Raw genomic sequence first — 52591 nt, forward strand, 5'->3', positions numbered from 1 at the left:
TAGATAAGTCCTCTTATGAGCTAGCTCCTGTCAGGGCCAACATTCCCTAACATCATGACTTTCAGATTAAAAACTCTTATTATTTTGTAAAGTGCTATTTCTGAAGTATGTATGGTAAGACTTTGCACAAGTACTTAAAAAAAATGACGAAAAGAATACATATATATACTTTGCTTTTTATTACTGACCAGTATATAAAAATTGGTTAACTAGTCATTCAGTAAAGCAAAATAAGTATGAATAAATATATCATGAACAGAAAAAAACAACATCTAAATGCATGTTTGCAGTCAAAATTGATGTTTGTTATACATGTGTGTGTATTGATTTTGAATAAGAGTGTCACTTTAAAAATATAAAAAAAAGTTTTGAGGTACAAAATTTAGCAAGCATAAACATTTATTCTTTGCAGCATGTGTAGCTGTCATAAGGAGTTGAGCAAATTTAACGAAAGAAAATTTTATTAGATTTCCAATCAAAAAGCATTTGCAGTTTTTTCCGAAAAAGTCTTTATACTTAATGAATACCGTATGTTTTTGGTGTCAAAAAAGTCCATACTACCCAACCAACAATGTATTGGTAGGTGAGGTGTGGTGAGTGCAGCTATTTTAAGAAAGAAATTACCATTTTTGTAACCTAACCAGGAAATGAATTTAATCCACTATTTTTCATTATTGCATTGAATATCTTTCTTATTTGAAAAGAACCTACAAGACATTGTTCATTCATGGGTCGTATGGGGCATTTTAACACAAAAAAACATAGTTATGTTGTCAAAAGACGTTCCCATAAAATTGCAAATGCATATGATCCAAAATCTGATAAAATATTGACAAAAAAATATAGATTTTATTTCACTTTTCACATGTTTTTCCGTTTGTTTATAAATACTATGCGGAAATAAGTTTAGACAACATAATAAAATTTATATCACTGGATTGGAAATTAAATTCTCTACAAACTTTACATTGATTTAATTGACTAATTGATTAAACCAAAAGAAATACTAGGAAAATGGGTTTGTAATGCATGAGAGTCAATTTTCCAGTAATTACCAATAATATTTTATTAAGAAGGGGTATTGATATGTACTGATAAGCCATACACTGGCAGACCTAATATGGCTTGGTTTGACATGAAGTAAAGGGTTAAAGGAAGTTTATAAAGTTATAAATGCATGCAAACTTGACATGTTTGGCAGTTAAACCTAAAATTACAGTAAAACTTCAATAAAGCACAATTCCTAACATATTCTGTAAAATTCATTATGTTCAAATCCTTTACAGCCAGACACAGCACCCTGTGTCTTTTCAAAACCTAGCTAAAACATTTAAATACAATAACACTTGCAGTTTACTACAAATTGAGTACAACAAACTAGTTAATATATTTTATGCTTCGATTTGCACAATTTTTTTTTCTACAATACAGTTCTAAAGACAAAAGAGTCATCTTTTCATCGCATGTACAATCCTACAATCGCTTTTTTCAAATCAACATTTCTGAGTATTTAAAATCTCAATTCAAAACCAAAGTTTTTTGGGGTCATTTTGACAAAGATTATTTTTTTTCACAAGTAACACCTTTCGCTTTGATTTGAGACACTCACTGTACATTTCACTGAAATTCTGATACATTTTGTGGTACACTTATTAAAACGATAGCCTCAAGCATATCTATACACTCTCATTTTCTGTTATCTCTCATTGGACTTTCAAAATCAATCACATAAGTATCATTAAATTGTCTATTAATCTTCACTTTCCCCACTCCTGGTAATGACTGTCTAGATCTAAGTTTTACATGTGTCCCATCTTTTACAAGTTTTGGATGTGTCCCATCTTTTACAAGTTTTGGATGTGTCCCATCTTTTACACATTTCGCACGTCCTCCATCTCTAACGAGTTTGGCATCTGCCCCATCTCTGACATTACACGTTTGACTATCTTCAATATTGCTTCTAGACTGTGAACGATTAACTTTATGTGACCTGACTGGTTGTTGAGTGTTCCAGGAACTTGCAGAATTTTCAAGAACCCCACTTTCTTCATAGTCAGAAACACTTTCAATATCACTTTCTAGCTCATAATCACTATTCTCAGTAGTTGGTACATTTCTCTGTTCAGCTGCATCTAAATCATCAACCAAGTTAATGTAAGTAATTCCAGACAACTCTGTCTTCTCTTTATTGGGAGACACGTCAAATGGAAGGCTTTTCCTTGCCCCTTTTCTGTTCTTAGACCTCTGCTGCTCAATTCTTTCTGCTATACCTCCATATTTACGCAAGCTCTTCAACTCTGTCAAAGGCGTTCCAGTAAATGAAAACTGGTCTCTAGGATTGTTCTTATTGCTTTCCAGTTTTTGCTTCATTTCTTTCCCATACATCTCAGTTTCTTCCACAATTTTTCTATCATCTTCTTTTGATCTTCTATTATATGACCCAACTGTCACTCCTCCATTTATATTCACTTTTACATTAAAAGATCTTGCCCTCTTATTTCTTGGGGCACTTTCCACCATACTTTTATCTTCATGACTTTCATCCTGCACACTGTATACAATCTCTGGGCTTTCCGACATGTTTGTGTTACCTTCTAAATAACTTCTATCCACTCTGATAGGTGTTGGTAACTCTTCTTCAGTGTTGTCCACAATATGACTGCCGGTTGCTCTACCATCAATATTATTTCTTTCATTAACATGCCTACACCTTCCCACTCTTTCCTCATAAACTCCAACACCACTAGTAACTCTATTTACCTTCCTTCCTCCATTTACATTCTTGTAGATGGTTGCTCTTCCTTCATGAGCATTACTATTGTCTGCTGTTCTTCCTGCATCATAGTTCACAATGCCAATTGCTATTCTTTCATTAACATTCCTTTTGCTGGTTTCTCTTCTTTCATAAACTTTCCAATTGGCAGTTGCTCTGTCTTTAGCGTTCCTATTTCCAGCTGCCTTTCCTTCATTAATATTCCTATTGCCAACTGCACTTACTTCCTTAACATTTGAACTGCCAGATGTCTTTCCTTCATGAACATTGCCAGTTGTTTTTTCTTCATTAGCATTCCAACTGACATTGACTCTATTGCCACTTGTTCTCACTTCATCAGCATTACTTATGCCAATTGCTCTTACTTCATTAACACCAAAATTTCCAGATACCTTTCTTTGATAAACATTCCTTTTGCCAGATTTATTTTCGTAATCTACATCCCTATTGCCAGTTGCTCTTACTTGATTAACAGTCCAATTTCCAGATGCCTTTTCTTCATTAGCATTCCAATTGCCAGTTGCTCTTCCTTGATTAACAGTCCAATTTCCAGATGCCTTTTCTTCATTAACATTCCTATTACCAGTTGCTCTTCCTTGATTAACAGTCCAATTTCCAGATGCCTTTTCTTCATTAACATTCCTATTGCCAGTTGCTCTTCCTTGATTAACACTCCGGTTTCCAGATGCATTTTCTTCGTTAACATTCCAACTGCCAGATACCTTTTCTTCATTCGCAATCATAAGGCCAGTTGCTCTTTCTTCATTAACACTCCAGTTTCCAGATGCCTTTTCTTCATTAACACTCCAACTGCCAGATACCTTATCTTCATTAGCAATCCTACTGCCAGTCACTCTTCCAACTATCCCACTTGTGTTATTCTTGACTGTCTCATTTTCACTAACATTCTTATCTTGCTCTGCTCTTTTATGCCTACGAATCCTTGAGTCGTTATCTTCTGACTCGCTCGCTGTTGATGGAAAATCATCCTGAAACCTGTTGTCATGACACTGACTCTGACTTGACATAGTTCCACTTCTCAGTTTCTTGTTTGGCCTTTCAATACTTAATGACTCGTTTTCCTCATATTTTGTCATAAAATCTTCACCATGATGTCCATGAACAGATTTCTCAGACACCTGGCTTTTATAACTATGGACTATAATACCCCGTTTTTTTCTAAGAAGTTGTCTACTCTCTGACTCTAAATTATTTCCACTATTATATCTTTTCGCCATCTTGCCTCCATGTTTTATAGATACTGGTGAAAGTAGATCCACGTATTCTTCATCTGAATTTTGATTGAGAAAAACCTCACTTGCCCTTCTTTTTCTTGCTGGGTGAATTTCTTTCACACAAGTTGAAGACTTTCTCCCAGCTGTGAGATTGTGAGTGGGGTGGTGTAAGATTCTCTCATCCTGACCGGAGACATGTACAAGATTCTTTGCATTGAAACCTGTATTATTTCGCCCAAGTTGTAAATTCCTCTCACAAGGGGAATCATTTCTCATCGGAGACACAAAAGCAGTTTTTTGATAATTTCTTATTGGAATGTTCTTGCCTGGATCATCATCATCATATCCCATTTGTCTGGCTCCTTTTGTCTCATAATGACTTTCCTTTTTAGAAATATTTTCATGCCGGAAATCTTTGAGCATATTAGTGTCATCTCTTGTCGATTTTTCCACTTCTATAAAACTAACTTCCCCATATTTTGGACATGGCCTAACAACCCCTTTGCCATGGGTTTCTATTCTTGCTCCTCTACCACTATCATCACGTCTATTAAAGTCATCTTCCACTAAATCTTGCTCCTGTTTGATTGCATCCAAAAGTTTTGACATCTGCTTCTTAACGCTGTCAGAAAACTTCCCGCTCTCGATGCCGTGGGCCATATTTCTTACAACGGACAAATCATTCCCCCCAATTTGTTTTTTTTCATTATCTTCATCAATTGAATTGGATATAGAGTTATTCCCATATCCATCGTCATGTTTAAAACCACCAATTCTCCTATTTGGCAATGGTTTAACAACTGTAGATTTGTGATCAAAGGGAGGTAATTCTACTGTTCCCAATCTAAGGAGCTCCAAAGGCGAGAGTTGTCTTTTCTTGGTGCTATAAGCTACTGCTGGGGAGTAAGGATAAATTGAGCTGTCCAGACCTTGTGCAGGAATTGTATTTTCACCTGGAAAAAAGAGAAATAGTAGCTAAAAGTATATATGCAATTTAATGTGGGTTTTTTAATGGTTGTTAAAGGGATTCAAAATTAGTTTTTCCAGGTAAAACACTAAATTTAACATTATTTTCTCTATGATAATAAAATTGCAAAAAGTATTACAATTAAAGTATAAAATAATATTTTGGCATTAGTGCGGTGCAAGTAAAGTCAAGAGATGATTAGAAATGCAAGGTCTTTACCACTCGACCACAAGGACTTCTATAACAGTGATGGATATTTTGACCTTTAACAAAACCTTGATAACATCCTGTGATAATTGTCAATCAACCAATCTCCCAACAACTACTTACCGAAACCTGTTAGTAACTTGAATTGTGGTCTTCAAAGCCAATATTTGAGCAAATATCAACATTTGTGAAGGGTTCCAACCGTCAGTATCTTAGTTTTAACACTACTAATGATTTGCCACACTTCATTTCATTATCAAAAAAGTGCATTTTACACACCATGAGCCAGTCCCTTTAATACTGTGAACCCAAGTAAAGTGTTTAACACAGCAATTAATTATACCAAGTGGAACAGTTTTAAGGTAAGCTGTCCATCATTAGAATGCAAAGATGTGTTAGTGCATTTTAGAAGATTACCTATTTATTGAAAAGAAAACAATTATAAAGACTTATATTTTTAACTGTACACGTAGATTTATCTTTTCTTTTCTTTTGATCATTAAAGGCAAATGAGTAAAACATAACTAGAACTCCATGAGTCGGACGTGTCGCCTGACGAATTATTTACTGTCGACATTATAGCTGTTAGATTGGCATTTTATTCATTTAAAGACAATGATGTTGCCATTTAACTTTCATGTGTAGGTGGCATTTTAATTGAAGGTTAAAACGTTAAGCTGGACAAAAATAACAACGAAAATAAACAAAAGGCAATATCTCTAAAAATATGGAAGCAAGCGTTACGGTTCTTGTGCACTGCATTTGCCCTCAATGTATAAATCTATCTACCTATTAAGTTTCAGGTTGATACCTAGCTACATGTATGAAGTTTTTAGTTGATACCTCTTATATTCTTCAAGATATGCCCCAGACAAAACTTTAAGGCATGAAAATTAACAAAAATCTATTACTCTAAAACTAAGAAAGCAAGAGTTACTGTTATTGTGCACTGCACTTGCCCTCCATGAGATCTATCTACATATATTTACACCTCAACTTTCATTTCTTAAATGAATTGCCTTTCGGCAATTGCATTCATCAATTGATGAACGCAACATCTTTGGATATGTTCGGATCGCAATTCATCGCATAACAATATACATGAAAACTTTTGATCTTGTTATTGTTTGTATTGTGTCAGCAGGTCACGTAAAATATAAATTAACATTTTAGAAAGTGCTAACTTATTATATATTAAAAGTTTTGTTGCCAAAAGTGTTTCAATTTAACGTTTAAAAGTGATTTCAAGTGGTTGATCTTTTCCCGTGTTATTGTGACGTCATTTGAAAAAAAATGTTTCCGGTAACAGTCGGGTCTTCCTATTTACAGAATGGGTAAGAAAGAATTACTGAAAGGTAATCCGAAATGAAATGGAAGTATTTTTTTAACGTTTCTTGAATAAAATAATGAACTATTGGTGTAAATATAAGGAAAGAATTGCAGGGTTGATGTCATTATCGGGGATATGAACGCAATTGGGCTGGTCAAAGTACGCGTGGAGTCCTTCAGACTCCACACACTTAGACCAGCCCAATTGCGTTCATACCCCGAGAATGACATCAATCCCGCAATTCATTCCTTAAATGAAGTTTTAAGTTGATAACTCTTATATTCTACAAAATATGCCCCGGACAAAACATTAAGCATAAAAATTAACAAAGAGCAATAACTCTAAAAATATGGAAGCAAGAGTAACATTTCTTGTGCTCTGCACTTGCCCTCAATGAAATCTATCTACATATGATCATCCTGAAACATGTTGTCAAGTTGATACCACTCATAGTTCACGAGATATGCCCCAGACAAGTGAAAACCGGACGAGGACGCCGCCACCGCCGATGACAAAAATAACCCTTCTATGCCATTTCAGGCGACACAAAAATGCATTGAAATAAAAAGAAATCAGAGTTTGTCCTCACCTGGTGCAACCAGGAAGGACAGAGGTAGATGGCTGGCGAAGAAAGGATGTTTGGCGGCCGCACTTGCCGTCAACCTCTCCTCCGGTTTATATGTGAGCAGGCCAGTAATAAGGTTGGCAAACATCACATCACCACAGTGCAGGTGGTCCATCATAGCCAGCGTGCCTGGAAACACAGGAAAGTCATCAGTGATATTCTGGACAACAAAAGACGTATTTAAATGGGGCTCAATATAGGTCAACACTGGATAGATGGAAAGAAAATGGTTAATATTAATACATTATGTTAAAGTCATTTGACTTTTATGATCAAAACATTTTAAAGCATATGATTTGTGTACAGTTAAACAAGTATAAGCCTTTATAAATGAGGTACTCCATCAATAGCTACATGGCCACAAATTCCCCAGTTAAAAATTGCCAAAACATCGCTAACATATTTTAATGATGCATGTTTTCATGATTCCTTCAAACTCGTCAAAAACAAAAAAGCAGACATAACCCAGGATGCCCTAAACAAATACATTGTGTTATATAACACAATCATCATGAATCATATGTCCACTAATTTGGTTTTATGTTTTTGTTCAATCATCAAAAGTACATGTATGGTAACTTAATAAGAATATGATTATCCATTTTACCAAAATAAACAGTTTTCAAATAGCAACTTATGCTGCTGACAAGTTCAAAGTGAAATGATAATCAATTTCAAGAAGTACTGTCTGTATGTTAAACAATAAAAGTGATGTATTTATAATAGAGTATATAAGTATCTTTCATGTGTTTCCCATCCTGATAGAAAAATCCAGCCCGAGGGCACAAGCGTATGAGGTAACCAGCCATGCAAGTGTGCCTGAGTGTCAATTTTCTTTGATACAGACCCAAAAAAACATAAAAATATTTTCTCATGCACTCAAATTTATAAATTTTATAAATTTGAGGAAAAACTGACTTTAAAATCCAATGTTTTTGTACATTTTACTAAAAAGTGGGGGCAACATTTTTTAACTGATGACATGAAGTGTACTGGTAGTAATTTTAAGATCACTATTGACATCAAATCGTAAAAATCCTGTTTTTAACAATTATTTTCAATTTGAACTAAAAGTCTAGCATACTCATTTATTAGATTTCGCTTTAATGAAATTGCATAATGTGATTTTTATATGAAAACTATACAGTAAAAGAAATAAAAAGTGGCGCATTTTTGCACATAACCATCTCACATGGGGTGTGTAAGACAGCTTTTTCCAGAACTGGTCATATGACCAGACACCCAAGTCTGGTATGCAAGAATGTCACGTTTTACTTACTGTTGGTGTGGTTTTCTTCTGAAGTAAATTCTTTGTATGTTTCAAAGTATTTTCCTGCTCTGAATGCACTGGCTGGAAATGGTCCCAATACCTTCACTATCTGCAATCATTATTCATATACAATTAATCATAAAAGGAAAAACATCAATTGAATATTAAGTCAGGAATTTCTCAGATTTTTTGGGAAAAGAATGCTTCTCAAAATTAAAAAAAAAAAAATTTGGTTTTTCATGTCAATTTGGGCATTTCCATGCAAAGTAACTTTTAAATAAAACCCTACAAAATGTGTGTTTGTGTAAGGACTGTTAGATACCAGTCAACTTTTCAGGATTATAAAATTGTGATTGGGAAAAAATAAGACTAGGTCGCCTTTGAAATGTGTCTGATATTCAGCCCCTTTGAAAGGGCCAAACAAACCCTTAAAAAAGTATAAAAACAGTTTATGAATAAATTTTAAACCTCACACAACAGCCTATCGTGTGAAACTGGATACCGAGGTAATTCTTTGGTTTGATCAAAGTTAGCCAAACTTTATCGATTGGTCAATGTGTGATCAATAATTACTATTTACTAACCAAATAATTTAAATGTCCAAACTAGGCTAAATATAACAAGTGGATAACTTATCATAGGTTTATATACAAATGGCTGCAGGATACCAAAATGATGAAAAATCATCTTTGAAACAGTCAAATGGTCGAGTATTTATTCTCTGGAAAATTCTCCGGATCATGAAAATATAGGACACACAAAATATTGTTGGTTATCCGACAATTTCTCAATTGAAGGTCATATGGTCAACAAAAGGATTACATTCAATTTATATACGAACAAATACAGATTTTATCGTAGAATCAATACTTGTGTAAGAATCTCCTGTTGTGATGAGCCCATAAAGATCGGGCGTCCCAGGTACAGCTCTCCGAGGATACACCCGAGGGACCAGACGTCAATCTCGGGGCCAAACGGGAGCCCAAACATCACCTCCGGGGCCCGATAAAGTGGTGTCTGGAGGCGGAAATCTTTGTAGTAGAGGGATACTTCACTGTGCACGTAGTTGAGGGCATTGCCGAAATCAACGATGTGTACACTGTCAAGGTCTCTAGCTATAAGAAGAAAGTTATTAGTTCATCAGTTAACAAAAATTAATGTTGCTTAAAACATGATAACATTAATTCTAAAAAAGATGTTCTTGAATGAGCCAAAAAATTTATTCCTAATATAACAAGAGCCGTCGTAAGACAGCGCACTCGACTACGCCGCTTTGACATAGAATACAATAACGATGTAATAATACCAAGTTTGGTCTCTTTATGTCAAACCTAACTGAAATTGTTTGATACATAAAGTGACTTTGATGCTGCCCTCCCACCAGCCCAAACAATGACGCAAGTCATTCAAATTGACTTGATTTCCCATTATGAAAATGTGGTTAAGAATATACAAATATGCCTTTCAAAGGAAATTAAAAAATAAAAAAAATAAAAATTCAAGGGCCTTTATTTGTTTTGAGGCTTAAAGCGGAGTTATGTTTCTTGTTGTAAGATGGTCGTAAATAATTTTGAATTTTATTAAGTGCATTTAATGAACGGTATAGAAGTTTTTTTATTAAAATCCCAACTTGCCCTTAACTTTTACTTTAACCTAAGTCAATCAGGCAGGGTTCCCACATTTTTCTTTAAGTAAAATTCCAGACTTTTTCCAGACTTTTTTAAGCTCTTTTTTGCAAATTCCAGACTTTCTCTCAACCTTTTTCACAGTTATTACACAAAACATTTCAGTGAAATAACTTATTTGCCATTTTTGACATTTATTAAACAACTTGTTAAATAACATCAAATGTCATTTTCAAAGGGTTTTATTCTCAAAAACAAAACCTTTCACTTTCTGAACTTCTTAGACATTTATTGAACAACATGATTAACCTTTAGCATGCTGGCCTCTGTGAACAGTGTAGACACGGATCAGCTGGCATGATCAGGGTCTAGGCTATTTGTGTTTGCTACTTGGAAACTTAAAGGCTTACCTACTATATGTGCATAGAACAGTGTGGACCCTGATCAGCCAGCATGGTTTGGTGCCGGTTGGTCTTCTAATAATACCAATTTTCGTAATTGGTGGATAAATGCATGCCTAAGGTAAATATAATCAAATATCACATTAAAAAAAGTTTTATTCTCTGAACAAAAACTTACTTTCTGAACATTTTTTAAAGCTGCACTCTCATAGATACTTTTTTAACAACTAATTTCATTTTTTGTTTGAGATAGATCAATTTTTGACGTAAATATTTGCAAACCAATGATAAAAGATTGCCAACAAAAGATCAGCTCGCTAATTTTCATATTTATGTTCGAAAATTTATGTTTTATGGTTTATTAACGGTTATATAAATATGCATAAAACACCAATTTTTTATCTTAAATATAAATATCTGTGATCTATCTTTTTGCCAGCAGTCTTAAATAATTGGTTTTCATGGATTTTTGCCAAAATTGGCTCGTTCCAAGACAAAAGTAAGAAAGTTGTCAAATTGTTCAATCCGTAAGAGGGAAGCTTTAAACAAATATTGAACAACTTGACTCATAACATCCAGTGTCATTTTAAAAGAGTTGAACTCTCTTTAAAAAAATCTACTTGCATCAATGAGCATGCAATTCAGCTATATCTGTCCATCAATCTTCATCAATCCATGGGTGAAAATGCAAAATAAGTGACTTTTTTGCACAAGTTTAAAACTATTATGATGTATACTGGCCAAAGAACTGTGGTCTTCTCAATGTCTATAAATACAAGCAAGGTCAGTCTAAAGGCATGATCATTCATAGATTCACACTTGAATAGCAAATATTTGCCAGGCTGTGTAGCACTTCGTAGACTAGTAAGATCATTGCAATTAACATTCATGTATGTTATTGGCAGCGTATCTCAAGTTTATTTTAATGAACTAGGGCCAATTTCACGTATTAAAATATATTTCGATGAATGCATGGATCGCTAATTATCCATGATCATTAATTAGCATACTGTAGATTAAAAATATTGTTGTATATAGCACCCACGATTCTTACTGACAGCGTATATAAAGCGAATCGCGACAAACTGCGGCCAATTTCTTGTTTAAAATAACTTTTAAATGCAGACGGCAGTGACAAATAAACGCTTGCATGTGGTAACGGAAACCTTCTTAGTCTCGATCATTCAGTCGCTCTGATCATAGTCAATTGAACAGAACAGTGTCAGATGCAAGCGTCTAGATGATCAAGAGTACTTACTTTTACTAGTTTCGTACCCAAAACAGTTCGAACTTTAAATATTACTTTTCCCAGCTTTTTCTCGATTTTAACCTCTAATTGCAAAATTCAAGGCATTTTCACGACCAGGAACAGACTTTTCGATATTCCCGACGTTTTCCCGTTTTCCCGGTAGCGTGGGAACCCTGATCAGGGGCCATAACTTGTATTAAGGATATGGAGTTATGTAACCTCATTGGGTGATGGTCCTGAACAATTGTGTGAAGTATTAAGTCAATTGAATGAAGGGTATAGAAGTTATTAAACAATATCCCAACCTGCCCTAAAACTTTAACCTAAGTAAATCCATAGTCAGTCAGGGGCCATAATTTGTATAAAAGATAATATGGAGTTATCTAACTTCATCATGTGATGGCTCTGAACATCTGCGTGAAGTATTAAGTCAATTGAATGAATGGTATTGGAGTTTTAAGTGAAAATCCCAACTTGCCCTAAAACTTTAACCTGCCCTTAAACTTTAACCTAAGTCAATCAGGGGCCATAACTTGTATATAGGATAATATGGAGTTATGTAACCTCATTGTGTCATGGTCCTGAACAACTGTGTGAAGTATGAAGTCAATTGAACAAAGGGAAGTTATTTATGAATATCCCAACCTGCCCTAAAACTTAAACGTAAGTTTCATAGTCAATCAGGGGCCATAATCTGTGTAAAGAATAATATGGAGTTATCTAACCTCATCATGTGATGGCCCTGAACAACTGTGTGAAGTATTAACTCAATTGAATGAAAGGTATTGGACTTTTAAGTGAAAATCCCAACTTGCCCTAAAACTTTAACCGGACGCCGACGCCAACGCTGGGGCGAGTAGTATAGCACACCTATTCTTCGAATAGTCGAGCTAAAAATAACAGATTTTATTTTGTTGACGCGGGGAAATAGCCGGGTGAAGATGCTAAAGTAATCAGGTTATTTTACCGGCTTTCAGCCCATTTCTACACCCCTGAGGTGATATCTTGCTTCCTATAAAAAAATAGTTTGCCTTGCCACAGACATTTACCAATATAATAAAGTAGCAATAACCTGTTGACTCTGTTAAGCATACCTCGTTTGAAGAGGATGTTATCTGGCTTCAGGTCAGTGTGTATGAGATTTTGCTGCCGAAGAAACCCCAGCGCAGCCAGAAGTCGCAGACCTACCACACGGATGTCTGCCAACACCTGAGAAAGAAATGTATCATTTATTATTCATTGTTATCTGACACCATACAATGTTTACAAAAAATATAAAGATTTTATTTTCGATTTAAAGAAAAAGTTTTCATGAAAAATAATAATTGAATTTTACATTTCTTATGCTGCAGAGCTTATGAATTCCAAATGATGTATAAAACAAATGAAAATGTATCCATGCTCATAAATTTGAAAGTGTGACATAGTTGAAAAGGAAATGATCAAGTTAAAGTAGTAAAAGTAAAAACTAAATTATAAAATGAGAAATATTTAGCCAAATATAAAATGCTAACTAATGGTACCTGGCTTCGAGGGATATCACTGAACACCTCTGTGAGTGGGCAGGGTACCAGTGGTTCAAACACCAGACAGTAGTGGTCGTCATGGGTCAGTGAAGTCTGTAAGAAAAACTACAGATTTTGATCTGCATACAAGAGGTATTTTCATGATCATAATATAAATGCTTCCATCGAAGAGGACATGCTCGGTGCTTTCATAACTAAGGTATTAAAACAAGCAAGTTAAAGGAACTTCCAATGTTTACCAAAAAGAAAACAAGTTTCCTTACATGTTTCCTTAATTTCAATGTTGAGAATATTTCAATGAGCCCATTTCATTAAAAGATCTTTTATTTGGAACTGCGATTATCAATCATCTTAAATCTGTTCAAGTGTAACAATTGGCAAAAAGCTGGGAGATGTTATTTCTTAACTTTTGTGTTCATTTTAATACTAGCTTACATTTAATTCACACAAATATGCAGCAAAATAATGAACGTCTGACGCTAAGATAGGGTTTAAGCTAAAGAGTTCTAGGAGGGTGATGCTACACCCTGTCTGTTTTTGGTAGCTCCCTTCTGCTCTAATGGAGACAGGTAAAGGCAACAATTCCGTCTTCAAAGAACTAAATGCTTAAATAAATCATATATTTCTTTTTTAATTTGATAATAAATACATACATATTTCAAATAGTTGGCAGTTGAAACCTAATATAACTTTAAATAAACACAGATTCAAACAATTTTTCTGTCAAATTTATAACGTTATTTACAGACACCATGTCCCCTTTAATCCTTAGCACCCTGTCCCTTTTCTTCAGCACCAGACCCTTTTACCTCGCTCAAACCCTAAGTACTAAGGGTAGCCTGATGCCCTATCAGGTATTTCAATAACAGAATGTAGACCTTTTATGCGTCCATAAAATCTAAAATTAAAATGGCCCAGAATTTAATCTCAGGAGTTTTAAAAAATTGGGGTCTTATTGAAAGTGAAATCAATATACATATATAGTAACTAAATATCTAATAATCTTACAATCATTCTCAGAGTATGAGAGTGGTTAAGAGGGTCAGCCCTCGCAAGCCTCTGCAGAATGGAGCTTTCTTGTGCCCCAAATGGATAGAAGTTGGCATGTAGGATTTTAATGACCACATCGCTGTCCCTGTTATACAAGTCCTGCAAAAGAAGTATTCATATGTTACTCTAACATATACAGGTATATCAATTTACACTTACGAAGACGTTACAAACAGGCTGAAACATAGTAACTACTTTATGTAAATACTAATTCATGTTTAAATACTAATTCATGTTTATCTGTATTAAACATATTTATTTAACCTAAAATCAGACATGTTAGCCAAAATTGACCCTGCTATTTAAACCTCATTTGACATGTAAAACTGAACCAATGTACATGGCATAAATCATTTAAGTTTACAAGAGATTGTTATCAGAATAAAAATATAAATACTATGTATTGATCTGCAGTACATATATTTTGATCCTGAAATCTGACCTGTAAGACAAAGTTGACAATGGTATTTATACTACACTTCTTGACATGTAAGACTGAACCAACATATGTGGCATTACTTACATAAAAAATATTTCAGTTAAAAAGAGATAATTATTGGAATAAAATCAGAAACTGAGAACTAAATGAATCCATCACCTCTGCCAATACCACGACTGCAGTCTGGCCAGCAGCATCAAGTATTTCCTTTACACGATAGCGCAGCCCTATTACACATTCTCCTTTTGGATCAAACTGACCTTCATCAGTTGTGTTTGCCCCATACTCTGTAAAAAGGAAGATGTAATTATGATTTCATGTCATCTTTTCATCATCATTTGCCAAAAAACATTTTGTCAACGAATTTACATGTTCTAAACCAATATAATTATGTTCCTGCAAAATAATAAATTATACAGCATTTGAAAATTGCATTCATGTTTATTCTTATCTTTTGCATTTAAAGAAAAAACAGACAATAGTCATAAAGAATAAAAAAGGAATGTTCCAATTACCCAACTGACCCTACACTTTTTTTTCCTTCAGAAGTGTGGACTTAAGTTTTTGAGTGAACATGATAAAATTTTACCATTTTATATTTAATTTTTTCTACAATAGTGATATACCCTGATTGAGGTTGGTTTGGTACAGAATCCCGGTACTCAAAAATAAATAGAAAAAAACAACATGTTATGCCGATACCTAGATGTTATTGGAAACAAAGAACTCTTCTTTGCATATTATTGATATACTACTGGCAATTGTTCGAATCCTTAATTATTTTTAGGTCGATGATGATGGCTTTATTCAATTAACAAAATTAGACTTCGCCCAAGAATAATTTGTCTTTTATTGTACATAGAAGATCATGGACTGATAGATGTTGCATTTGTCTTTTATTGTACCAGGCAGGTCAGGGACCAAGTCAGTCTTGATGAGGTGATAGAGTCTTCTCAGTCCCCCACTAGCATACGCCAGCAGATGGAGGACGGGGGCATCTTTTATAACCTTATCTGACCTGCAAATAAGGAATTATTACTGAAATCACAAGTTCAAATTTGCATCAAAACTTGAACTGAAATGGCACATTGTTATTTTTTTTAATTTATTCATAAAATGTCAACTGTTTCTATCAAAGACAGAATTATGTTAATCGGACACACCTTTGTTGTATTCTGCCACCAATGCAACCAGTTATTTGGAAAAAGTTGCTATATTAATACTTAAAATCATGAGTATTGTAAAAACACCACCCTCAGGTTAAGGCCTTCACATTTCAACCTTGAATATTAATAATAAATCAGGGTTCTCAAAATGAACCGGCCGCCGGTCTATTTGACCGCTTAAAACCAGAAATTGTTGTAGAAACCATAAGGTCACATTCTTTTCTGACCTATTTTAATACTGATTATCTATTCTTACTCCGGCATATGTAATAGTCTTCAGATTCGTATTGGTAAGAATTCTCGGTAATTAGCGCATGCGCTGTTACGGTTACCTGTTAGAAGAAAACATTGTTGATGTCAAAAAAAGAACATAGACACCCAATAAAAGTGGCAAAATTACAACCAGGCCTAAAAAAAAATACATTTGGTTCGGGTTAACCGACCCTACCTACGGAATAGGCGCCGACCCTAACTTTTTATAGTCAGTTTGAAAAAAAAAATGAAAAAAAATAAAATAAATAAAATAAAAAAATAAATAAAAAAATCTTTTTTTTTTTTTGCTTTTCAATATGTAGTTTAAAACCTTAATTGCTTATATAGAAGATAACTTTAACACCATTCTCCAATGATGAAAATGACATTCTTATATAAAGCCTAATAAAAAAAAAAAAAAAAAAAAAAAAAAAGCCTACCTACCCTACCTATTTTTGAAAAGGATGTAACCCTAACCAAACAATTTTTTTTTTAGGCCTCATCAGATTTACGCGACCATCTGCTAAAAATAGATGTTTCGCTACGATGAACACTCGATATCTTCTAATTGGCCGTGATTGCAGATGGGTGTAATCGGTCCAAACACTTGGTAGATCACAGGAGACACATTTTGCTGACTGTATAATGCAAATATTTTGGACATTGTTCGCCGAGTTAATTTTTTTCCTTGTTCCGAAATAAAACTTACTGTTTACTAATGTAGTAATGATAAGGCTTTGCATATACACAGGCTAAATGGCAGGTTTTAAGACACATTTCATTAACCGTTACTACCTTTTGTCGTCTAGGGAACTTCTTTAGCCCTAAAAGGCTAGTAAATCCCTTTAAACTGCTTCGTCTTTAAGTTCTCCGCTACAATAATAAATCCGCAATAATCAATTGTTATTTATTTCGCCTAATGCAAGTCCCATCCCATCACAAACACCTGCGAAAGGATAACTAATTAACACATGTATTGCAATGTGTCATGTATGTCGGCTGCAGATCAAATGATACACTTTCTGATGTCAGAGCACGAGCACACCACATTTTTCCATTTGATTTGCAGCGGACATGTACGACACATTTCAATACAGGTTTTAATACCGGTAAGTTAAACTTGAGATTAAAGTCGCGTGGCAATGTATTGTATTTAAATTGCTCAGTCGAATACCTTATGATCCCATTTTTCTCTAGGCAAGTTAACCATCTACTGTGTTTACCGCGTTTGTGTCTAGATTGTAAGATTATCAGAAAAATTAAAGTCAATAATCGTTGTGTGAGAAACTTCAAATCACGGCCGAAATGTTTGAATTCACTGCAAATATAAATGAACTTATAGGATTCGCAAAATATGTATGTATGTAAGAATTATAAGTGTTTAATTATAAGTGTTTTTTTTAAATTTATTTTTTCACTTCAGCACTCCTAGAAAAACAGTACCCTTAATGGCTCAGAATGCTGGAAATTGCATTCTTGTTTTAAAAAAGTCGGGGGGGGGGGGGCATGCCCTCGGGCCCCTCTAGAAAGCCTGTTACAAATACAATTTGACCTGTTCAACTCAAACATTTTGAGAACCTTGTAAATAATACTAAGGGAAGATTTTGTTTGATATATATATATAATTATGATATATGTTCATGTTTTTTGGTCCCCATATTCATCCGCATATTCATTAACCATACCAAAATATGGGGCGTGGCTTAAAAGTATGTGTCCTACTAAATCCGAATTGTTAAACCATCCGAAAATTGTCAAGTGATCATAACAAAAATCTGACTTACTTCTGCCACGATTTGAATGCTGAACCTTTCATTTCTTCAATAAGTTTGCTACGTCATATTTCAAGTATTAAGATGTATAATTAATGTATAAAATTCAATAATTTTTGTAATGTTTTTGTTTTTCCCGCTGAGACATCTTTGTCTTGTGAAATTCACAGACCATCGTATATCAAACAAAACGCCCCATTCTATACCGGGGTTCGTACAGTACAGTATTCTTTAATCGATCGTAGCGCTTGGGAGTATGTTGTTTTTTTTGGTCCTAGGTAGCGCCTATTTTTTATTCCGTGGCCTAGTGGTTAAAGTGGGCGGGATGTTGTGGGTTTGATAGTTGGTACAAGTAGCTCCCGTGCCAGGTGCTGGGCATTTATGTACTGTAGTGTTTGGTGTACTCAGTGCTGGTTTACAAAGAAAAGTTGTATCCCGTGCTAATCACCAAGCACGTAAAAGAACCAAGTGGTCTTTTCAAAATAAGCGCTAGCTAGGTATCGCTCATGGACTTCATTGCATCCCGCCACTGTCTCTTCCCCGTACGGTCCCTTCAGTATAATGGACCAGTCAATTGTAACCACGGACCCCCAGGTCCGAGGAAAAGCGGGGACTTTCCGACCAGTCAAGCCCGCGTAAAATCCTCGCCCTGCGGGGACGAATTGTTCGTAAAATCAACGCCAAATGTCCCCGCACCCAGGGACCCTGGTTAAAGCCCACCCCGCAATTTTGGCGCGAAGACAAAACCTCCGCATTCACCTGGCACTGCGGGGCCACCTGCCGGAAGGTAAAAACACAGCCCATTTCCTCAGCTATCCCCGGTATACCCCCGGATCTAGGGGGGGCGTGGTTACAATTGATTGGTTCATAAACACAAAAACGAGTAGGTAATATGTGCTTGCACTTTCACGGGTTTAAGCTGACCGAAGGTCTAAAGAAATACATACATAGAACAACGGTAAAACCTTTGTTTGAACTTTTGATACCACGAGACGCTTACTAGGCACTCTCACAATTCATGGAGGTGTAACAGTCCGCTGTAGGCGGCGGATGTGCGTTCATAGTATAACATTCCGTTATAGACGGAAGTACGTTCATAACTTGTACGTTTGTTTACTTGGTTGGTAATATGCAAATAAGCAAAGCCCGGTATATGTGTGGATTGAGAATTTACTGAATATAAAGATCAGCGAACCCTTCAGGGCTGAGCATGCTTTTCTCTGAAGGGATCGGTTGGTGTCTGTTTGACGTCGCACGTTACAGAGGGAAGACTCCACACATTGATCTAATCCTTGTCTATATAGTTTACTATCATTCATTACCCTATACATTAGGTATTTTACTGGCCAATGAATGTCGGTAAGGTTTTTTTTATTTCAACATATTTAGCGCAGTTAAACCTAAGTAGAATCTAATATAATATAACACTTGTGAGCTGAATCTAGTCAGTTTCTCCCATTTCTACGGGACGGCAAACCTTTAGATAAATGAGGCTAGGCAATACAAATAATTCGGTGGACAATGCCAGGTCACTTGCCAACCCGAATGTACGCCTGCCGCAACAAATTAAATAGAAATGATGTATATAGGCTTTCCCATCAGAAGGCTTAAAAAACTTGGGGTTGGTTTTGTTTCATTCAGTCAGTAATAGTTGGCGTCGGACAGTGCCAGAGTTCAAGATGAGGTAGCGGAACTCCAAAGTGCGCCCCCACTTTTGTCAAGTATTGGGATCGCCCCTGTATCCGTACATAGTACATACACATGTATGTACTTACTTACTTCAATGTGTAAATTTGACTTCGGACAACGACAGAGCTAATTGGTTTGCGAAAAAGTATCGAACATGCAGAAGCGGACCCCAAAGTCCTACCCATTTAATGCTAAATTTTAGGTCCGCCCCTGTTTATTGCCATATGTACTCACTTTGATGTGTTAATTTGACGTTTGACAGCATATTGCTTGCGAAAAAATGATTCGAAATGAGATAGGGATTCCCAAAGTGCGCCCCTCTAATGCTAAATCTTGGGACCGCCCCTGTAAATGTACGTATGTTCTGACTTCGATCTGATATCTTATAAGGGGGTATCAAGCCATGCCATTTGTTTGTCTTTCCTCAATCGTTGGCGCATTGTTAAGCTAGTGTAACAGATGGCCACAGCGGCCACGTTCTAAAGCCTGCTGAATTATATTGACCAATTTTATGGATGTTCTTACAGACCCTCGTAATATCATGCTCATGTTTAAATAGCATTTGTTCAAGCTGTCGCTCTTTGCTCTGGCACAATGTATAGAATTTCCTACAATTATCCGTGCATCACTAAGATCTACATAGATTTTACTGGCCAATCGGATCACCTCGGCCATTATCCAACAGGTATGACTTGCCGGAGATGGCCGAGTTGTTACGATTGGTAACTGACGACATGTTTTTTTCTTGAAATCAATTAATACGCTTTCATTTACAAGTACTGCTGATGAATACACATACTGTTATGTTAAGGGAATAAAAGGTTTGAAGAAAAAATAATCGCATTGTAATACTTCGAAACATTAATCCACGGGACTTACCAAATAAACATGTTTTAAGAAGTTTTGGAGCAATAGCAACGTCATTGTTTTGTATTTATAGTTTGCTCAGAATTGACTCAAACTTACTAGTAAAAATGATTGGTTTGTGTTTTGTTGGTGTACTTATAATGTGCAGTGTTTCCGCTAGCGGAACAGCTCTGATGTTTGAACTTCCGGACCGGAAACGATTTTGTCTCAGCGAGGAATTTGAGGGTCCTAAAGATTACGTGCTCGAATATAGGGTCATGAAAGGAGGAAAAAATGACGTAGACGTCTCCGTAAGAAGTCCTAATGGAAAAATAATTCATAAGAAATCGCAAGTGAAAGAAGGGAAATTTGAATTTGAAACGTCAAGAGGAGACTATCAATTTTGTTTCAGCAACGAGTTTTCTTCTTGGGTTCATAAGACGGTGTTCTTTGACCTTCGACCTGCGGACATTAACTCATTGGCTGGGGAAGCCGGAAATGAGGTTCCGTTTGTTAGGAATTCAGCGGAAAACTCTTGTGACGAAATCCACGAGACTATGACGTCAGTGATGCGATATCAACGCGACTTCAGAATCAAAGAGTCCATCGGACGTCACATCGCAGAGACGGTACATTCCCACGTGACTTGGGTTTCCCTTCTGCAGACTTTCGCCATCCTGCTGACGGGCCTTGGACAATCATTTCTTCTCAAACGATTTTTCACTGAAAAGTCTTCAGACAGTGTAATAAGTTCAATTAAGGCGGAAACTTAATAACTAGTTTCATTTAGAATACATTTACACTTACAACATATTTTAAGAGACGAGTGTCAACATTGTTATTGACTACGCTAATCATTATTCTGTATCAACAAAGTTGTAAGGTGTTTATGAATGTTACTTATATGTTTATATGAAATCACCTTTAAACCCCTTCTGACTTTATTTTTTCCCAAGCGTTATCTTCAACGATAAGGTACATACCTTAGCGCCCTAGTTCTACCTTAGTTCTGAACTGGTTCATCATCATTTGTTGGATACCAACCTTCTTTCCTTGAATGTCAACAGCAAATGGGTGGCGTAAATCACAAGCAAATTATCTGTATACGTCTATACGTGCATGTAAAGTTCGCAGTCTTACTAAATGGCAAGTTCTTCTTTGCTTGCCACGCATATATTGAGGATATGATTTTAGATTAGGTTTGTCAAGTCCATTATCTTACTAAAGGGCACGATCTTCGTTGCTTGCCACGCGTTTATTGAAGATATGATTTTAGATCAGGTTCGAGAATTTCGTGATCTTACTAAAGGGTACGATCTTCTTTGCCTGCCACGGGTATATTGAGGATATGATTTTAGATTAGGTTGCAGAAGCCCGTTATCTTACTAAAGGGCACGATGCTGTTTGCTTGCCACGCGTATATTGAGGATATGATTTTAGATTAGGTTGCAGAAGCCCGTTATCTTACTAAAGGGCACGATGCTGTTCGCTTGCCACGCGTATATTGAGGATATGATTTTAGATTAGGTTGGTCAAGTCCATTATCTTACTAAAGGGCACGATCTTCGTTGCTTGCCACGCGTATATTGAGGATATGATTTTAGATCAGGTTCGAGAATTCCGTGATCTTACTAAAGGGCACGATGCTCTTTGCTTGCCACGCGTATATTGAGGATATGATTTTAGATTAGGTTGGTGAAGTCCGGTATCTTACTAAAGGGCACGATCTTCTTTCTTGCCACGCGAATATTGAGGGTATGATCTGAGATCAGATTTGAGAAGTCACTTATCTTACTTAAGGGCGTGATCTTCTTTGCTTGCCACGCGTATATTGAGGATATAATTTTAGATTAGATCGATGGAGTTCGCAACTCCCACGCACATGCAATATGAAAGAGCCTGACTGTTTCTTTGCGCTAACTTACGACCCACACTGTCCGAGAAAAAAACGCTTCCCAAACGAAACGTTTAGCTTGTGTCTTTTGTGTCTACTGTACTGAACCAGTAAGTCCCGTCATATTCTCTAAATATTTAACTAGGCATCAGCTTCCTAGGTAATTTGCCGTAGTTACTACACCCATTTCCATGCTCATTTAAATGATACACGAGCGGGAAGCGCGAGTTGTATCATTGTATTACTTACTGTTTTGGACCATATTGGGCAGATATTTAGAACTTTGTTAAACTTAACAACGTAATTAACGACATCATTGTTAACTGTTAAAGATGATATATTTCATCATGTGCTCAAATATTTAAAGCAAACAAGTTAAACACTGGTTACCGTTCTGATATGAGAATTATTGAACAACAGAAAACAAAGAAAACCCTTCCGGTATGGTGCACATTTAAGTTAATTGCTCTGAATTATTTGGATAACTCTTATAAAAATTGTATTGGGTTAAGTAACTGTTTTGTACCATGTATCATGTACCATGGACAGCGTTCATAAAGTAACGTGCCTATAAGTGAATATCGTTGTAATGTATCCGCACGATACGCATTGCACGTACGAGCACTGGTTACCGTTCTGATAGGAAAATCATTGAACGACATATAAACAAGTAAACGCTTCCGAATATGGGACAACTTTAAGTAAATATCCTGAATTACTTGGATATAACTGCAGCAAGAATGGTATTGGGTTTAGTAACTGTTTTGTATCTTATATCAAGGACAGTGGTCATCAAGGTACGTGCCTATTAGTGACTATCGTTGTAATTTATCCGCACGCTACGTATTGCACGGTAAGAGCTCCACCCACATGTGTCCGTTCTAATTCGAGAATTATTGAACGACAGAAAAGATAAAAGCTCTTTTCAGTATGGTACAGATTTGAGTAAATTGCACTGAATTATTTGGACATAACTCTAACAAAAATTGTATCGGGTTTAGTAACTGTTTTGTACACACCATAAACCATGGACAGTGTTCATAAAATAACGTGGCTAAAAGTGAATGTCGTTGTTTTTTATCCGCACGGCCTATTGCACGGTAAGAGCTATATCCACTGGTTACCGTTCTGATATAAAAATTATTGAACGAAAGAAAACAAAGTAAACGCTTCCCAGTATAATTCAAATTACAGTTAATTTACACAAATGAGTTGGATATAATTCAGATAACTCAAGACTCGTATAAGAACAAAACAAAAATTAAGAAATACTTATTTTATTTGAACAACAGGTTTTAATACTGATCGGTATGTTCAATACTGCACAACGAAATTATATTTTTTTAGTAAAAAGCAAAATTGTAGAAAAAGTCAATACTATAAATAAATATTACACTTGTTAGGGTGTATTAAATAATATGTGTCCGCATTGATGATATTTGACAGTAATATAAAAAGACACCACACAGTTTGCCAAAATTCGACAAAATTCTTTATATTTGTATGGTATAAAATCTACAGCACTATGTAAATATAATATACAATGCAATCAATTTCGCTACAATGGCAAATGTAGAGAATGTCAGAAGTAATTCTCCATGATACGTTATGAAAATAGAACAGCTATTCTACTTGTGGTTGACTAAAATGTTTAATACATGCCGTCATAATACTTTAAATGTCTTTATTACTGACATCTGAGGCTTGAAGTAGACCCACAAAAGAAATAAAAATATATTCGTGCAAAATAGTTTATTTAAGAATAAAGAATCTAAAATTTTAATACTGTTTAAGACTGAGAATGTTTGGGTTTTTTTAATTTTTTTAAATAAATATTAAAAATGAGTGTAAAATGAGCAATGGAAAAATGAACACACAAAAATTGCAGCACGCAGCAGACGACAAAATTGATCGACCGGAAGTGAGGGCGCTTAGTGAAGTTTGTACAGTCGGTTTGTCAGGTGCATGTCGTCTACGTATCTGCAACGAAAACAAAGAAAGATTTGATATCATATAGATTAAACAGTGAACTATCTAAAGCACACGTATAAATATGTTACGATTGTATGTGACCAGGGGCGGTTCCAGGATTCGACGTTAGAGGGGGCGTTACTAAGGGGCGTACCCTTTTGACTTGCACCATTTCCTCAGAAACAAAATGTATTTGGTTTAAAGTGTTGGCAAATTTTAACAATTTCTAGTCCGAAATGATGCATTTTAGGCGTATTTTATTACTTTTCTTCTCCTATATTTAAATAAAAAGAAAACTTGGACAATTAAAGGGGGGGGGGGGGGTTGCGGATGCTAGTGGTGACATATCTATGATATGGATGGTCTTAATGTTGTTTTTTTATAAGAAACCAAAGACTTCCGAATGGTAGGACGTCACACGTCGCTCAAGGGCCCTGATTACATAAAGATCCGTAAATTTCCAAACACCGTTTTTGGCTTCAACTGCGTATAACTGTATAGATTCTGTCAATAGTCTTACTGGTGTCATGAGCACTCTTTTGCAGCGTAAGGTTTGCGACTAAGTCATTATATTGAAACAGAAATCTTAATTTAGTAAATTGCATATTACATTAAAATTAAACAAGAAAGGCCGCAAGGCGACGAAACCAGGTTTATAGCCCAAGATTGGTTGGAATGTCTTAAAATCTGACTACGTAGAAAACATGTTTCTATTTTACGAACAGTTATATACATTATACAAAGTTCAGTTATAATAAATGAACTGCAATTAAAGATATTCAGTTCAACTGTTTTTCTATTTTTTGTAACAGTGACCTTGACCCTAGAGGCCCAAATTGCAATCCAAAGAAAGGTATCCATAAACTCTTCCTAAATATTAAGTTTGGTCAAGATATGTCAACCCTAACTGAAGTTATTCGGTTTCAATCGTTTTTCTCTTTTTAGTTACAGTGATCTTGACCCTAGGGCCCTATTCGCAATCCATGAAAGGTCTCCATAAACTCTTCCTATGTACCAAGATTGGTCAAGATATGTGAACCATGACTAAAGTTATTAAGTTTCAACTATTCTTCTTTTTTTAAACACAGTGACCTTGACCCTAGGGACCCCAAAAGCAATCCCATGAAAGGTCTCCATGAACTCTTCCCTTATATCAAGTTAGGTCAAAATATGTCAATCCTAACTAAAGTTATTCAGTTTCAACCGTTTTCTATTTTTAGTAACAGTGACCTTGACCTTGACTGTAGGGACCCCAAACGCAATCCAATGAAAGGTATACATAAACTCTTAATATAGACCAAGTTTGGTCAAGATACGTCAACCGTAAATGAAATTATTCAGTTGCATAGGTTAGATTACCGCCGCTCGGCCGCCCGCCCGAACAACGACGTTTGTCATTCAAATAACCAGGTTTCACTATGTCAAAACCTGGTTAAAATATTAGTTGCATATTTCCACATTCAGCTTACTGGGTGTTATGCATTCTCCTACAACATGCAAAACATTCCGTTGCTACATAAAAGCCGCAGACCTCAGAGGCCCCAGTAATTAATCACGTGCTACCATGATGAATGTTTCCTCGTCATAAAAGAGGTAGAAGAAAGCGGATTCAATCGTAACAAGTCGGCCATTTCCGGAAAGCTTCGAGATAGGCCAATTCCTGTCGGATACTGGTCGAGGTATTCCGATTGAAGCGGATAGAAAGAAAGGCACGAGGCATGAATAAGGGCGGAGGAATACAATAAAGCAGTGGGACTGAAAAGGCGAGTGAGAATTTAGATAAATGAAAAGTATGATACGGTATTTGCTGTGATTAGCTGACAACCAGATTGCAGAAAGAGATGGCTTGTTTGGGCAGAGAAGTAAGTCGTAGAGGGAAATAGGTTGCACAATCATATGGTGGAGGGATGAAATGTATTGTATATGTGTGGGCTGACCGAACACATTTGGTGGGGGGATGGGGCCGCCTGACCGATCACATTTGCATTTGGTTGGGGGGGGGGGGCTGACCAAAAACACATTTGGTGTGTGGGGGGAGGGGGGCGCTGACCGAACACATTTTAAAATATAAAACATAAGGTGGTATATATGAAAATAGAATGAAAAAAAGAACGTGATTAAATAAATGGGCGAAGGGAATAGGCACGGAATGGATTAGGCAAGAAGAGAGAGAAACCTTAAGGAGAGATTACAAGTTTAATGACAAAGGCAGTGTAACATATGCACAAAGCCGTTCATTATATGTATTGTTCACCGTATGTCGTCTTTCATTCAACAGAACCCAAACTACCGTTCACACAAATACATGCACCCCGGATCAATGGTCGAGGAGTCGTTATTGAACAATCTTTTAAATGTTTGTCGATACGAGCATTAATAATTCAAAACAGGTAATGGAGCACCTAATCTTACTACTTATTTATGTAAATATTTCAAGATAAGAGCACTAACATGCTGATAAAAACATTTTTTCTCACAACCAAATTGTGTTAAACAGACGGTCTTTTTCAATCATTTAAATTAACTGAAATGGCCATGTCACGATGCGTTAATTATACAAATGTACATGATTGGGTAATACATGTATTTGGTCGAAGAAAGACCAAATTAATCATCAAATATTTACGAAACTAAACTTTTCATAACAATACTCCGAAGTACCAGTAGCTTACTTCTTCACGACACACTCAGTCATTTAGAAGTCAAATATTTATACTTCTCCATTGATCGAGCGTTTAAAAGTTTATGTTTGAATACACTTTAAATCATGAGAATAACTTACATAAAAAAGAAAGGCAAATAAAAGCTAAGCCTGAAAGCTTTTCTACGGACGGCCGTTGAAGCCTGAAAGCTTCTCTAAGGACGGGCGGACGGACGAAGAGGGGTGGGGGTATTAGTTGTGAGTGATTTAAATTAAGCATGGTTTAATAGACGAACAGACGGACGGTTTAATTGAGATGGTGTGCGAGTTTTGATTGAGGTGATCACGAGCTGGCGAGTATATTTTAGCAACACTCTTTGACGAGGAGTACAGAAAAAAACATTCAGAAGTTATATCGAACAAAATATTACAAAGCATGTATGGTCATTTCACGTCCATTATAGTCGAAGGTAGTAAAATAAAAAATGGCAATAAGTTACTGAAATAATTATTTTATAAGCGATCAATGCCTTTTCAAATGATACAAAAATTGTGTGGGGTCACAAGGTATCAAAAAGAACATTAATAAAACACACATTTTTACATGAGAGACACATTAAATGTAACTATACCTGGTCATTGGGCTGTTTACAAGTGGAAATCTTCTGGGCGCGTTTTCTGAGATGAGTGGTGGCAGTGAGAGGTGGGTTCCCCAGTTGGGCGGGTTCAGCTTCCCTATACTTCCTCTGGAGGGGAGCATCTGTCGGAGGGTGGAGTAATCCTCACAGCGCGTGGCGGGATGTGACTTGTAGAAAAAATCGGAGCGAGAGCGCTCGAAGCTTCGGAGCGGCGGGTCCATGCTAGGGATCCAGTGTCGCTCAGCTGCCGGAAGTTGCCTAGGCGCGAGCAGCTTGTGTCGGGGCACAGGGGCGGAGGAGCGCATATCCAGCGGCGTATAACGCTTCGTGACCCACACTGTCTCTACTTCGGGAGCATCTTCGCCGTTCTCGGCTAATTCCCTTTCTCTCTCCTCTAATTCCTTTAAATATTTACTGTACGCTTGTTTATAAGCGCCGAACGCTCCCATACTCACCGCCGCCATTTTGCTACTGTGTTGTAGTTAGGGTGACGACGTCGCTATTCGGATCGTCTCTGTCTTTACCCAGTGCAGTAATAAGTTTAAATAACGCTTAAATGACAGACATTTAAAATCGATTTATTAAAAAAGATTAACAGCATTCACATGAAAGCATATCTTTTCAGTGCAATCAGGAATTGTTTGATTTAAGTTATTGGATCGATTTTCAATACTAAATATTCAAAATAAGACAGATTTAAAACGGTTTAACCATTGTTTACTTTTATAAGCATGACTCTCACATAATAGAACAGCTAATACATTATTTATTTATATTTGTAACACAATAGCTGAATTAAACATTGAATAAGGAATTGTCAATAAATATTGACATTTTCTACTTTAAATACAAACTGTGAAAATCATTAAAGTTTGTTTCAGAATTCCTGCCCGGTATTATAAAAAAAAAATGATGTTTTGTTCGACGGATTAACGGCACAATTTTTAGGGAATTCATTTTGTTTTCACCTAAAAATCGAAAACATGACAATAAAACAACAACCCTTTCTTAAAGCTGCACTCTCACATATTGGATGTTATGACAACTTCTTTTGTCTTGGAATGAGCCAATTTTGTCGTTAATAACTGCAAACAAGTGATATAAGACTGTTGACAAAAGATCAGATCGCAGTTTTTCATATTTCAGTTCGAAAATTATTATTTTAAAGCTAAAAGCGTTACTAACGGTTTATGAAAAATGCATAAAACATCAATTTTTGAACTTAAATATGAAAATCTGCGATCTGATTTTTGTCAGCAGTTTTTTTCATTGGTTTCAATGCATGTTCGCATAAATTGGCTCGTTCAAAGACGAAAATAAAAATGCTGTCATAACGTTTAATCTGTGAGAGTGCAGCTTTAAATGTCTCAACTTTCGCGTTATAAATGAAGAAATAGCCAAGGTTTAAGTTATAAATATTCAAAATTATCATTCTAGACCATTATAAATGATAATATGATAGGAAATTATAGTGGCGACTTTCACCGCTTCTTTCTTTCAACAAAATGGGATTTTTATTATTAACATTTTTCATGAGTACGCTCGCTCCAAATCCGAGAACAAAAATGAATAAATCATATGTGGCCTATTAGAAGAACTGTACTAGTGCTTGTATTAAATTGCAGAAATCTTTTAATTTTCAACGAAGCGCAGATGCATGTGTGCACGTGTTTTTAACAAGCATTTATATGAGGTAGGAGTGGGTGGGTGTGGGGATGAGGGCGGGGGTGGGACTGTGGGTTAAACAACATCAAAAGCATAGTAGTAGTAGTAGTAGTAGTAGTAGTAGTAGTAGTAGTAGTAGTAGTAGTAGTAGTAGTAGTAGTAGTAGTAGTAGTAGTAGTAGTAGTAGTAGTAGTAGTTATAATATTAGTAGTATCAGCAGCAGCAGCAGCACTAGTAGTTTTTGTAAATGGTTGAAAGGTCTTCGCACGCAACTTTGAAGTTAATTTATATGCTGTTATATGTGTTACTTTTATGAAGTTTACTACTACTACTACTACTACTACTACTACTACTACTACTACTACAACTACTACTACTGCTACTAGCTGCTACTGCTACTACTACTACTACTACTACTACTACTGCTGCTGCTGCTGCTGTAGCTGCAACTGCAACTGCTACTATTACTACTACTACTACAACTACTACTACTACTACTACTACTACTACTACTACTACTACTACTACTACTACTACTACTACGTCTACTACTACTACTACTATAACTACTACTACTACTACTACTACTACTACTTCTACCACTACTACTACTACTACTACTACTACTACTACTACTACTACTACTACTACTACTACTACTACTACTACTACTACTACTAATAATAATAATAATAATAATAATAATAATAATAATAATAATAATGATAATAACAATTTATTTTAAGACGATAACACATCATAATATCATAACAGTATTGTCTATAAAACATCATATTTTCAACGTGGCCATCAAAAGTTTTGAAATAAAATATGAACACTTCACACATGTATACAAGAAATAGCTTAAATAACACATCTTTACAATGACATATATAGACATCAAATGAACCAATCATGGAATATCATAAATAATCAGTTGTAATTTATCAATATATTAAGTAGTGCAGCCTAGTTAAAAACAGACATCATAAATAAACGAAATATTATCAATTTATAAGTCGTAATCCTTGCACACACCGACATACCAAATTATTTGGACAATAAGTGAAATGCATTGTATCAAAAAGATAAGTTTGGAAAAGTTTTTACAAGTACTTTGCATTTTAATATATTGACATAAACAAGGAAGAGTTTATGGACAACTAAAATATCTACAGGTATCTATAAGGTCACATTTGATAAGTAGTTCACCTGGCGTTTCTCGACGAACTCCAGTCCGCGATTCGAACGTTTATTAGCCTTTCCGTGCAATCGGAACCTCTCGGCTATTATCAAACAACAATCCCGGAGCTTGCCGGAGATGACCGAGTCGTTACAATTGTTTCCGGTGGTCTTTTTTTATTTTCCCAATGTTAACCGACCTATAACCCGCACATAAACTGGTTGTTAAGGGAAACCCCTAACAAGTTATTTATTAAATGTGGCCTAATTTTCATCAAATATCCCATAGTGACTAGATTTCCCCCAACGAATCATTTCTAAGCATATATTTTATATTGCTTTATAAAGCAAGAGGTATTGGACTGAAACTTTTAATGTATTTCTGTTGGTCACAGAAGCACTATTTTCTCTTTTAATACTATTGGTATTTCGTTTTATTTCAAATCACAGACTGCGAAGGTGTGTCTTTTCTAAAACCGAGAGATGAGTAACGCGGTGGTGGAGTAAATGTTAGATCTCTCAGGGACGAATCAGAACGGGCCGAAACTGCTGAGGACGGACGTTTGGTTGCCGGGCAACAGCGAGGACGCAGTAGGTAGTGGAAAAAGGTGCAGAGAATGGCGCCAAGAACCAGTCCGGTGGGATAGGCAATTATTCCTGAAAACAACATCAATTTTTTTGTTATAAGAATAATTAAAATTAATATAAATTTAAACAAGATCGCCAAAAGCCATGTCTCGTTCAATGTTTTGCCCGGGGTGTCTGTGTGCGTAGAGGCGGGGGACAAATTGCAAAATTTGTTGTGGGGAAACCCTACCTTGAGCCAGTGTTATCTGTAAAAAATCATGGGGTCGAGTTTGTTCTAGGCATCAAAAATCATATTAAGGAAAAAATCGGCCAATTCTGGGTTTTTTCGAGCAGCGGTTTCAGGGGGCCTGATGCTTGTATTTTCAGACGACTAAGATAGATTTCATCCAGCTCGATGTGGCTTGCTTGTGTACCATGTTTCATGTGATAATCTGTGCCATAGTGTACTATGCTATAAGTGAATTTAATTAATGGCCTCGACAACTAAGCCGACCGTGGCGGCCACACAAAGGCTATGACAATACTAAGACAATTTATTATAGCAATATTATACTAAAATATATAACCAACAAACAAAACAATATATCATAAAACAATAAAACAATTTGGAAGATAAATAAGAATTTGAGCTCATACCGGTAAGAAGATATCTTTCCCTCTCGTCGTCCCGGAAGGCGTCTGGCACGGGGACATGAATGGGCGCTTCGTCAACCATGCACGTGCAGAAAGACTCGTCCCCATCGCACATCTGAAACGGGAAACGTACAAGTTATGCACCAGTCAATTGTAGCCTCGCCCCTCCCCCGGGTCCGGGGGGTATACCGGGGATAGCGGAAGAAATTGGCCGTGTTTTTACCTTTCACAAGTGGCCCCGCAGTGCCGTATCGCGGTGGTTTTGTTTTCGCGCCAAAAAATAGCGTGGAATAGGCCTTACCTAGGATGTCCCCGGGGTGAGGGGGCATTTGGCGGAGATTTTAAGAGCAGATCGGCTCCGCAGGACGAGGATTTTACCTTGGATTGGCTGGACCGTAGGTCATAGTCCCCGCTATTCCCCAGGGCCCGGGGGGGGGGGGGGGAGGGTCGTGGTTACAATTGACTGGTGCAGTAAAGTAATGTATTAAAAACCGAAGGGGTCAGTGACATTTACTTTTTTTTAAAAATGTAATGAATGCTTTGATATTTCTGACTTAGAATGTACCTGTTGAATAGGGAGTTCACAATTTAGGCCTATGACGTCATCGGGACAATCGCAGACGTAACCAACGCCTTGCAGACGACATGTCCCGCCATTTCTACACGGTGAAGGGTCGCAATAGTCGATCTCTGAAAACGCATTTTCAAATTTAAACGTTTGTCGTTTGGTCTCAATTTGCATATTCATGTATACATGGATAATGGTATCACTGTTTTCAAGATGGCTGATTTTTGCATTTCGTTTTTTACCATGACAAAATGATGGCGTATTGTCGTATTTTCGCCCCTTCACTTTCCGCCGTATTTTCTCGTTTTCATCTCCCGGTATGCATAAGCAAAACTCATGCCATTTTAGACATGTGTGCTCATGTAACTTTTCAAGAGTACTACTGAAAGAATACCGTTGTCGTACGAATTGCATTGAACTTTCCTCCACTTTGGGTTATCAAATAGATGCTCATTCGGAGCTCCTCGCCCATTTTTATCGAAGTTGTTTCCGATAAAAATGGCCGAGGAGTTCCGAATGATAGATGCTCAATCGTTTGCAAATGCCTTTAAAATACACCCTGTGGCGGGGCGAAAAATCATATTGTCGTATTTCCGCGGCGAAGAAATTAAATGGCAGATCCCGGAGCCACCATACTTTTTGTAGATATTGTTTTAAAAGTCATTGCAAGACTATGAGCGAGTTACCGCCAGTGTTGATTTATTATCAAAAATAGCAGAAACGATGTAAAAATTATAGTTAAAACGAGTCTCACTGGTCTGGCAGTGTTTGTCCGTAAACTCCGGCGGGCACGTGCACGTATAATCCCCCACGAGGTCCTGACACGTGGCCCCATTTTTGCACGGTGAAGTCAGACATGCGTCAACGTCTGAAAAGTTACAGTAGAAGTACAAACACCGGATAGTTAAAATTGTGGTCAATTAAATTTGTATTATAAACTGTTAATGTGTTTTTCTGCTCATCTACATGTATTTTTAACGAATCCTAGTTACCACTAATCTATATAATCACGGACAGCCCTGACACCATTAAGCAAAATAACTAAAATAATTCCTCAGACATTAAAATGCTATTGCAACGGCTGCTACGCCTGAATATTCTGTATACATGTATTATGATGATAAGAACATGAAACCACTGTAAATCCCACATTTGTTGAGAGAAAAAAATCCTTACCAATTTGGCAAGTTTGTCCACTGTAACCATGGAAACAATCGCAATAGAATGACGTCACATTATGATGACATTGACCTTGTCCTTGACATGGATTGGATGCACAGAAGTCCGGATCTATTGTGTATAAGATATACTTAAATTAATAGATATTTTTAATATATAAATATCAGTGACGAATCCAGGATTTAATAGACACAACTTCGATACCGCAAATTTTTATGATTTATGTGCGGTTAGGGAGTTTGGTAGAATACAATTTGGCTATTTTAAGTCACAAATAGTGCCTTCTGATGTATTCTATTCACACATGTTCTCTCAGATTGAAATTATCACTTTGAACAGTACGTTTGATGCGAACAAAAATATTAGCGTTTACAAGTAAAACATGGGCGATGATAAGCGATTGATTTTGTAATATTATGTCAGTTCTAAAATTATGAATCAATAATCACCAGTCAATTGTAACCACGGCCTCACCAGGTCCGGGGAATAGGCGGGGAACTTTGACTTTCAGCCCAGCCAAGCCCGGGTAAAATCCCCGCACAGCGGAGACGAACTGATGGTAAAACCCCCGCCAAATGCACCCGAACCCAAGGGACCCCAGGTAAGCCCTAATTCTCCGCTATATTTGGCGCGAAAACAAAACCACCGCATTCACCCGGCACTGCAGGACCACCTGGAAGGTAAAAACACGGCCCATTTTCCCCGCTATATCTCTGGACCTGAGGGGCCGTGGTTACACTTGACTGGTGCATAACAGCGGCAACAAAACAAGACATTTACCAGAGCAGTTTTTGCCGGCGAACCCGGCCCGACAGAAGCACGTGTAATCACCAAACGTGTTGTGACAGAGCGCGTTGTTATCACACGGGGAATGGAGACACTCGTCAACATCTGTAGAAAAACATAACATTCCGAAAATTAAAATACGTTTTGTGACAGAAATAAATGAATAATATTTGAATACAAATATACAAGAGTGTGTGTACGTGTTAAATAAAAGATTAAACAAATAATGGCGATAAACAAAAATATAAAAAGATATGTGACCAATCGTCGATTCCCTGATAATATTATATCAACTTTTCGATAGCTTGGGGTCCGGACGGCTGATAACGCCTAATCGCCATTGTATAATTATATTCATGAAAGAAAGAAAAAAATATTTGGCAGAAGCGTGTGAATGCAGCTGTTTGACGAAACTTTACATATTTATGCGAAATAAATGTATTTCTTCCAACGTATATTCTTTTCTCTTTGCTATTATTATTATTCATAATCAAAAGAATACATAACATTATTATTAGATAATGAAAAAATAAAATAGTTCCATGAAGTTGTATGAACTAATTGCCTTTTCTCACAAAGTTCATACCATTTTCGCAGCGCGCCCCTGTGAAGCCTGGCAAACACTTGCACGTGTAACCGGAAGAGCTACCCGCGCACGTGGCGTTGTTCAGACATAGACTTCCGGCGCACGGGTCAGGGGTGGTCGTCTGTGCGGTGGATGTTGAGACTGCTATGAACGAATATAAAACGATTTATATACATCTATATAAATGTTGCATTGAAAAAAAATTAAACAGAAAATATTGTAAAAAAATAATAAATAATAAATTATAAATTATAATTGATACAAATATTTACATATGACTTATATTTCAAATACTTACAACTTGTCGAAGCACAAAGACTTGATCTTACGAAGAGAAGACTAACCAACAGTTGCAAAAACAGACACATTTTCTCAACTTATTTGTTCGCGTTTTAGTAAGTTATTTTCCCGGATTTATGCAGCGTGCAAAATCTTTCTTTTTGAAATAAAATTCACACTATATGCTTATAAGGACTGGAGGTCTTTATATACGAAGCTGTATATAGGGGAAGTTTGGAACTTTCTGCTGTGGACTTAACCTTTCAGATTTAAACCATTTGATTGGCGGATAGCCACAATTGGTTCTGACATAATTATCTTTTACTTCAAAATGTTTCCAAATACATCATGCCGACTTGGACAGAATGTTCCTGGTGTATTTATAGTTTTAAAGTGGCATTTTTGACTAACAGATAATTGAATGATCTCATGATATATAAAAAAAAATCATTTCGTAGATAAAGAAATGCCGTTTTGTTTAAACTAATTTATGCTATCTCTTTTGATGAGGGCCGATATCTTATAAAATAATGCATATATAGACCTTTTCCTGGTTAGAAACCAGTACTAGAGTCTGTAAAGAGAGGTCATGAAAGTACACTGGTGGTAATCGGGCCAAAAACCAGATCATCTACGGTGTCCTATCTTGGCTGTAATTTTCAACCCATGCATTTGCTATTTTAGTTAAAAAAACAATAAATAAATTACCGACATATTTAATAGACAGATCGACCAATTTGCAGGTGAAATAACATTGATTTCAGTGCTTAATGTCTTCCAACACCATACATGGGGAGAAAGTTACACTTGTATACCAAACATTAAACAAGGCTAAAAAAACGTTTCTCTCAAGAAATATAAAATTGGTTGAACGTAACCGACAAATTAACAAAATTCGGTGCAGGAGTACAAAAAATGCGGTGAAGATGCAAATCAAAAAGATTAGTTCACTGTCACACTTTTTAAAAAAAGGCAAGTAATTCTGTATGGTCACTTCGTATTGGTATAATTTGCCAATTAGACCCACTCGCACACCCATTCGGAACTCCTCGGCCATTTTATCGAATGTCGCACACCACGTTCCTAAAATGCGGAAAGGTTAAACTGCAGCGCGCATGTTGTTACAAAAGCGAACGCGTGTCCCTTTAACGCTGAGTCATTCTTTCACTTTAACCTGTTTATTTTTTGTCTGCAATATCGCTAAATCAGATTTCAATTTCAAAACACCTCTAATAATGAATGGATCCTGGTTGATCTTGTAAGTTGTATTTTTATTGAGATGGCTTTCATGTTAAATATCGATAATTTACTGCGTACTACATGCTCAAATTCTTTGAGTATTTCCTTATTTGAAATCAATTAATTTTTATAAGGAAGTACAAAATTTCAGTGCAAATCTATTATAGATATCTGCTGTACAAATGCACTGGCTGTTTGATCAGCCACTGATATTGATGCTTAGTAAATGGTGATACCGGGTGATCCAATTTAATTTGGGTATATTCCTTGCAGATAACTTATGTTATGTTATTGTTGTTCATTCGGAACTCCTCGGTCATTTTTATCGAAAACCTCGGATGTATTTGGGCGTTAAATACATACTCAAAAAGCGGTACGTTAAGTCCGCTGCAAGTAGATCGCGTAGTAATTTTATTTAGCAGTTAAACTTTATTACTTTATTACTTTTGGAAATCTTGATTATGTTTGCAATAATACTGGAAATCAATTGAAACTTAGATCAATAAATACAACTCTAAAACACTACATATAATTAATGATATAATTAAAAAAAAAACGAACTACTTCAACTGAGGGACCGGCGTACATCCGAGGTTGTTTTCGATAAAAAATGGCCGAGGAGCTCCGAATGATTGTTTTTGAGTCCATAAAGGTCTGTCGCGCCCTCGTGGCCCAATCCTTTGATTGATCATGCTAGATTATTAATTATTTGTCTCAAATTCGATGTATACCTGACTATTTATGTTGTATTGATGTTACATTGTATTTACATTCATGCAATAAAATATTTTTAAATTAAATGTCGCGCCCTATAATGGCTGCATTATGGCTTGAGCCCGTCAAATCCCAAAGTGTCACTGAAACAAAGTTTTGAAGCCAAAGGGAGAGTTTGCCCATGGACCCCGGTTGGTTGAATATTCGCCAAAGAGTATTGTGTACCCAAAAAGTCGCGAGACCAGCGATGGAAGACATATCCAGTGGTTCCACAGCTCTGACTATTGGATGTGGTTTCACTTCTCTAGTTTTAACTAGTTGTAATTTAAAAAATAATATGTTATGAACATCACCTAACATATATACCCGTCTCCGTGGCCTAGTGGTAAAAGCGTCCACTTACGGAGTGGGAGACTCGAATAACCGGTTGCCTACCCAGCAGCTAATTAAATCGAGGGTACAATTTCCCTTCTGCCAGGCGACTGGCATATGGGATAGGAATTTGGGTAAAGATGTTCACGAGTTAAGGTGTCTCTTCAGCCAGCGGTCTGGCACTTAACTGAAATGGGTGACGCCATAATAAACAAACACTTTACACCACTTTAAATACTTGTAAAGGTATAAGTTAAAGCAGTTTGTGATTTTGTTTTTTATTTGATCACAAATCGGAGGTGAAGTGTCCCAATCCGTCATATTTAACGGTAAAAAATAATATTGTAATATAATTTTTTGAATAAATCTCGTATAATATATTCTCTCTCTACATAAAAAACCTTTCCCATGATACTAAAATAATATATGGGATAACAAGGCATAATTGTTCATAAAATGGCTTAGCGGAGTATGGTCCTTACCTAGGGTCCATGGGGCCCGGGGGCATTTGGCGGGGATTTTACCAGCAGTTCGTTCCCGCAGGGCGGGGATTTTACCCGGGCTTGACTGGTCCGAAAGTCATAGTCCCCGCTATTCCCCGGACCTGGGGGAGGTGGGCGTGGATTCATTTGACTATTGCATAATCAATCCACCATTGATACAAAATGCTACTGGTCAAGTTTCTTTCTAATGTTACAAAATGCTAAGTTTAAACATTTTGAAAGATGTCATCGAGAGGTTTTTTTTATAAAAAGAAATATACCTCATGTTACTTATGACACACATTAATTAATTGCTGTATGATTATGGTAAATATTTACTAATATATCATATCGTAGCAAATGATTTTCAACGATATTTTTAGTAAGATTAATACATTTTTGACGTTTTTTTTGCGCGCTCCGCGGTATCGACTTATTATCATGAATGGAACATAACCATAACATACAGCATAAAGCATTTACAAGTTGTAATGAAAGTCCGCATAATAGTTGACCACCCATCAGATAAGAACGTATTTGTGAAGTCCGCGTGCACCTAACCGTCGGACTATGGCACAACATGTGCTAAAATGTAAACACTTTTATCAAAGATTTAATATACGGAAATGAACAGCTGCAATATTAAGTACTACCTTACATAAGGGCACTTGAAAAATAATGACTTAACAGTTTATTAGATGTATTCCTGATTGATAGGGGTACTCAAAGTCTTATCTTGGTGTGCGCATAAAGTTTTTAATATTTATCTTAAATGTATACATCTTCCTTAGTTTTGAAGGAGAAAGATTATTTTTTGAATAGTAATTATCTTCATGTCAGCTAAATATAGGTATAATAGAAAACAACTTACATTTTAAGCCAATGACATTGCAGGTAGGCAATTAATAAGTAATAAACTAAGTCATTAAGAACTTCCCCTTTCCCGGGTGTTTAAAGGTCCGCCTACTGCCAATCATCCGATACACAAAGCCTGAGTAGGATTTTGTGTTGTAAATGCATCAGCCAATGAGGTTGTATTTTAAGTCATATAGATGACCTTAAATAATGTCTTAATGATAAAAATTGGCTCGTTGTCTACGCTCAGTCCGCCCTTAATCTTTCAAAATTTACTTCATGTCATCTAACTATAACTTGCTTTTTTGCTGTGGATGAACCGTTTAACTATTCAAATGATGTCGACATTGCGTGGCGTTTAGGAAAATAAATTTCCAGGCATATTTCGATTGGCAATCGTAACATCTCGGCCATCTCCGGCAAGCTTCGTGAAAGACAATTCTGTTGGATACTTGCCGACGTGTTCCGATTGAAAGATGTGTTAGAAAATATATGATATAACAATCAGGGGTTCTAACAGCTGATAGTTGTCAATCCTTAAAGACGGGTATCTGTAAAAGTATAAGATATTCATGCCCAACACAGGGTTAAAGGGCTTAGACCTCTTTTTAAAAGCGTTTTCTCAATCATTAATGAATTATCATGTATATTCATTTCAAGGTACTTCCGTAAAACAAATCTTTCCTACTGAATAATAGCCTGTTAAAAGTTAAAATAGTTCAGTCCTAATTTCAGAATTAATTCGGAACTTTAACATTGACTTGTGCACAATACACACCTAAATACTTTGTAACCGGTTTATCAGGCGCCAATTTCTCAATCAATCATAAGTTCCTTATAAAAGGATCAAGCTAAGAACACTATTTTTTATGGATTCTCATTTTGAAATGTTCTGAGACTCCGTAAAAAATTGATCTGTATCATATTCACAATAAACTTATTCTTATTAGGTGGCTATAAATTAATTGCTAAATTTTCATCCCTGCTCGCCCCATCTGTCTTCCGCTACCCTTAAGTTTATTGACTCAAATAAAAATGTTGAACTAGGAGATGTATTTGGGTTTCGGTCCGGTACTGTCCGGGAACGGCGTTTATTCATACCTACGGTGTCGATGTATAACATTTACATGTAAAAAGGAGAAATGTTAACAATCGTGTTCGTGGTTCGTCTAGAAATTCATCACATGGTCCCTCATGCAATAAGAAAGGGCATGAACACATATTCAACGGTGAAACAGTCACCTAAAAAATGTTGACCCCGCCCCAATTTAAATATAAAGTTGGATGAAAAACCTAGCTATTCATATATATTGGCCTTATGTAAAAATCAAGCTAAAGTTGGTATTCCGGCTAAATGAAATCAGCTCGATTAAGCTTGTTCAGTGTGTGTATACTACTTGATAAATTGCGTCATATATGCTACGTCGGAAGGCAATACTTTGATTTGAATTTTTATTTTAAACAAAGATAACTTCACTATTACTTCACCATTTTAAATGAAACTTAGCGCAGTCTACGCCGCTTACGGAGCCCCATCTTCGGTCTTTACCAGAATTTGATTGCGTGTTTAGTTTCTTAAAACACTTCGACAAACCTTTTCACAATACGGCCGTCTGACGGAGCACTGCAAAATATTATTTTGGAAACAGGTTTGTCGAAGTGTTTGATGAAACTAATGACCTCATCAAATTTCGGAATTAAAACGCGGGGCTCTTTAAGCGGCATAGACTGGCCTTTGTTTCATTTAAAATGGTGTGGTAAATGAAGTTTTCTTTGATTTAAACTTTCATTTTAAGCAATTTTTTGCCTTCCGACGTAGCATATATGACGTAATTTATCACGTGGTATACACACACTGTTGTTACGCTTAAGATTTTCCGAGAGTAGGGGATAGCTGTGATGTAATGTTATGTCCAGATACAAAATAACCCACGTCATCGTGACGAAAAACAAGAGGCCCATGAGGGCCTGTGCTCTAACCGTGACTTTTTTAAATTTTGTTTTATCCAAACCAAAGCATTAACATACTAGTGATTGAAAATATAGTGAATATACTGAACCCACATTCAAAGAGAAGCAATCAACGAACAGTATTTGTAACGAAGGGAGAGTAACACCTTAATAATTCACAACTGTACGAGTTGTCTCCCTTAGTTTACTTATGATGGTCTACATTAGCAGAGCTGGCTGGTTAAAGAAAGGAACCAAGCTCTCCTGTATATAATACTAGAACCAAGCTCTCCTGTATATAATACTGTTCAATCAAAACTGAAGACTGTATCACGTTCACAAGCAGTTGTTTACGGACAAGCCCAAGGACAATGCATACAGCTCCTTTGGTCAGTAGAGCTTAAACAAAAAGACGTTTTTCAAAATACAGCTTTCAATTTATTTCTTCATTGTACATCATGGACATTCAATGCTTCCAAAATAATTTATCAGTTTTTTAAAATAATGCACCTGCCTATGTGTTGCTCAACCGGTGGCTACGGGCACACACGAGGGATTAAGACAAACGACTCATTTGGTTATCCAAATCCTACCCATACAGCAGATATTTTTTGTCCAAATCCCTGGGATTGGGTTGCATGCAATAAAAATGTGGAAAAAAAATTGGGCTTCGTCTATTTGCCGGTTGGCGGTCTCACCAGGTTTGTCAAAATCCCGATCGCCGGGAAATCACCCATTGTCCCTCACATGCCTGCCGCAGCCTCCCCCACCACCTTAGTGCCACCACATTGATAGGTGCATAATACTTTAACAAAAATCAAAGAAATGAACCAATGAAAATATAAACAAAGATGACGTCATTATTGAGATCATCGTTATTGAATGGTACATTTCACGGAAAGGAAAAAAAGCTTCACATCTTCAAGGAAGTCGAAGACAAAAATCTCACAAAATGTGTTACCTTGTTTACATATTGTTTACCTCTATCATTTGACACATAAATGTTACTGTGATAAAGAGAGGTACTTCTTCAAGTATGTTACACTTTATAGAATTGAGTTGTTTAAGAACTGGTATTTTTGCATGCAGTTTTATCATTCCTTTAGTATATTAGAGATTTTGAAGGACATCCTTTCCCTCTTTCTATTCAAATCATACATTGCGAGAAAAACATCAAATAGGTCACATCAACGTGCTATAGTTCTTGCATATTTGTCAATAGTAACAACTCAGCAATCTCCGGGAAGCTTTCTGAAGGATAATGTCGAGGTGTTTTTGTCTGGCATATTGGTGTGAAGATTTTATTTCTGTGAAATTTACAGTTCAACACAGCATTGTCATGAACATGTCATAAAACTGGAAAGGCCTGTGTTCAAATTGACGATTTTAGTTTTCAGTGTTATCATCTTCTATTAAATATCTTTTTATTAGGAATTACCATCGAAATAAGCACTGGGTAGTCCCCTCAAGAATATAAAAACATACTTTTTAGGCCATAATTAATAAATGTTTGCGAGTGAGTAGGTACCGTAGGTAGGGATTTTTTTTCTTAGTACCAAAAGTTTTTAAAAAAATTCCAATAGTATCCCCCTTTGATAATAGACTGAAAATTTGTTGACACCGCAGATGGCAATTTATTTTTTGGAGGCTGTACAATTAAACCAGTTGGTTGGGCACCGCAAACACTTTTAAAGATGGCCTCAAGTTTAGTACACACAGTCAGACACACACAAAGTTCTAAGTTCTATCTCCGGTGTAGATGTCGCTTAATATGTACAGAGATGAGTGAATTTATGACATGGATATTTTACAATGTGTCAAAATGAAGGAAAAAATGAATGTACTTAACAGTAACTTAATAATCTGTACAAAACTATAATGCATGTCTCATAAAGAATCTACACTTTGCACTTCCCGAATATCAATGGAACACAAATGAAAAACAATCTGGGAAAAATAGGTGGTAAACAGCTGCCAGATTTATCTTATACCTAAATACTTAAAAAAAATATAATTGTCATAGAAACATATTGTTTTATACAATTGGTCATTTAGCACACTTCTAATTGTCACACTGCTAAAATATGAAAAAAGATTGTAACTTTAATTTAGACACCACCTTCTCCACTGAAAGTATTTAAAGCATCCAGTAAATGCAAGATTGCACAAATATATATATATATATAATTCTATTCTAGACTACTACAATACTTAAATTTATACACGAATGGTCATCCAGCCAGCCAGAACCACCATTATCTCTCCTCTCCCCCCACCCCCCCTTTCTATTCCCCAAACAACCCCATTCCTGCCAGCACTTGATTGACTAGTCTAAAACAAACATTTAACACAACAAGAGCTCCCCAGACCAAACATAAACGCTTGTCTTTTATTTTAACGCACAAAAAGTACAATTCATTTATTAGTAAAACCACAGCTTTTGTTCTTGTTTTACATGTGTGTATTGTCTAAGGCAACAAGTGTGCCAAGTTTCATTTGAATATCTTGAACAGTTTGTGAGTTATGAGCCCAGGTATCAAGGCTATGACAAAACCTTGACAAAGTTATCTAATGCAGTTATTACGTTACAGAACTTTTTCATATGCCTTCCTGTGGTTAATAGAGATTTATCACTGAAATTTTAAATGATATTTCACTTTTTCAAACAGTGAAAATATGAATTTGATATTTTCACTGTTTTGAAATTTAGCCTGTTCTCTCATTCAAATCAAACATCAGCTTAATGTTTTATTTGGTAATGGCCATGATAAAAGTTTTGCAAAATGACACAACAACAGGCGGTAACAAAACCTTGACTTTTTTTCTTTAAACTCATGAAGTTGTTTTAAAATCCCACCCCCAAAATACCAAACACATTTCGAAGTATACTTTGCACTGAACGAGTATATCTCTTTTCGAAAAATTTATGAAATCCCCCTTAAATTAATTCGAGTTCCCTACTTCAAAGAAGTAAATTGGTAGTCATAATGCAATAAATAGTGTCCACAAATCTTATCACTTCAATGGTAGAAATGAGCACAAGCCCACAAGCACTGTACTTGTAAATTGTTTGCAGGGCCTGGTCAAAGTCTGAATATTCCATAGCCAGGCCTGTCACTATTTCTTTAGCCTAGTAGTTATGTAAGATTTGATTTCAGGCTTGCTCAATCAATTTGATGAATATACAAATTTGATGACAATGTCAAGTTGATTGATGTAAAGAACTAAAGAAATACATTATAGCAACTCAAACAAAATGTACAACATGCTGGGAATTTTATTTCATATAGATTCGTGTGGTTAATGCCTCTGCTTTTCATCAAGAATAGCTTTTTAGACATGCATATGAATTAGCAATGGGCTCTTTAGTTTGATTATGATAGAAAAATTCATACCAAGTATCAGAAATGGAAAAATTGCACATCCATTTTATCATTGTATCAACAAATATTTAAAAAGAGTAATGGAACTAACTACTTATATGTGTACATACTTAACATAGTTTGCAAGTTATACACATGCATCATTAACATAGTTTGTGAATTGTACACTTGCATCATTAACATAGTTTGTGAATTGTACACATACATCATTAACATAGTTTGTGAATTTTTTTAATATATCATTAACATAGTTTGTGAGTTTTCTTCATACATCATTTACATAGTTTGTGAGTTGTACACATGCATCATTAACACAGTTTGTGAGTTTTCTTCATACATCATTAACATAGTTTGCGAGTTTTCTTCATACCTAACTAACATAGTTTGTGAGTGTTCTTCAAATATCATTAACAAAAATGATAACCTTTCCTCATACATCATTAACAGTTTTTGAGTTTTTCTACAAACATTCATTAACATAGTTTCTGAAATTTTCTCAAACATCATAAACAGTTTGTGAACTTTCCACAAAAAAATATTAACATAGTTTGTGAGTTTTTCTCATACATAATAGCATAGTTTATAATGTTTTCCCTTTCTCAAAAAATATATACAGCATCTAAACATCCAAACATTACATAGTAACATCGGGAGGATAACAGGGGGGTTTTGTAGTGGTTTAATATTAACATCTTAGTCACACGGGGCTTATCATACAACATTTAGCAAACGTCGGTCATAAAATCAGAGAATAAAAAATACACATGATAGCATACACAGTATAATAAATGTACAAGCCTCACATATCAAATCTGTTTTGAATTCTGTCCTCCTAACAGGCATAACATGGAATTTGTACCAACAGTCAATTGAAGCAAACTGATAACTTCTTTGGTTTGGTCAAAGTTAGCCAAGGCCAAAAAAAATGTTTAGTTAGGGTTACGTTCTTTTTAAATACAGAGTAGGTAGGCTTTTTTAGTTTTTTTTTTATTAGACTTTATGTTAAAAGGTTATACTCACCAATTGGGAATGGCCTTAAAATTATCTTCTGTATAAAGCTTTACAGGTTTTAAACTACTTGTCAAAACATTTAAAATATATTTTTTGAATTTTTTCTTCAATTTTTTTACCAACAAACAATAAAAAGCGGTGGACCTATTTCCAAGGTAGGGTCGGGTAACCTGAACCAAATGTTTTTTATTTAAGGCCAAATGATAAATTTTTTATCCAAGAAGCACTATTATCCGATCAAATCAGTTAAACAGCAAACTAAAAAACGCTTACCATCGGACAATTTACCAATGTTTTATACAATTGACTGCTGCAAATTATAAATTTGATAGGTAATTTATGGCGGCATATCAAACGTTAATATACTTTATGAATAGAAAAATAGATCTAAAATAACGTCATTTCATGATAATATTAAAATTATTTGTGCATATACTGGTAAGCAATTATCAATTGTAATATCTCAGAAAGTTACATAATTTTGCAATCGGTTAAAAGTTGAAAGTTTTTGTTATTTTCCAGCCCTCTACAAAATTTAATTTGCCATGGTCATTCAATATAGCCCTAAACACACAGGAATAATATATCAGGAGTGTTATTTAAGGACAAACATTCTCAAACAATAGCTAAGCTCACAATTTTTGTTATGTTATAAATTGTGTATTCTGTATTCGTATTGTATCTTTACCATATTTAAAAAAAATTGATAAAAAGTTCTTAAGAAAATTTATTATAAAGATAAACAAGATAAAAGTTTGCCTACAAGTTTAAAAAAGTAAAATTTTGCTAAATGAAATATGATAATTAAACCTGTGAGGCTTAAGACACAAACTATCATGTCCTACCTGTTCTAAGGGTAACGTTCAGTTTACAAGAATATCTATTTTTACAATTTCTAAATTTTACAGCATTCAAATACAGAAATTCCATAGCCAAAAGTATAAGACTTATCTATTCTTTGGTTTTGTTTATTGATTGGTCAATATTTATCCAAATATTAATGTCAACCTATCAAATTGTTTAATGCTCAAACTAGCTAAACCTGGATAAATTATCCACTTGGCTGCTAATGATGACAAATGATTTTATTAAAATTGTGTATAATATTTTTTTGAGATCAAATATTAGTAGGTAAATGTATTTTAACTAATTATAATCATGTTTGTAAATAAAATTTGATTGGGCAAGAGATGAAACAAATTCCTGTGTGCCCTATGTAGCACAATGTACATGTATTTATCAGAACAATTTACTGGGCGGAGATCCAAGAGTCTGAGAGCCAGAAACCCTGGTCTGTTCCTGATTCCTAGATTGCATTTTGACCGGGAAACCAGCCCCCGACGTTAAAAGTCTTGTCCCAGTAACATGCAAGTTTGCCACTGTCCTGGCATTTGACTGGTTAATACTGACATTTCCACATGTCCCTGACCTACTTAGACCTGACGTTCCTGTATGAGTGACAGCTCCGACACTCCCACTACTTCTAAGCCCCTCCCTCACACTACCGGTTGTCATCGGGCCAACATTTACTGAATTTGAACTGCCAATCACTCCAGTCAAACTGAATGCCCCTCCCCCTGAAGATAAAGTCCCGCCCCCGCTGGTTAATCCACCACCCCCACTCCCATGTCCCTGGGTCGAGTTGTCACACCCCAGCCCCTGCCTGTGGGGCCTGGTACTGGCCAAAACGGGGGTCCTGATACCCGTCCCGTCTATACCAAGGCCCTGCCCGGGGTTCCAGCCCATCTGCTGTAACATACGGTTCCCAATATTGGTGTCTGGAATTGGCTCGGAATCCCCACCTACTAATCCTGAAAAGATATAAGATTGATACTAGACAAGTGAAATGACACTAATTGGGATTAAGACTGCCCTCAGTAATTAACTACTTTGTTTAGCAGAAGACTATAATGATACCAAATATTTGTCTGTCCAGGGTTATCATGTGACTAGTTAATAAATCCATAAGTGTAATAGTTATGAGTATTTATATAAGGTTGGATTGGCGTCATGTTACTTGTTTTGAGCCTAATACCAATGTTATACAGCCTACTTTAAAGGAAGTCACACATGTTGTTGAATGTGTAATTTCTGTGAGGATAGATAATACCAGATTCACAAACTGCATGCCGTTAACTTACTTATTCCTATCCATACACAAAATTTACATTGTCAAGGGTTTTTGCTGCAGCCCCAACACATTACCACTAATTTTAGGTCTCTTATGCATTCTCTCGAAATAAATTCAATAAAATAATTTTTTAAAAAGAAAGAAAATGTATCGATATAAAGTGTTAATTATTATTATCCTACCAAATATTGGTGGTGGTGTTTTTCTTTGGCGTTTGCTGTCAGTAAGTGTGTTAGATGTTGGAACCCCTGTAGGGCTGGTGAATCGGGAAGCAAGTTTCCCTTGAATACTGTTCCACTTGTGTCGCTCTTGGATAAAATGCTGGACCGTGTAGCCAGGTATCTGAAACATAGAATTAAATTTTGGTAAACTGGGAAGCAAATTTACTATTAGATGATATAAATAAAGTTCCGATTGACAGCAGAGGTTAACTGGAAAGTAAATTTTCCCTTAATATTGTTTCAGTTGGGTGTTTCTTGTATTAACCGCTGAACATGTATCTAGAACATGAGAACATAGAAATATAGTTCCTATTGATAGCTGAGGTGATCTGGGATGCCACTTTTCCTTAAATTTTGTTTCAATAATGGATAATTTGCTGAACTTATAACCAGGTATCTAGAACACAAATAGAGTTCCTATTACTAGCAGAGGTATGAAATGTTGGTGATCACTGTAGCAATTTTTCCTGGAATACTGTTCCACTTGCTGCACATTGTGGCTAGGTATTTAGAACATGGACCTAGAATCCATATTGTATGGGGTATTTTAGTAAATGATAGCAGTAGAGATAATCCTTTTAAAGTGAACAGGAAAACAAATTTTCCCTGCACACTGTTCCACCTGTGTTGCTAATAGATAATCTATGAACCGTGTAGACCAATATCTAGAACAATACATTGGAGTAAATAGTGTCTGAATGACCAATCGGAACTCCTCGGCCTTTTTCCATCAAAAACAAACTCCTACAGTCAGATTTCATTCAAAAAATTAATTGTGCTGCAAGTAGATTGTGTAGTGATCTTAACAAAGCACTTTACCCATTGGAGTCTTATTATTTATACAATAATACACTTGCAATCAATTTGGTCTAAGGAAAAAACATTACATGTTAAAACACTACAATCAGTCATCAAAATTAGACTTTTAAATGAACAAGCCCAAATCCTTATACTATTACTTGGCATCAATTTTTTTAACAAGATCAGCTACCGAGCTCTATAATATTCAGAATTTTAACAAGCCCGGAAGATATTTTACCATTGCAGGGCTTGTGGGCTTGTGTTAATTTCAACTTCTGCACAATTAATTAATAATATTAATTAAAATTTTATCAACAACTTCTGCTGATGTTCCAGCATACACTCGAGATTGTTTTCATTGAAAATAACTAAGGAGTTCCAATTTTCTGATTGACTTCAGAAAATAAGATTTTATAAACATTTAGTGATGTGGGAAGCAACTTTTCAGTGTTTACTTGGATTTCAGAGACAATTGGTAAACTAGATAATCCTCTGACCTGTGCATATGGTCTAGTTTTTATAACCTGAAAACTTTGTCATACTGCTTTTAAGTATTTTTAAGTAAATTGTAAAGTCATTAAATAAACTTATATCAGGACATACCTTTCCTCTTAGCTTTCTTCTACCGAATCGTATTTCCCTTCCACACTGAAATAACAAATACATGTACATGTAATACAGAATGTCATATGTGAAATAATATCTGACCTCATGAATGTACATTGTATTTTATTTCTCTTTTCTGAGGGAGGTGTGATATTTTTTAAAGAGTTCAGTTACGTTGTGTAAAATTTCAACAAACTTCAACTATTAAAACAATACATGTGTTTACTACCCCATAGCTTTTGACCTGTATTGCTGATTTCGAGATTTAATCTCTTGCCATTTTGGCGAAACCAAAATTTATTTGTACGCCTGAAAGTATTTGGAGTATGCCTAGGTACGCCCCTGCTCAACAATTTTTCTACGAAATGAGACGAGCCAATTTACATGTACATACATGTCTCATGATCCGTGTCATGCGAGCTTTGAAGCCGACTTGCGAGGACCTAGAAAGGTGTTGAAAACTGCCAGTTAGGATCTGCTGGAAGTGTTTGTCCGACACCATCGTCTCGTCACCGCTGTTCACACCGTCGTTTTCCCACCATGGTATAACGCCAGGGATTCCACTCGCTGGCCCACTCTCATGGAAGAAGTCGCTCTGTTCATCATCAGCTGAGAGTAAAAATGGTATTTTTAATTGATTTTAATAACTTTAATGTTTTCATCAAGACGTAACATAGATGGATCGAACAGCTTCTGATGTTCAAAAAATGGGCAAACAATGAGTCGATGATACCTTTTACCCTTTGCCATTGTTTAAATTTTGGTCCATTTTTCTAAAAAAATTTACAGCAAAACACATCATTCAGCCAAAAAACTGGCCTACAGATGAACTTGATTTTACAATCAAAACTTTTGTGATTATCTTTAAAATAGTTTCCTTTAACAGTTTCAAAACTCTTTTATAAAAATGAGAATATGAGACATCTTAAAAAATACTTTGCTGGGCTTGATCCTGTTTTAAGGGACTTTAGATTGTTAAAGAAAGTTGGGCCTGTTCTATTAATAACTTTTATTTAATACAAATAAATATTTAAATTAAAATCAATCTGTGCAATCAAGTCCCCTAAGATACAAACAGATAGTCATTTGACGATTTTAAGCCATGGATAATGATATTATCAACCTATTTTCATGTTTTGATGACATATGTGTCTATATTGAATACCTTTACTTTAAATTATGGCAAAAAAATAAAATTGTTAGTTGCCTAAAAACATACTGTCAGTCAGTAAGGGTTTCATTTTTAAGATTAAGATGTCTCTGAATGTCATTTCCACACTTTAAACTGTTACTATTTTGTCTAAGTCAATTTTTATGATAGCGCTCTTTAAAAACCTGTCATTTAGTGGTCTATAAAGAAAATAGAGTTAAACAAATAACGTTTGTCAGGAGACACGATATGAGACACTTCATATATATATTTACAAAAAAAGTAAAAAAGTCAGAAATAACTGTTAATGAGCAATAACAGAATAATAAGGGTTTGGTTAAATAAATAAGGGTCCATCAGGAAACTAGAAACATAACAATTTCGTTTACACCTAATCATACCTTCTGCAGTTACACAGTACTCATCCCCAGACACCGAATCACTGCTGCAGCTGCTACTTATAGTTGAACTACTGCTCTCTCTGTGGTTAAGAAAAATATTATAAATATAAAAAATCCAGATAAAAACAACTGTTAACTACAAACCAACATAACTTCTTTTGTTTATAAAGACATTCCCAAAAAAATGTCTTATTCACAACTCCATGAAACAGAATAGATAATTAAATTTAAAAGCATTTGATTTGATTTTTTTAAACTTAGCTGCTATTTTTATATACTGTAACCAAACATAACTAAACATTTAAACCCTTCACCCACATACATGTACATACATTTACATGTTATTATTGCTGAAGTAATTTTCAATATACATGAACAAACTTACTGAGAATTCATGGTTGAATCTTGAACAGAGTCATCATCTTTATTAAAGCAATCGTCTGCCTGAAAGTCAGTCTTCCTGGAATTTCTCTTCCTTTTCCCTGGTACTGTATCTTCCGTCACCCCTTCTTTGTTTATCTGGGGAAATCCTCCACCATCCATTGGACTTGTACCCATACTACATCGTGGCAGCTCCATTGTTTTGCTACGTGGTCTACTGAACTTAGGTTTGCCTTGTATGGGCGAGTCATGTTGAGAGGAAGATGGGTCAGGATCAATTGCCATTGTCTTGTACTTTTTTCGTCTTCTTTGTGGCCGAATTGGAGAAAACAGAGACTCGTTTACTGAATCTGACTCAACTTGTGTTGGTACATAGTTAATACTAAGTGGCATTGTTAATCTCACTATATGATGTGCTATAGTGAGATCATCAGAGTCACTCTGTGCACAATTCTCCATGTAGTCTTTCAAAGCTTCATCGATACTGCTTTGTGATGTTTCGCTGAAATTCCCATTATCCGGCTGGTGACGTTTCCTACGACCGCGACGTTTTCTTGGATGGCGACGTGTACTTGATGAAGATGCTCCATGTCCCCCGTCACTCTTGGAACGCTTGTGTGAGGCTGCATCTTCCAGAGCCATGCTGAGATCATGCACAAGGTCGTCCATCTTACCAATAGAGCTGGAGAAAACTCGCAGCCGCTCAAAGTCTGACACTATGTTATTCTCCATATGAACAGTTTTGGGGCTTTCTAAAACAGAAGAAATATGAAAAAATGTTAACAGCTGATGGGATCGCTATAGCAATTAGTGTATAGTAACATTACATTTCATTTTACGACATTTACATGATACAGAACTCTCTTTTTTTCTTTCTAATTGTCAGAAATTATTGTTTTTCTTTTAGTTATTGTTAATTTATGAGACATCAATTATTATATATTTGGAAAACAGGACTAAAGGGTGTTGAATCTTTAAGGCTCAAAGATCCTTCTACTTATAAAACTAGGAATGCAGACTTCCCGCTGGCGTTCGCCATTTGTGACTAATTCGCAAAAGTGGTGATTTTCAAATTTGGCGAATTTATCGTTACAACAATTATTTTCAAAATATTTTCTTAAAATGATGTAAGAAACGACCATGCCACCTGCATAACAATCGATTTAGTCATTGCAATTAATCAAGCACATACGCTTGTGTGACAAAAAATCCGATAATTGGGGCATGCAGTCACGGTCTGGTTCTTTCGGAATTTTATTGCTTTCAAGGATTGACAATGAAATCCTTTATAATTATGGTTCATAGTAGCAGAACAATTTTTATATTTAGCTCAACAGCTTGTTTGTTGTGTCATTAGCTTCTTCATTAAAAATAGGTATTTGACATTGTGCGCGCTATATTTAGATTTGCTTTCGGTTTTGTTGCAAATTGTTATTGCAAAGATTCAAAAGGTTAAGAGAAGTCATTTAGGTATTTCTACAAATAAATAAGTTATGATGGTAAAACAAAATGGGACATGCTCTATGAATAGGTTGTCAATCATTCTCATTCATCAGAGGTTTAATAATGATAAATCTAACTGGTACGCATAGCATCATCATTTGGGTGTACGAGAATGGTTGTGAGTTGGTAGGTTAGATAAGTTGATGAGGATTTCCCTAGAAACTAGAAAGGTAGATGACTTCCTGTTTGATAAGGCCTTAGAGAAGTTGGCTGCCCGCTGGAGTAGACAAATTTTTTTATTAGGGGTATGATAGAACCCATGGTTTGACAAAGTATATTTGTTTGAGTTACCATTTATTTTAAGTTTATCTCATAATTTCATTATTGTATTGTTTAATTCTATGACACTATTCTTTGCA

At 35.8% G+C, this 52591-nt stretch overlaps 5 protein-coding genes across 5 annotated transcripts in view; 1 reads left to right on the forward strand and 4 right to left on the reverse strand.

The window, feature by feature from the left end:
• Window positions 1–1378: 1378 nt before the first annotated feature.
• LOC128207392 (uncharacterized) lies at window positions 1379–18038 on the reverse strand. The gene is made up of 10 exons (XM_052910273.1): window positions 17900–18038; window positions 15603–15715; window positions 14857–14984; window positions 14217–14357; window positions 13206–13301; window positions 12777–12891; window positions 9278–9522; window positions 8417–8516; window positions 7102–7266; window positions 1379–4961 (listed from the first exon to the last, which is right to left on the reverse strand). The coding sequence occupies exons 1-10, from the start codon at window positions 17929–17931 to the stop codon at window positions 1687–1689; spliced, it is 4410 nt and encodes a 1469-aa protein (XP_052766233.1). The 5' UTR covers window positions 17932–18038; the 3' UTR covers window positions 1379–1686.
• Window positions 18039–20288: 2250 nt separating this feature from the next.
• Window positions 20289–21346, forward strand: LOC128209733 (transmembrane emp24 domain-containing protein 3-like). Its single transcript, XM_052913908.1, has one exon. The coding sequence runs from the start codon at window positions 20551–20553 to the stop codon at window positions 21193–21195; it is 645 nt and encodes a 214-aa protein (XP_052769868.1). The 5' UTR covers window positions 20289–20550; the 3' UTR covers window positions 21196–21346.
• A 2144-nt stretch (window positions 21347–23490) lies between these two features.
• LOC128209417 (uncharacterized) lies at window positions 23491–28088 on the reverse strand. The gene is made up of 2 exons (XM_052913441.1): window positions 27561–28088; window positions 23491–24296 (listed from the first exon to the last, which is right to left on the reverse strand). Exons 1-2 carry the CDS (start codon window positions 28028–28030, stop codon window positions 24248–24250), a joined length of 519 nt encoding a protein of 172 aa, XP_052769401.1. The 5' UTR covers window positions 28031–28088; the 3' UTR covers window positions 23491–24247.
• A 2764-nt stretch (window positions 28089–30852) lies between these two features.
• LOC128208722 (fibropellin-1-like) lies at window positions 30853–35190 on the reverse strand. Its single transcript, XM_052912271.1, has 8 exons — window positions 35052–35190; window positions 34754–34897; window positions 34162–34272; window positions 33379–33492; window positions 32957–33070; window positions 32200–32324; window positions 31638–31749; window positions 30853–31070 (listed from the first exon to the last, which is right to left on the reverse strand). Exons 1-8 carry the CDS (start codon window positions 35119–35121, stop codon window positions 30853–30855), a joined length of 1008 nt encoding a protein of 335 aa, XP_052768231.1. The 5' UTR covers window positions 35122–35190.
• Window positions 35191–41059: 5869 nt separating this feature from the next.
• Window positions 41060–52591, reverse strand: part of LOC128209526 (G patch domain-containing protein 2-like) — a 14330-nt gene continuing 2798 nt past the window's right edge. The window contains exons 2-7 of the mRNA XM_052913579.1: window positions 50734–51481; window positions 50349–50428; window positions 49192–49406; window positions 48795–48839; window positions 47352–47511; window positions 41060–46849 (exon numbers count right to left, since the gene is read on the reverse strand). Coding sequence (XP_052769539.1) covers window positions 46278–46849; window positions 47352–47511; window positions 48795–48839; window positions 49192–49406; window positions 50349–50428; window positions 50734–51461 — 1800 coding nt within the window. The 5' untranslated portion in view covers window positions 51462–51481 and the 3' untranslated portion in view covers window positions 41060–46277. The remainder of the gene's footprint in view (window positions 46850–47351; window positions 47512–48794; window positions 48840–49191; window positions 49407–50348; window positions 50429–50733; window positions 51482–52591) is intronic.

This window comes from Mya arenaria, chromosome 11, assembly GCF_026914265.1.
Source record: "Mya arenaria isolate MELC-2E11 chromosome 11, ASM2691426v1".
NCBI lineage: Eukaryota > Metazoa > Mollusca > Bivalvia > Myida > Myidae > Mya > Mya arenaria.

What these genes read in the sequence shown, in the direction of transcription:
- LOC128207392 (XM_052910273.1), bottom strand. Translation starts at nt 17,931, where the DNA reads ATGAAAGGTTCAGCATTCAAATCGTGGCAGAA. An exon ending in TAACATCCTCTTCAAACGAG is followed by an intron (nt 9,523 to 12,776) that starts GTATGCTTAACA and finishes TTCTTCTTATAG; the next exon opens with CTAGAGACCTTGACAGTGTA. An exon ending in AGAAGAAAACCACACCAACA is followed by an intron (nt 7,267 to 8,416) that starts GTAAGTAAAACG and finishes CTGTGTTTCCAG; the next exon opens with GCACGCTGGCTATGATGGAC.
- LOC128209733 (XM_052913908.1), top strand. Translation starts at nt 20,551, where the DNA reads ATGATTGGTTTGTGTTTTGTTGGTGTACTTATAATGTGCAGTGTTTCC.
- LOC128209417 (XM_052913441.1), bottom strand. Translation starts at nt 28,030, where the DNA reads ATGGCGGCGGTGAGTATGGGAGCGTTCGGCGCTTATAAACAAGCGTAC. An exon ending in GTAAACAGCCCAATGACCAG is followed by an intron (nt 24,297 to 27,560) that starts GTATAGTTACAT and finishes TTTTCGTTGCAG; the next exon opens with ATACGTAGACGACATGCACC.
- LOC128208722 (XM_052912271.1), bottom strand. Translation starts at nt 35,121, where the DNA reads ATGTGTCTGTTTTTGCAACTGTTGGTTAGTCTTCTCTTCGTAAGATCA. An exon ending in CGCCGGCAAAAACTGCTCTG is followed by an intron (nt 33,493 to 34,161) that starts GTAAATGTCTTG and finishes TATACACAATAG; the next exon opens with ATCCGGACTTCTGTGCATCC. An exon ending in GTGAACTCCCTATTCAACAG is followed by an intron (nt 31,750 to 32,199) that starts GTACATTCTAAG and finishes TTCCCGTTTCAG; the next exon opens with ATGTGCGATGGGGACGAGTC.